The 60948-nt window shown below is 36.5% G+C and overlaps 1 protein-coding gene and 1 long non-coding RNA gene across 2 annotated transcripts; both read right to left on the bottom strand.

Annotated features, from left to right (window-relative positions):
- Positions 1–1605: 1605 nt before the first annotated feature.
- On the bottom strand, positions 1606–19519 carry LOC139953557 (uncharacterized). The gene is made up of 3 exons (XR_011787998.1): positions 19432–19519; positions 16774–17112; positions 1606–3764 (listed from the first exon to the last, which is right to left on the bottom strand). It is a non-coding gene; the product is annotated as an uncharacterized lncRNA (long non-coding RNA).
- LOC139953552 (uncharacterized) lies at positions 3831–13368 on the bottom strand. The gene is made up of 3 exons (XM_071952990.1): positions 12937–13368; positions 10927–11629; positions 3831–10186 (listed from the first exon to the last, which is right to left on the bottom strand). Exons 2-3 carry the CDS (start codon positions 11621–11623, stop codon positions 9570–9572), a joined length of 1314 nt encoding a protein of 437 aa, XP_071809091.1. The 5' UTR covers positions 11624–11629; positions 12937–13368; the 3' UTR covers positions 3831–9569.
- Positions 19520–60948: the final 41429 nt, after the last annotated feature.

Here is a 60948-nt window from a genome sequence, read left to right as displayed (position 1 = left end):
GTTAGGTACCTGGGTGCAGGAATGTTCAAGTCATTTTTTGTATCTGGTTCCATTTGGTTCAGTTCATCGTTTTTTCTCAAAGAAGTTTCCATAGCCGATATCGTAAGTACAATATTTCTTCATCATCGTATGAGATTTAAAGACACTGGACACTATTGTAATTGTCAAAGACCAGTCTTCTCCTTTGTTGTGTCTCAACATAGTATGCATAAAATGAAAAAAAAAATTGTGAAAATTTGAGCTCAATCGGTCATCGAAGTTGCGAGATAATAATTAAAGAAAAAACACACTTGTCTTATGAATTGAAGTTGTGTGCTTTCAGATGCTTGATTTCGAGACCTCAATTCTAAATCCGAGTTCTCGAAAATCAAATTCGTGGAAAATTACTTCTTTCTCGAAATCTACATCACTTCAGAGGGAACCGTTTCTCACAATGTTTTATACTTTCAACAGCTCCCCATTACGCGTTACCAAGTAAGATTTTATGCTAACAATTATATTGAGTAATTATCAATAGTGTCCACGGCCCTTAATATCACTTATTTTTGTATCGTACAAATTTAATACTTTGGTTATTGGAAATTTATTTCCTTTCTACTTTTGTTGATTACGGCCTTTTGGGGTTGTTTTCTGGTCAAATAGCTGATCTGTATTTCTGAAGGATCAAAGACAGATCCGATAATATTGTTGGAATGCAAAGGTTTTATGGTGCAAATAGCAAAGTTGTTAGTGTCCTATTTTGGACCCACTATATTTGTTTCTTTAATTACTTTGATTATCCTGTGTGTATTTCCCCACAGTATTTGTTCAATCAGTATGCCGCCGCAAAGAACCCCCCGTAAATCTCTTTACATCACACCTGGCTTCGTTACGTTTCAGTGTTGAACTTGAAGTGATTTTCCCCGATAACAATTTGTGTTAATTTAGTTTGGACAATAATTATTATAATTGAACATCGTTTGATATCGAATTGGTGCAACGTACGATTTGTTCAAGCCTTAAAAGAACACGTTGCCTTGGATCGGACGAGTTGGTCTATAAAAAGCTTTTGTTATGAAATGCATATTGGTTAGAAAGATGTTTTAAATGTAGAATATAATGATCCACACAAGTATCTCTCAAAATTGCAGTTTTCCTTTTACGTCGCGAGCTAACACGGTCGGCCATTTATGGGAGTCAAAAATTTGACTCCAACAAAGGCCGACCGTGTTAGTCGACGAGGTAAAAAGAAAACCACGCAATTTCGAGGCATATTTTGTGTAGATCATTGTATTCTACTTTTACAACATCTTTCTACCCATATGCATTTTATAACAAACGAACGCTTTTCAAAAAACAACTAGACCGATCAAAGGCAACGTCTTCCTTATAGTTTTCTTTAATCTTTCAAGAAGCCTTCGATTGCATTTTCTTCAATCTTTCCGGAAAACTTTGATTGCTTGTTTTCTTTTAAATACCCTTCTGGTGTTGTTGATTTTATATTGAGTAAATTATGTATTTATATATTATTTTTCTATTTCATTATTTGATATTAGTTCACCTGCTCCTCGCCGAGTTATAAAATAAAGTACCGGGTCAAATAACACACAACTTGTCTGCCAACAATCACGTTAAAGACACTGTACATTATTGGTTTATTGTCAAAGACCAGTGTTCTCACTTGGTGTATCCCAACATAGGCATAGCAAAACATTAATGTGTGCTTCCAGATGGTTAATAAAATGCTTCAGGCCTGAAGTCTTTTATTATTTGAGTGAGAAATTACCTCTTTCTCAAAATCTATGTTACTTCAGAGGGAGCCGTTTCTCACAATGTTTAACACTATCAAGTAGTCATGGTTGCATCAACACGGTGACAGGGAACATACAAATTTTTTTTTTCAACCTTTGTTTTATTACAGATATTACAGTATCTATAAACACAATTTAAAAGTTAATATTAAACTTGGCTTACTTTCATACATTAATAACCTGTAGTTATCCTTAAATGGCTAAAAATAACAACAAAAGATGAGCCTTTTATACACTTACTTGTCTTGTGTGTCATGTTGTCATTATAAAAGACACTGGACACTATTGGTAAGTGTCAAAGACCAGTCTTCTCACTTGGTGTATCTCAACATATGCATGAAATAACAAACATGTACAAATTTGAGCTAAATTGGTCTTCTAAGTTGCGAAATAAAGATGAAAGAAAAACACCCTTGTCACACAAAGTTGTGTGCTTTCAGATGCTTGATTTCGAGACCTCAAAATCAAATTCGGAGGTCTTGAAATCAAATTCGTTGAAAATAACTTCTTTCTTGAAAACTATGTTACTTCAGAGGGAACCGTTTCTCACAATGTTTTATACTATCAACAGCTCCCCATTACTCGTTACCAAGTAAGGTTTCATGCTAATAATTATTTTTAAAAGTAAAAACCAAAAGTGTCCACTGCCATTGAATCAGCCATTTTAAGTCTTACTCCCTAACTGACAGGGTTTTGGATACATACAATGCTCATGAGAGTAACCAGACTGTTTTTGTTTACAGAGGAATTTGTAATAGATATTATTATTGAATTGTCAAACAGGCTTAAAGGAATATTACAGAATTGTTTTTTTTGCACAAAAAAAAACCAGTTCCTGGCAGTGAAGGAACTTTTTGTAATTCCACCATATACAAAAGCTTACAAACCTGTAGAGGTTAGAGATCAATCAGTGAAAAAACAATTACACATTTTGCATGACACCGGTTCAAAAAGAAAATGAATAAAATGCTCACTGAGCAATAACTCAAAACGGGAAATAAGTTTTGTGTATTTCTCATCATATAATGACATTAGTTTCAGACAGAAATATTTCAAGGGATGTTTTCTACTATCACCACCATTAGACCATGTAAGTTTTATGTAAATATGTGATCTTCACAATTTCTTTCTTATCAATTCTGTAGTGTTCCTTTAAATGTATATTACACATTATGTAAACATTTAGAGTTTAGTCAGTTGAGAGTGTCAGTATAAAACAGTAAAAAACCAAGCACGATTTTCAGCATATAAACACATTGTCCCTAATTTTGGCTGAAACAACTGAAATCAGCCTGATTTTGTTAGGTTTTCAAGTACAATTTTTTCATTAATATGACTTCATTTCAGAGGGAAATATTTCATAGACAAAAATGGTTCTAGAATTCTGTAATGATCCTTTATTGGCAGTGGACACTATTGGTAATTACTCAACATAAATAATTATTATTAGCATAAAACCTAACTTGGTAACTAGTAATGGAGAGCTGTTGATAGTATAAAACATTCTGAGAACCCTTTGAAGTAATGTAGTTTTCAAGAAAGAAGTAATTTTCCACGAATTTGATATTGAGACCTCAAAATTAGATTTTGAGGTGTCGAAATCAAGCATCTGAAAGCACACAACTTGTGTGACAACAAGGGTGTGTTTTCTTCCATTATTATCTCGCAACTTCGACGACCAATTGAGCCCATGGTTTCACAGGTTTGCTAGTTTATGCATATGTTGAGATACACTAAGTGAGAAGACTGGTCTTTGACAATTACCAATAGTGTTCAGTGTCTTCAAATTAAATGTATGAACTTAATAAACAGAAAAGAATTAAGACTATAGTCTTATCTTGACTAAGGTCGAGTTGCTCCTCCTTGGAGCCATAGATGCTATCTATGGACGTTCTTATACAACGCCATCATAACTGGTCTGGCTTTCTTGGCTTCAAGCGAAGACTCTGCAGCACTCGCAAATCCAGTTCCTCCCTGAGCAGTAGAAGAAAAAAAATTATTATTATTCAATACAGACTTTTAAACACTTGCCTCTCAAAGGATGTCGGCAAGGGTATCATCCACTAGGAGGCTGGCTGGTAGACCAGAATGCACTATAGGAGAGGGCTACTGCCACCAGGGGCATGTTACCACCTACTCCTGGGGCTGAAACAGGGTAATCCCCTTCACAGTCTGTAAGGATGAAGGCTTGGGTATCATCCACTTAGAGCCTGGCTGGTAGAGCAGAATGCACTAGGAGAGGGCTACTGCCACCAGGGGCATGTTACCACCTACTCCTGGGGCTGAAACAGGGTAATCCCCTTCACAGTCCGTAAGGATGTAGGCATGGGTATCATCCACTAAGAGCCTGGCTGGTACAGCGGAATGTACTACCTTCCCAACTTTTAATGAAGCAATTATGGTTAAAGCAGTGGACACTATTGATAATTACTCAACAAAATTGAGTTATATCCGTTAACTGTCACGAAGCGAGTCATACCCAAGTTAACGACACAATTTCAGTTCGGATATCCTAAAAAAGAAAAAGTGGACCTTCTTATGAGTTTCATATTATTCAGAGAAATCAGTACAAAGTTAACCCTTGGGGTGGAACCAACACATACGCTATGACTGGGTTGGCGCAGGGCTGTAGGGTCAAGCAACAACAATCAAAGTCACCCACGGAGTCGAACATTGTAGCAAGCCTATGAATTATGAACTTAAAAAAATAATTTGGGGTTGAAAAAAGAAAACTTGTCTATAAGGTGGGACTCGAACCAAAGACCTTCAGATTAACGTGCCGGTGCTCTACCAACTGAGCTATCTAGCCCTCTGTTGACGGTCTTCCTATTTTATCAGTTTCTTGGTTCAGGGGTACCAGTCATTCCAGTTTTAATAAAAGACCAAAAGATTTATAATGTACACAATGCACACAGGCCAAGTTTGTACGTTTGTACATTGGAAAATACCTCTTAGCTCAGAGCAGTTTTTACAAGACAGAAATTGAATAAGGAAGAGAGATAGTGGAATAAATCTTCACATGACAGAAATAATAATAGAGTAGGAATCATTTTCAGATTTATTGACAATGTCTAAAGTTGGGAGTACAATAAGAGACAGATATATCATTCATCTAAACAAGTCTACATTATGAGCAATAATCAACTGCAGTGTCAATCTAGATTTATTGACAATGTCTTAAGTTGAGAGTACAATAAAAGACAGATATAGCATTCATCTAAACAAGTCTACATGAGCAATAATCAACTGCAATGTCAATCTTGATTTATTGACAATGTCTAAAGTTGGGAGTACAATAAGAGACAGATATAGCATTCATCTAAACAAGTCTACATGAGCAATAATCAACTGCAATGTCAAGCTTGATTTATTGACAATGTCTAAAGTTGAGAGTACAAAAAGAGACAGATATAGCATTCAACCAAATAAGTCTACATGAGCAATAATCAACTGCAATGTCAATCTTGATTTATTGACAATGTCTAAAGTTGAGAGTACAATAAGAGACAGATATAGCATTCATCTAAACAAGTCTACATGAGCAATAATCAACTGCAATGTCAAGCTTGATTTATTGACAATGTCTAAAGTTGAGAGTACAAAAAGAGACAGATATAGCATTCAACCAAATAAGTCTACATGAGCAATAATCAACTGCAATGTCAATCTTGATTTATTGACAATGTCTAAAGTTGGGATTACAATAAGAGACAGATATAGCATTCATCTAAACAAGTATGAGCAATAATCAAACTGCAATCTCAAACTTGGTTATATAAAGATCAAACTAACTTTATAAACTACAATTCAACTACTTCACAGTCGAGTTAGTCTGTGCAAACAATGATTTGAAATCATGAACAAAATGATTTCTGTTGCAAGTGTCTCCAGAGTCACTCACTCCCAAACAACAACAAATGTACACAAAGGAAAGTTTGGAAATATAAAAAACAGAGAAGTACCATCAATAAATGTCCATAAAACTACAATTCAACTACTTTACAGTCTAGTCAGTCTGTGCAAACAATGATTTGAAATCATGGACAAAATGATTTCTGTTGCAAGAGTCTCTGGGCAATTCCACCAAAAAGTGTCCTCGGCCCAAAAAATATAGCATTCATCTAAACAAGTCTATATGAGCAATAATCAACTGCAATGTCAATCTTGGTTATATAAAGATCAAACTTACTCTATAAACTACAATTCAACTACTTTACAGTCTAGTTAGTCTGTGCAAACAATGATTTGAAATCATGGACAAAAAGATTTCTGTTGCAAGAGTCTCTGGGCAATTCCACCAAAAAGTGTCCTCGGCCCAAAAAATATAGCATTCATCTAAACAAGTCTATATGAGCAATAATCAACTGCAATGTCAATCTTGGTTATATAAAGATCAAACTTACTCTATAAACTACAATTCAACTACTTTACAGTCTAGTCAGTCTGTGCAAACAATGATTTGAAATCATGGACAAAATGATTTCTGTTGCAAGAGTCTCTGGGCAATTCCACCAAAAAGTGTCCTCGGCCCAAAAAATATAGCATTCATCTAAACAAGTCTATATGAGCAATAATCAACTGCAATGTCAATCTTGGTTATATAAAGACCAAACTTACTCTATAAACTACAATTCAACTACTTTACAGTCTAGTCAGTCTGTGCAAACAATGATTTGAAATCATGGACAAAATGATTTCTGTTGCAATAGTCTCTGGGCAATTCCACCAAAAAGTGTCCTCGGCCCAAAAAAATATAGCATTCATCTAAACAAGTCTATAATGAGCAATAATCAACTGCAATGTCAATCTTGGTTATATAAAGATCAAACTTACTCTATAAACTACAATTCAACTACTTTACAGTCTAGTCAGTCTGTGCAAACAATGATTTGAAATCATGGACAAAATGATTTCTGTTGCAAGAGTCTCTGGGCAATACTACCAAAAAGTGTCCTCGGCCCAAAAAATATAGCATTCATCTAAACAAGTCTATATGAGCAATAATCAACTGCAATGTCAATCTTGGTTATATAAAGATCAAACTTACTCTATAAACTACAATTCAACTACTTTACAGTCTAGTCAGTCTGTGCAAACAATGATTTGAAATCATGGACAAAATGATTTCTGTTGCAATAGTCTCTGGGCAATTCCACCAAAAAGTGTCCTCGGCCCAAAAAAATATAGCATTCATCTAAACAAGTCTATATGAGCAATAATCAACTGCAATGTCAATCTTGGTTATATAAAGATCAAACTTACTCTATAAACTACAATTCAACTACTTTACAGTCTAGTCAGCCTGTGCAAACAATGATTTGAAATCATGGACAAAATGATTTCTGTTGCAAGAGTCTCTGGGCAATTCCACCAAAAAGTGTCCTCGGCCCAAAAAATATAGCATTCATCTAAACAAGTCTATATGAGCAATAATCAACTGCAATGTCAATCTTGGTTATATAAAGATCAAACTTACTCTATAAACTACAATTCAACTACTTTACAGTCTAGTCAGTCTGTGCAAACAATGATTTGAAATCATGGACAAAATGATTTCTGTTGCAAGAGTCTCTGGGCAATTCCACCAAAAAGTGTCCTCGGCCCAAAAAATATAGCATTCATCTAAACAAGTCTATATGAGCAATAATCAACTGCAATGTCAATCTTGGTTATATAAAGATCAAACTTACTCTATAAACTACAATTCAACTACTTTACAGTCTAGTCAGTCTGTGCAAACAATGATTTGAAATCATGGACAAAATGATTTCTGTTGCAAGAGTCTCTGGGCAATTCCACCAAAAAGTGTCCTCGGCCCAAAAAATATAGCATTCATCTAAACAAGTCTATATGAGCAATAATCAACTGCAATGTCAATCTTGGTTATATAAAGATCAAACTTACTCTATAAACTACAATTCAACTACTTTACAGTCTAGTCAGTCTGTGCAAACAATGATTTGAAATCATGGACAAAATGATTTCTGTTGCAAGAGTCTCTGGGCAATTCCACCAAAAAGTGTCCTCGGCCCAAAAAATATAGCATTCATCTAAACAAGTCTATATGAGCAATAATCAACTGCAATGTCAATCTTGGTTATATAAAGATCAAACTTACTCTATAAACTACAATTCAACTACTTTACAGTCTAGTCAGTCTGTGCAAACAATGATTTGAAATCATGGACAAAATGATTTCTGTTGCAAGAGTCTCTGGGCAATTCCACCAAAAAGTGTCCTCGGCCCAAAAAATATAGCATTCATCTAAACAAGTCTATATGAGCAATAATCAACTGCAATGTCAATCTTGGTTATATAAAGATCAAACTTACTCTATAAACTACAATTCAACTACTTCACAGTCGAGTTAGTCTGTGCTAACAATGATTTGAAATCATGGACAAAATGATTTCTGTTGCAAGAGTCTCCCGAAACCCTCCAAAACAACAACAAAAAGTACAAAAAGGAGCGTTCTGGAGAAATGATCAATTAGTATGAAATCAAATAGCAACTTTTGACTGTATTTTAAATAGCTTTTATGACTGCACAAAGATATTGGGCCATCTGGGTCACAAGAAAATAGTGAAAAACATGAATGATGCAAAATATAAATGAGCAAAACGCTCACCGAGCAATAAACTCCAAACAGGAAATTAGTTTTATTTATTTCTAATCAAATGCGACATTTCAGACAAATATTTCAAGGGATGTTTTCTGCCATCATCATCATTAGACTGTGTAAGTTTTATGTCAATCTGTAATCTGAGCAATTTGTCTTACCAATTCTGTAATGTTCCTTTAAACGCACTGGACACAATTGGTAATTACTCAAAATAATTGTTGGCATAAAAACTTACTTTATAATGAGCAATAGTATGAGACATGGTGAGAAACGGCTCCCTCTGAAGTAGGTAGTTTATGAAAAAGAAGTAATTTCTCACTAAAAGATTTAAATTGAAATCGCGACCTCGGCTAAGGTCTCGAAATCAAGCATATGAAAGCACTCAACTTGTGAGGCAAGTGTTTTTTTTCTTCCATTCTCTCTCGCAACTTCGACAACCAATTGGGTTCCAATTTTACAGGTTTGCTATTTTATGTTTAGATACACAAGTGTGAAGACTGGTCTTTGGCAATTACCAAGTGTGTCCAATGCCTTTAAATGTGATGATAACAATAAAATAAACAATTCACATTATTTTAGCTGTTATGGCATTTTCATAATTGCTCACAACTTTTCCAATAATAAAGGGAATCTGACTTACAAAGCAAGTTATGGCAAAATATACAATAGTAAGCTTTATTACATTTTAATGAGTAATGATTTTAAAAGCAACTCGTTGCATGCAATGTTAAACTTTATAGAATGTTTCTCTTATCAAAAGGAAAAGGTTGCTCTACTTAATGAACAACAACATAATGTAATAATCAACCCTTTGCATGCTTCTATTTCTTGCAAATACTAGTTCCTGCCCGATGGAATGTTTTTACAAAACTACTGAAAATAGACAAGCCTGTAGGCCCCCTACTCAAGATATTTTTTTCTACCAACAACATTTTATTGCAAAATGCAAAACAAATCAACAATTACAGAGTGATTTGCAAACAACATGTAGAATTGATCAACTCAATGTCAATATTGAGAATTAAAATTTAATATTAGCACTTTTTTAGTGAAATATCAATTTGTATATTTTTGGGATTTAATTTGATTGATATATTTTGGTGGTCAGTTTATTTCATGAGACAGTTTTTGACCAGTATCATCATTATTAGATAACATTACACCTTGTTATAAATCTTCACTGATTTCAAATTTGCCACTGCAAGCTGCTGACCATCTGATGTCAATGAGATTCCAAATGGGCTGTACAGACCCTGAGCAATACAGCTGAGAAATCTACCCTGAGTGTCATACTGATGAATATGACCAGTGTTGAATACCACATTGCTCACTGCAATGTAGATAGCTGAGCTGTCACAGCATACACCTCTGCAGGATAGAACTTGTTGACTATTGATCTTTGTATTGATGCTGAATAATAAAGTACCAGTGAGTTCAACAATGTCTACTGGTTGTTCCCCCCAACCACTGACTACAACTCTGTCCTTGCTGTCAATGGCCAAGTAGTAAGGTTGTGTCTGAACTGAAACAGTGTCAATGAGTGAACCATCACTGGATCTGTGTTTAGTTATAACTGACCTCTTCACATCCCCGACCATGATTGTATCCTTCATGACTGCTACACTGCGGAGGTTCACTGATGTATTGCCCACTTCACTATGAGGCACTGTGTGGAATTCAAACATCTTAGTGCCATTCCTATTGTACATCTTGACAGAGTTGGTCTCATCTACAATCACTAACTGATTCTGGAATGCAGCAACACCCCAAGGGTCTGGAAAACAAAAGAACAAATGGATAGGACCCAATATAATGAATGATGATTCATTTGCAAATTACAATGTACTTTACATTATTTTGATTTTTGTAAAAATACAAAGATTTAATGTTTTCTGTGTTGCAAAAGCTCTTTGTAGTTTGCTTCCAATTGACACAGCACCTACATGCATTGACACAGTAGAACAACAACACAATTTGTTTTTAAAAATTATTAGCAAGGTGACTTCTAAAGAAATACATGGTATTGAATTCATTCTTTTTAACTTTTTTTCAGATTTTACCTAAAATACATTACTTGTTGATATTTCATTCTTTTTGTATTTTACTTCTTTTGTAGGTGTTGTTTAGAGGAATGTCAATTATTGAGAATGACAGCAGCAGAGTGGATTTAGTGATCATGCAGCGGATGAATGTAGTCCTAGTCTACAAGGTACAGTGAAATAGCAACAACCATTCAATTTCATGACATACAGTTTGACTACCATGGAAACCTTGTATTGATCACAAATGAACATTTTAATGATTGGACTTGAGTTGATGACAGCAAACAACAGTTTGTATACAAAGCTTTCTCAGTTTTGATTGTGGTATTGGATTGGATTAAAACCTTAATTTCATTATAATTAATCTTTGACTGTCGACCTGAAACTTATAATATCAAGAGTACTTTTTGCAGAGTTTTATCTGAGATTTACAACAATATACCTCTGACTACAAGATTTATAGGGAACTTACTGCTTGATAGTGGGATAGATTTCTTCTGGCGTCCCTTAGTGTCGTAGATTACCACTCTTCTATTCCTGTGGTCTGCCACTGCCATCTCATCCCCAGGTACAGAGGCATCAATACCCCAAGCCCCCTTGGCTTCTACATCATACTTCAAACCAAACTCCCACTTTGGCTCCTTCATAGGCTCCTTCATAGGCTCCTTAATAATCAGATTACCCAGGGAGATGTCACAAACTCCTGGGGTAAATCCCAGATCGTCCAGGGTCAAATCTATCTTGGGTTGATTTTGATCTCCGAGTAATTTCAAGTCCTTACTGATTGTTAGATAGCTTGCAAGGAAGTCAGGCACTGATGAATTCTTGCTGACATCTTTGGCAGTCTGCAGTGAATGCTTTATTTGCTGTGAGTTTAGACTCACTGTTTGCTCAAATCCCTCAAATTTCTTGTTCTGATCTTTAAGGATAGTTTCTATTTCATCAATGATGCGATTCTCTTGAGCTGTTACCTCAGCCCTGATCTCATCCGCTCTGTTCTTCACCTCTGCCATGGTTCTCTTAGCTGCGATGTTTAGGTTGTCTTTCATTGTTGAGGCAGTTGCTTGAGATTGATCAAGGTTCTTCAGGGTTTCTTCAAGGGGAGTAAAGAGTTGAGCTAATGACTGTTTGTATGTGGATGAGGCTTGTGATGGTCTAGAAAATGCCATTTTGATCTGAATAAAAAAAAGCACAATTAACAAACTAATGAATCAAATATTATAAACCGCAAGGGAATTTGACTAGGTAAACTTTAAATGATATGGGGTTAAACTAAGAAAATTGGACTAGAGTGGGAACTTGAACCAGCGACCTCCGGAGTAGCGTGACGATGCTCTACCAACTGAGCTATCTAGCCAACAGAGAGAGACAAACAACACATGGCTAGATAGCTCAGTTGGTAGAGCGCCAGCACATATTATCTGGAGGCCGTTGGTTCAAGTCCCACTCTAGTAAATTTGTCTTTGATAAACCTCAAATCAAAAGACTTAACATTCAATTTGGATGAACAGCTGATTGCTATTCTACATCAAATTGAAACATGCATCATACATTAAATGGGAATGTAATGACACATTAAAACATTCTGAGTAAATAAAAGATTTCTTTGATGTAGCATTTTTCAACCAGCTTTTAAGCAACCAATTATTATTATTACTATTTAATAGGCATCAAAACACATACAAAATACAAACATAAATAAAAGCCAGGGACATATATATATGCCTACAATTAAAAAAGTTTACCAAAAACTGTAGCCCGAGGGCCTTCAAATCCAATATCCCTGGCCATATATTAAAAATCTATAATTATTTACAATATTAAGTCTATAAAGACATTAAAAGCATTAGACAACAATAGAGGGATCGTAATAATGAGTTAACCCCAACAGGCAAATAATTAATCATCAAAAATTTAACAAACAAAAAAAAATCAAAAAAATTAGCATTCATTTTCAGTCAATAACAAATATTTTAATACCAATGGGATTTTGGGACTCTTTGGTTCAGCACTGAATATCGGGCCATGCAGAGGTTAAAACATAAATGATGCGGTCCTTTACCAGACAATTTGAGACAAGTCCCTTGCATGGGAAATTGCTATTGGTTGTTTAATTGTTGTGATATCGTCAATTTTTTTAACTTGATTTTCAAGTCTTAGAAAATGTTGCAACCAGTTATTCAGAAATAAATAACCAGCCTTTACTTCAATTGCATTGGAAGAGAAATTCATTCTTATCTGAGTTAATCATGGAGCTAGGAAACAGATTTCTACCCATTTGAGAAACCATACACACATGTCAATTGTACAACACTTTTACATGAAAACCAAAGATTACCCTCTATTAAAATGTCTAAGCTGCAAAAAAAATAACAAATTATCTCCTTCACAAAGTAAGTGGTATGTGTATACAATCTTAGTCCTGTTTTAAATAAGCTGAAGTATTTTAGCAAAAATGAATCAGTTTGTGATCTGTACTCACCTAAGCACTTAGTACTGTTCAAAAAGATGTCCAAGATACGTCTGCAATCCTGTCGGGATGTTCACTGAGTTAACAGCAGTCTCTTATTTCCTGGTAGAATGCAGGATTTTATCGCAACAAATACAGTCACAAAAACACCTACGTAGCAAGTTTGTACTATGTACTGTGCAGGGTGTGTCCACTGTTGCTGGATCAAAGTACAACTTACAATGTACTGCAGTACTGTATGTTGACAATGAACTTCAGTGTCAAAGGTCATGGAGCTAGCGATAATGCACTTCTGTATGTTGTCAAGGGCTGTTATCAGTGAACTTGGCAATGTACATGGTGTAAACAACTCCATGAGGGCACAACAATACATGAACTTGTAAAGAGCGCCATACAAAATAAGGTTATTTATAACTAGATATGAAAAGGTCAGAGCTGTATCAGCTATGGGAAATATAACAGTAGCCTACAACTTGCAATTTTGTATCTTATTTTGTCACACTCACATACAATCGTTTCCAACCCTACATAAAACGATTATATAGCCATAACTTGTCTCCAACCAGTTTGTGATGAAATCACATTTATAATAATAATAATAATAATAATAATATGAAGCATTTATATAGCGCTCTACGGAGAACAGAGCGCGTTACATGAGACTATGACAACAAAAGAAAAACAAACAAACTAGGATGGGTGGGGAAAAAGAAATGTCTTGAGGAGGCTTTTGAATACAGGCAACGAGATCGCCTCTCTCAGACCCGCGGGGAGCTCATTCCATAGGCGAGGGGCAGCTATTAAAATAAAAATGTACACAGAGTTTTTTCCAAGTACAATTAGTGCTAAGCACAAGTTAATTTCATGCTAGAGTCCCACAGCAAGTACTAAGCAAAATCTCACTTAATGCTAGAGTCCCATATCATTACAGGCTAGATGACTCCTCACTCATTGCATTATAAATGGTGCTACATGTACAAGCACAAGTTCAATTCATGCTTAGAATCAAACATGTTAGCTTTACAGGCTAGATGACTCAATGCCTAAATGGTGCTAAGCACAAGTTCATTTCATGGTTAGAGTCACATAGCACCACAGGCTGGATGCTCCTTGCCTAATGGTGCTAAAGCACAAGTTCAATTCATGCTCAGAGTGACATATAGCACTACAGGCTAGCTGACTCCATTGCATGCTTATGTCACATAGCAGTACAGGCTAGCTGACTCCTTGCCTAAATGGTCTATAAGCACAAGTTCAGCTCCTGCTTAGAGTCACAGTAGCAGAACAGGCTGGCTGGCTGACTGGTAAAGCTGAGGTACAGCGTACAAAGAAACCAATGAACCGTGTACTGAATAATTATTGAACTATCTCAACTTTCAGTTTGTAAGTTACCATTGCTGCCTGTCTGTGTAGCACCCATACACAGAGTACACATTAATTTGTATTCATAAATACCTCAGACAGTTTCGCTATTCCCTATTGGTGGAGAGCGCGTCACGTGGGTGTGTATAAACCTTTGTTTATGACCAGTAAAAAGTGTTGAAACATGGGCGTGACACGCAAGCTTGCACCTGTTCTTACAAGACAGTTTCTTCATTCCTATTGGTCGAGAGCAACGGCTGAAACAGTTGTGCCACATCACGCAATACGCGCGATGCGCACAGCATTCCCTTATAAGGAGTTGTTTACCCGAGGGCGGCAGAGGGCTTTAAAATTTCATAGCTGGAGGGGTGTTGTGTTAAAAAGAAATCATTGAACAATGAATTTTTGCATTTATTTTACTTTTTGACCAAACATTTCTGATGTTTTTTGACCGAAAAGGTATTTATAAATGGGAATCAAAGTGTGTTGAATCGGTTCGTCTCGGTAAAACTATCAAGAACCAGGCCTCGTTGGGATTAAACCACTTGTTGAAAACCTCTTCAGCACACATTGATTCCCTTAGTAACTTGACGGTATGGGATTCGACTTGCCTCTAGCTACCAGGCAATCTCTGTGGTGTTGGTAAGACACCCATTACTCTATGAGTGCGTTCGATTAGCTTCCCTGGGTCGACCCTGGTCCCTGCCCCTGGTACAATCGAATAGCTTTGACGTCATTCCATAGGCTCACCGCCCGGGTCAGCCCCAAATGCCCTGCTTGTGGAAAGGGTCACTTGGGGCTGGCCCCAGATGCATGACGTTACCACGAGAGGGTGAGTAATAGTTTGATAAGCTCTTCGTGTCAGGGGCTCACCGGAATGAGCACCGCGAGGACGACACAGGGAAGTTCATCAAACGCACCCTAGACAGCAAAGGTTGTGGGTTTGAATCCCACCTAAGGAATAGCCTGTGATTTTTTTATACAGAGCTCTGGAAAGTTATGAGGAGCCCCCTTCCCTTTACAGTGCCAACACACATCGGTATGCATGTAGGCTGCGTTTTCTGACGTATTGGATACTGATCTACTCACGTTAAAAGTTTATTTAGTGTAGTGTGGAAACTAAAGTTTTCTTCATTATATTCAGACACTAGGCTGTTATGATTTATGATCAACTGGTATTTTTATTTTATTTGGCCCTACATGCAATTGCCGAGTTACTTGTCCTAACTCAAGATAAGACGAGTCCTAACTCTTTGTGAAATCGACCCTACATGTACAGTAGGTGTTACAAGCAACGAGTGGTACTATTCAAACCACGGAAGGAGTTCGAACCTGTTCCTAGGCAGGTCCTAAGGAGGTAAGACGAGTCCTAACTTTTTTTTCAAATTTTGGAAACCCTGGTCCAAAGCGGCTAATTGCTGAGCGTTCAGATTACTGCGCAAGGTCGTATTATTTATAAATGCATATATTCATGTCATGACTTGGCAGATTTGCCGGGTACCCTGACTTCTCATGAATCCTACACAAGATGGTGTCCACAGTCAGGACGAACTTGAATGTAATTTTTGTATTGTATACGTATCTACTATTATCATCGCAGATTTTTGTTCAAACCTTTCTGCATCAGCATAGTCACGCGCTGTGTGAGATAATAGACTGTGCCAGTCTCGCACAAGTCATGCGCGTATCAGAACTTCCAGGACCTTATAGTCCAAACTTAATGGTGGTTTACGTGGGGGTGATTGTGTTTCGGCAATTATAACAGTTTAATAACGTAGTTTGTCTAATTTGAGTAATTACCATTCATGTCCAGTGCCTTACCAAGCAAGTTCTAGTGCTCCGGTAATAGCACTCTTGTCTGCATCTACCTAGTGTCCTGAAAGTCTCTATTGGACTTACCTTTACTTTGATGATATTGACAGGAGGTGCAGCTCCCATCAAGTTTAGAATCTATTCCATGCCGGCTGTTGGCCGGGCCAAAACAGAAGTCCCTGATGTCACAGATAGGTGGGAAAGATTTGTTTCCACAGTGTAGGGCCAAACTAAGGGGTAGCCACGTTTCCTTTATTACAGTTAGGTCAAACAAAATAAATGTTCCGTTTCCAATTACTTCACCTACCTAAAAATTACGCTGCAAATTCCGCAACTTCCATCTTTTGTCAAGTAACACAACCAAAGCAAGCTAGTCAAAACATTGAGGAGAATTAAGATTTCACACTCCGCGGGAGTGAAGCTAATAATGAGAGGTCCCCTCAATCCACATAAGCTAATGTAGCAGTCCCGGCCAATTTCCCACCTTCTGCCCAGTTAGTAGTTAAAAAGCAGGATACATTCAGAACTGAAAAGTCTCTCAAATTCTGAAAATCTACACGCGGTTATTAGCGGGACAAGTTACTCAAAAGAACATAATCTACCTGGCAAGTATACACACCGCAACCCAAAATATTGATTTTTTATTCTTCAAAGTTTTCTTGGAAATAAATTTACCTTGACACTGTGTATCACATATCCATTCCGTAGATTTTGGTCGCCAAAGCGCTGACGTTCCCACCGGCGATTCTATACATGGTCGGGAACCAATCAGAGACGTGCATCAAGTCATGTGAGATACGCCTCGGCTTCTCCAGCAGTGGGCTATTAACGAAGCCGACCCCCTGACTCCGCCCTCCCACAGGGTGGACTTTCATGCCCCTCAGTGGCCAGTTGCAACCGACGCTTTGGTCGTAACCTTCACCAGCGCCCCCATTGTCTGTAGTCCAGAGCCCGGATTAGACGAGATGTTTGGTGATGTTTTTCCAATGGAGTCTTCAAAAGCTGAAACCATACCTGGAGGAAACAAAAACCAAACCAAATCCTGAAGACAATCAGAGCATACTGAGCGTGTTAAAGCTTGAATTGTCAATCACTGATTCTTTTAAAGACACTGGACCCTTTCGGTACAAATACAAATATCTTACAGGGTTTACAGCAGGTAGTGGTGAAAGACTTCTCTTGAAATATTATTCCATAAAATGCTTTATACTTTTTGAGAAAACAGTAAATTTATTTTAAACACATGTTATGACACGGCGAAACGCGCAGATACAAGGGTGGGTTTTCCCGTTATTTTCTCCCGACTGATTGATGACCAATTGAGCCTAAATTGTCACAGGTTTGTTATTTGATATAGAAGTTGTGATACTGGACACCTTTGGTAACTGTTAAAGACCAGTCTTCATACTTGGTGTATCTCAACACAATATGCATAAAATAACAAACCTATGATAATTTGAGCTCGATTGGACGTCTGAGTTGCGAGATAACTATGAAAGAAAAAACATCCATGTCACACAAAGTTGTGTGTTTTCAGATGCTTAATTTCGGGACCTCAAAATCTAATTCTGAGGTCTCGAAATCAAATTTGTGGAAAATTACTTCTTTCTCGAAACTACATTCCTTCAGAGGGAGCCCTTTCTCACAATGTTTTATACTATCAACAGCTCTCCATTGCTTCTTACCAAATAATTTTTTATGCTAAATGAGTCATTACCAATAGTGTCCAGTTGGTGTTACTGGAAACCTCCTCATTAAACTCCAACGATACAAGTTTAAATTCTACTAGACAACATTAATAACAATAACCAAATTGAGGCAATTTTTGGCCAATATAATAGCCTTTCACGCGGTGCACGTTTTGTCATCGGTGGTGGTCAATGACGTCATGTGTTACAAATGGTTGCCTGATAGTGACGCTATGTTGATTAGATAGTCCTGGGGCCGATTTCACAAAGAGCTATGATTGATCTTAACTGCAAAGCAATCGTAGAAAGTTGCTTTGTCATTATAATGCAATTTTATCTCTTGTGGTGATACTGACAATTTGTCTTACGATGGATTTTATTGTTTTGTGAAATTGAGCCTAGAACCCACAGTGAGGTTCCCAGAGCCTCCTCGTTCTACCGAAATACGCAAATGGCTCATTTCTACCAACAGAGGGCGTACCAAAACAGATCTCTATTTCTAGTATCTGTGATAGCATTTCATAGGACCCACAGTCTAGATTCCAGAGCCTCCTTGTTCTGAAGTACTGTAATACGCAAATGGCTCATTTCTACCAACAGAGGGCATACCAAAACGGATCTCTATTTCTAGCATCTGTGATAATAGCATTTCATAGGCCTTTTTAAAACGACGGCTTCAGCTTTGGATTCGGCTCAGGGTAGCTTAGCCCCGTCGGTTGTTTTTACAATTTGCGCGTGCTTTGCTTATCATCATACGCGCTCAGGGCTTCAGACGAGAGAACGGAACCTGAAGCTGAATCCAAAGCCGAAGCCATGGTTTTGAAAAGGGCCATCGTTAGTGATAGCAGTTTGTCTTGGGCTAGCGCCCTCTATAGGTGATAGTTTTTTGGCAGTAGCAACTTAGTCAGCAGTAGATTGTAGCATAGAAACAGGGCCCAATTTTATAGAGCTGTTTATAAATATAAGCACAAACAGCAGCTAAGCACAACATAAATTATGCTTACAAGATCAAGGTTGCCAGACAAACTATAGTATTATATCACATGTACAACTTGTGACTGGTATCCTGTTCATTTCTGCTTAGCAGACCATAGTTTAACTTATTAAACAATGGTCTGCTAAACTTTAAGAAAGAATTACAATAAATAATAAGTTGGGTGTTTACCCTTTACAGTCACTGAGGGTCACTGATGTGTGTTATATTTGTGTCTGTCCTATGTAGTTTGGTTACAGTGCCCCAAAACAAGCATGTGTATTGAGTGTGGGGAAAGTTTTGGTTTTGAAAGGAAACTGGAGTTTTTGATTAAGGGGGCAAACGATCGTAAAACTAATGTTTACTTCTAAAAAGTCTAAGGCTCTATCTACGACGATTCAATTTTAATAAGGTTCGCGTGGGACCACTATTATAGTTTCTAGAAGTAGAGCATGAAGGTTTCTACCACCAATGGATAGAGCATGGAGTTAGAAATAAAGGAAATCAAAACTAAATTGTCGCCAGTGAATTCCTGCCAGGGCTTGTTTAAACAACAAACTACTAAATAAAGACAGTCAGATTTTCTGGTAAAAAAAACCTACGTCAAATTACATGTCTTGCCTACTATAGTCCCTGATCTTATCTAAAATAATATTAAATCTAAAGATTTACCTTGAAACTGAACACAGAATCCAGATGAAAGAAGGGCAGAGATTGAAAAACTCCCGTGGCCATTCACACAAGTTCTCGACAACCTTGAACTACTTCATGTCTAGAGGGGGCGCTATACACAAAATGGGAGATGAATTTTGTAGACTGCTGGCAAGATACGTTTACGATGACGTCATTGCACTTGAGACCTATCACGACGGTCGACCATTCCGGGTTGAAAAGTTGTCAGGGTCGCTACCGTGGCCACAAAACCACTTGCAGGGTAACAACCAAAAACAACAGCATACCCCCCCCCCCCAACTGACAACCCCCCCCCCCCCACTTAGAGAAATGCTACCCCCACCCCCCCCCACCCCTTGACTTCCATCATCTGTCATGTCATCTTATCGGCCGATGGACCTTTAAAATGATCCCTCCATCTTGGTCATATTCCTTTAATTGTATCGAATAACAACATGAATGCTAAACTTAAAGGCAGTGCACACTATTGGTAATTACTCAAAATAGTTATTAGCATAAAACCTTACTTGGTAACGAGTTATGGGGAGAGGTTGATAGAATAAAACATCGTGAGAAACGGCTCCCTCTGAAGTGACGTAGTTTTCGAGAAAGAAGTAATTTTCCACGAATTTGATTTCGAGACCTCAAGTTTAGAATTAATTTGAGGTCTCGAAATCAAGCATCTGAAAGCACACAACTTCGTGTGACAATCGACAAGGGTGTTTTTTTTCTTTCATAGTTATCTCGCAACTCCGACGACCAATCGAGCTAAAATTTTCACAGGTTTGTTATTTTATGCATATGTTGAGATACACCAAGTGAGAAGACTGGTCTTTGACAATTACCAATAGTGTCCAGTTTCTTTAACCATGGAACCAGACTATTTTGTTCTTCCAGCCTCGATTTGATTAAATAATAACATATAAATTTGAGATATTTTATGGCTGCACCATGATAAAGGTCTAGGCCGGCCTAAAGAGATTGTTGGTCTCGCATGGGCTCATTTTTCATGAGCCCGTAAGCACAGAAACTTGCTAAGCACAAAATAATCTTGCTTAGCAAAACAAGCTCACCAGCCAGAACAAAATACACAGTTACCATTACTACGACTTATACCCAACTAATTTCTTGCTTTAACAACGAAATTGGCACGCAGTATTTTCTCGAGTTTGTCTGCATCGCAAGAGTACTAGACTTGACTCAAGTCCCAATCCCGTGTTTTGTGATGCTACGGGGTTGTTTCACAGTATAGTTGAGGTAATAGCTTAGGGACCTCTCACACGAGAATGGGACTTGAATCAAGTCTACAAGAATACATGCACGGTCGAGGTCTAGATCTATTGCTGTCAATGGTGCACGGACAATGCAATACTACAGTGTGGCCACGACGTCGGTGACATGACCGTTTTGGTTGCGCACAAACATTTGAAAAAAACCTTTTGTTCTCGGATTAACTTTGGAAGACAAATTTGCTTCCCCGCCTTTTTGCCGCGAATCCGGATCTTGTTTTGTTTTATCGTCTGCAACTGCGGAAAAAATGACGTCATTGCACTACAGACCAATCACGGTCGACTATTTCGAGTTGGAAAAATGTGCGGAGCAAAAATTAGACCGTGAAATCGACTCGAAAATCATACAAACCGTCGTCGGGAATGAAGAATATTTTGATCATTCTTGAGATTTTAATCAAAAAAGACAATTCAGGCATAATTTGTTTGGTCAAATTTAAAATAAGATTACTAAAAAGTTAAATAATGTCTCGAGCGGAGGGATAACTTTACTTGGAATCCCGGACTTTCATTTGTTTGTGTACAAATTAACCTCATTACTGTTATTCGGCCGCCCTTGCTGCCGGGGCCCTGGGTGGGCGCCCTGGGCGGGCGAATCACTCTGGAGCTGAAATTCAACGGGTGTGGTTGTGTTATTGCACCGCTAATTTTTAGTTCAATTTTGAATGACTTTCCCGAAGTTTTGAGAGCTGTTTCACACCCTAAACACCAACAAGTTGTCGCTGGTCATAAGGTAAGAATAAATATGTATTAAAAAAAAACATTTATTCTGAAAAAGGCGTTTTAAAACTCAAAATCCGTCTTGCCTTTTCAGCCAGCCCCAAAAAATATTATTAACCAAAGTCATAAATTAAGAAGTATCTTGCAGCAACTCTGCGGCAAAGTGACAAGTTGGCTTTAGATCCTACTAATTTTAAATGTTTTGGGGTCAATTTCTTTTGAATGTTTCTTTGTTCTGGAAAACAGTGTTTTGCTGAGTAAGTCAAAGAAAAAAACAGCTTCATAATGTAAAGTTCACTCATAATCCCTTGCTTTCTCCTCCATCCACAGAGCGACAACAGCCGTAAGGACCATCTCTCGCTGAAGACTGAGCGCTCTTCCAGAGAGTTTCTTTCAAAAGGCGGCAAGCCCGGCACGGCAGACACGGCATGCCACAGCCAGCCATACTAAGACGAACTTCAAGCAATCGTCTGGGGTAAGTCAGAAACAATCCCATTTAATTTAAGTGAAAACAAAAAACTTTAAAACTCGCACGCACTGTTACTAAAGAGAGATTTTTTTAAAAGCCAAACTGACCTGTCTTGTGAAATTTTAGGTAGGCTAAATAATTGTTGCCGTCAAACTAAACCTTCAACGTTACACGTACACCCGTCTGGTGATGAGTCTATAGTTTTATAACCATCCACGTTCAAAACAAAACTACCAGTCGTGAAAATGTTACGTCTTGTGTATAAAAAACAAATAGTCAAAATTTACATGTAAAATCCAGATTTTTGTCTTTAGCTTATAATTAGCGGCGGCTGCATGAAGTTCACTCTAAGTGCGAGGAAGAATGTCCTGACAACCTAAGACAAAATTTGAAATCCATTTGTTTTAGCGGCGACAGCCTGCTAAATTCACACTAAATTTGCCGAAGAATTTCCTGAAATTAAATTCAAAATCCAGTTTTTGTTTTTAGTCGCTAAGTTCACACTAAATTTGCTGAAGAATTTCATGAAATTAAATTCAAAATCGAGTTCTTTTTTTTAGTCACGACAGTCTGCAAATTTCACACTAAAGTTTGCAAAAGAATTTCCTGACACTATGTGCAAACAAAATATAAAATCGTCGATTCCAAACTTCATGTCAGCGGCAAATTGTTGCTGTCGTAAACTTCTCATAATACTGACATGACTGATTTGTTCAAATATTTTTGCCAGCCCTACTTAAATGCATAAGTGATAGTCAGTCTTCATCTCCCGAAACCTTAAAAATTTGCTAAGCAGAGAAAAACAGTGCTTATCAGAAATTGATTACCAGCCAAAGTTCCATGAAGCTTACATTATTCCAATTAGAATGGTACCGACTTATTGTTGATTATCAAAACAAATTGCTGAGAATTTGTTTCTGCTTAATACTACAGGTATACGAAATTGTGCAATAGCTGGTTGACCATTGCAAAATTCCACAACCAGTATTTGCATATCAAATACTTTGAAGCTAGGTTAGGTGAATAGTATTACAAACTATACATCAGCATCGTCGAATGTAACATTTTGGCTGAATAGGCGTGACAGGTGGATTAGCTGTTGGCATGATTGGTTGATTGGGCTCCACAATGCAAAGGAATTTGTAACTAATATGAAGCCCTTTTCAAAGGCAACAGATTGCTTCTGCCAAAAATAATGTGGATGTCTAGGTGCAAATTGTATTAGGGTGTCTGTAAAGGCCTGAATTTGGGTGTATTTCAAAGAGAACAGTCTGTTTAAAAATAGCATCAGCATCAGCAACATTTTAAGTGTTCCTATTTAATTGCCAAGTTAGTTGGTAATGTTTCTTCACAGAGCAATGGTATGTTTCGATTTTTGGGGTTGTTGTCAAAGATGTGAAGTGTGTCTTTGTGAAAAAACAGGAGACAAAATGTTTTTGTTTGAGTTCTTTTGGGGATAAAAATGACGAGGTATGCCTTGATGTAGCAATATACAAAATTCTTTTGCTATTTTCTCAAGCCACTCATTGAGGGACGTCTGTTCAAAGCCATTGGACACTTTCGGTAAACAGTATTGTCCAAACGCCCACAGTTCGTGTATCACAACTGATATAAAAAAAAAAAAAACTTGTGAAAACTTGGGCTCAATCGGTCATTGGAGTCGGGAGAAAATAACAAGGAAAACCCACCCTTGTTTCCACACGTTTTGCCGTTTCATGACATGTGTTTAAAATAAATTTGTAATTCTCGACAACGAGAATTGATACTTGTTTTAATGTTTTCTCGAAAAGTAAAGCATTTCATGGAATAATATTTCAAGAGAAGTCTTTCACCATTACTTTCTGTAAACCCTGTAAGTTATTTGTAAATCTGTGATTTTTTTTTTTCTGTTCCGAAGGTGTACAATGGCTTTAAATATATCTATGTGATGTTTGTTTACAGCGTGTTTTGAAACTTAGTAAACAGGGAAAATGTGAGTAATACAGGTTTGTTATAGAAGAGTTTGCGGTAACACCATGTAATAACAATCTCTAAATGAGTTGGGGTGGTTCTGAAAAGAACCGTTGGGTTAACTCGACGTTTCGATCAGTATGCTCTGATCGCCTTCTGGAGAATGCTGGACTCTGATGCTGCATGCTGCTTAAGTACTAGGCGGTGGATCAGCGGTGATGCATGAAGGCGGGAAATGTAGGCGGGAAGTGAACTCGATGATGCGTGGTGAAACCTGTTGTGGAGCCTTGGGGGTTGTGTGGGGGGTGTGTGCTCACTGAACCGTGTCAGTAGGAACAAGCACAGGGGACAGTGAGGGTGTGGGGCATCACCGCTGATCCACCGCCTAGTACTTAAGCAGCATGCAGCATCAGAGTCCAGCATTCTCCAGAAGACGATCAGAGCATACTGATCGAAACGTCGTGTTAACCCAACGGTTCTTTTCAGAACCACCCCAACTCATTTAGAGATTGTTATTACATGGTGTTACCGCAAACTCTTCTATATAATACTGTTTTGAATTTTTTTTGCGCATTGGTGTGACGTAAACAAAATTTGTATCTGTTTAAGGTTGTTTATAGAGTCACTTTAAACTTGGTGAACAGGATACATAAATAATACTATTGTGATATTTTTTTAGCATAGGTGTGAAGTTAACAAAAAAAAAATATTTCTGTGAAGTTTGTTTACAATGTGTCTCAAAACTTAGTGAAAAGGGAAAATTAAAATAATACTGTTTTAAATATTGTGCGCGAAAGTGTGAAGTAAACAAAACATTTGATCAATAACGATGTTATTTATAGAGTGACTAAGTAAACAGGATTAAATAAATAATTCTGTCGTGAGTTTTTTGCACTGAGGTGTGAAGTAAATAATACTTTTTATCCATGTGCGGTTTGTTTACAGTGTGTTTTAAAACTTAGTAAACATGAAAAAAATGACACTGTTTTAAATGTGCGCTTTGGGGTGAAGTAAAGAACACTTTTTTGTTCATGTGAAGTTTGTTTACAATGTGTCTTGAAACTTAGTAAACAGGGGAAAATTAAAATCATGCTGTTTAATGTTGTGCGCGTAGGTCAGAAGTAAACAAGAGTATATTTATCTGTGTTAAGTTTGTTTACAGCATGTTTTTTAATTTAGTAAACAGGTTAAAATAAATATACTTTTGTGATTTTGTCTTCTCATTCCAGGTAAAGACATCCTCGGACTTTGACTTTAAAAGAATCTGTCTTCTTATTCCAGGTATAGACGTCCTTGGACTTTGAATTTAAAAGATTCTGTCTTTTTATTCCAGGTATAGACATCCTCTGACTTTGACTTTAAAAGATTCTGTCTTCTTATTCCAGGTATAGACATCCTTGGACTTTGACTTTAAAAGATTCTGTCTTTTTATTCCAGGTATAGACATCCTCTGACTTTGACTTTAAAAGATTCTGTCTTCTTATTCCAGGTATAGACATCCTTGGACTTTGACTTTAAAAGATTCTGTCTATTTGTTCCAGGTATAGACATCCTCAGACTTTGACTTTAAAAGATTCTGTCTTCTTATTCCAGATTAAGACATCCTCGGACTTTGACTTTAAAAGATTCTGTCTTCTTATTCCAGATTAAGACATCCTCGGACTTTGACTTTAAAAGATTCTGTCTTTTTATTCCAGGTATAGACATCCTCGGACTTTGACTTTAAAAGATTCTGTCTTTTTATTCCAGGTATAGACATCCTCGGACTTTGACTTTAAAAGATTCTGTCTTCTTATTCCAGGTATAGACATCCTCAGATTTTGATTTTAAAAGATTCTCTCTTCTTATTCCGGGTATAGACATCTACAGGAGACCTTGACTTTAAAAGATTTTGTCTTCTTATTCCAGATTATTAAGACATCCTCGGTCTTTGACTTTAAAAGATTCTGTCTTCTTATTCCAAATAAAGACATCCTTCGACTTTGAATTTAAAAGATTCTGTCCTCTTATTCCAGGTATAGACATCCTCGGACTTTGACTTTAAAAGATTCTGTCCTCTTATTTCAGGTATAGACATCCTCGGACTTTGACTTTAAAAGATTCTGTCTTCTTGTTCCAGGTATAGACATCCTCAGACTTTGACTTTAAAAGATTCTGTCTTTTTTTTCAGGTATAGACATCCTTGGACTTTGACTTTAAAAGATTTTGTCTTCTTTTTCCAGATTATTAAGACATCCTCGGTCTTTGACTTTAAAAGATTCTGTCTTCTTATTCCAAATAAAGACATCCTTCGACTTTGACTTTACAATTTTCTGTCATCTTATTCCAGGTATAGACATCCTCGGACTTTGACTTTAATGATTCTGTCTTCTTATTCCAGGTATAGACATCCTCGGACTTTGACTTTAAAAGATTCTGTCTTCTTATTCCAGATTAAGATATCCTCGGACTTTGACTTTAAAAGATTCTGTCTTCTTATTCCAGATTAAGACATCCCTGGACTTTGACTTTAAAAGATTCTGTCTTTTTATTCCAGGTATAGACATCCTCAGACTTTGACTTTAAAAGATTCTGTCTTCTTATTCCAGATTAAGACATCCTCGGACTTTGACTTTAAAAGATTCTGTCTTCTTATTCCAGATTAAGACATCCTCGGACTTTGACTTTAAAAGATTCTGTCTTTTTATTCCAGATTAAGACATCCTCGGACTTTGACTTTAAAAGATTCTCTCTTCTTATTCCGGGTATAGACATCTACAGGAGACCTTAACTTTAAAAGATTTTGTCTTCTTATTCCAGATTATTAAGACATCCTCGGTCTTTGACTTTAAAAGATTCTGTCTTCTTATTCCAGGTATAGACATCCTTCGACTTTGACTTTACAATTTTCTGTCATCTTATTCCAGGTATAGAGATCCTCGGACTTTGACTTTAAAAGATTCTGTCTTTTTATTCCAGGTATAGACATCCTCAGACTTTGACTTTAAAAGATTCTGTCTTCTTATTCCCGGTAAAGACATCCTCGGACTTTGACTTTAAAATTTTTTGTCTTCTTTTTCCAGCTATAAACATCCTCTGCACTTTGACTTTCAAAGATTCTGTCTGCTAATTCCAGGTATAGACCCTCAGATTTTGACTTTAAAAGATTCTCTCTTCTTATTCCGGGTATAGACATCTACAGGAGACCTTGACTTTAAAAGATTCTGTCTTCTTATTCCAAATAAAGACATCCTTCGACTTTGACTTTACAATTTTCTGTCATCTTATTCCAGGTATAGACATCCTCAGACTTTGACTTTAAAAGATTCTGTCTTCTTATTCCAGGTATAGACATCCTCGGACTTTGACTTTAAAAGATTCTGTCTTCTTATTCCAGGTATAGACATCCTCAGATTTTGACTTTAAAAGATTCTCTCTTCTTATTCCGGGTATAGACATCTACAGCAGACCTTGACTTTAAAAGATTTTGTCTTCTTATTCCAGATTATTAAGACATCCTCGGTCTTTGACTTTAAAAGATTCTGTCTTCTTATTCCAAATAAAGACATCCTTCGACTTTGACTTTACAATTTTCTGTCATCTTATTCCAGGTATAGACATCCTTGGACTTTGACTTTAAAAGATTATGTCTTCTTATTCAAGGTAGCGACATCCTCGGACTTTGACTTTAAAAGATTCTGTCTTTTTATTCCAGGTATAGACATCCTCAGACTTTGACTTTAAAAGATTCTGTCTTCTTATTCCAGATTAAGACATCCTCGGACTTTGACTTTAAAAGATTCTGTCTTTTTATTCCAGGTATAGACACCCTCGGACTTTGACTTTAAAAGATTCTGTCTTCTTATTCCAGGTATACACATCCTCAGATTTTGACTTTAAAAGATTCTCTCTTCTTATTCCGGGTATAGACATCTACAGAAGACCTTGACTTTAAAAGATTTTGTCTTCTTATTCCAGATTATTAAGACATCCTTGGTCTTTGACTTTAAAAGATTCTGTCTTCTTATTCCAAATAAAGACATCCTTCGACTTTGAATTTAAAAGATTCTGTCCTCTCATTCCAGGTATAGACATCCTCGGATATAGACTTTAAAATTTTCTGTCTTCTTTTTCCAGGTTTAAACATCCTCTGGACTTTGACTTTTAAAGATTTTGTCTTCTTATTCCAGATTATTAAGACATCCTCGGTCTTTGACTTTAAAAGATTCTGTCTTCTTATTCCAGGTATAGACATCCTCAGACTTTGACTTTAAAAGATTCTGTCTTCTTATTCCAGGTATAGACATCCTCGGACTTTGAGTTTAAAAGATTTTGGTTTTTTTTTAGGTATAGCAGCCTTGGACTTTGACTTTAAAAGATTCTGTCTTCTTATTCCAGGTATAGACAGCCTCGGACTTTGACTTTAAAATTTTCTGTCATCTTATTCCAGGTATAGACATCTTCGGATTTTGACTTTAAAAGATTCTGTCTTTTTATTCCCGGTATAGACATCCTCGGACTTTGACTTTTAAAGATTCTGTCTGCTAATTCCAGGTATAGACATCCTCGGATTTTGACTTTAAAATTTTCTGTCTTCTTATTCCAGATTAAGACATCCTCGGACTTTGACTTTAAAAGATTCTGTCTTTTTATTCCAGGTATAGACATCCTCAGACGTTGACTTTAAAAGATTCTGTCTTCTTATTCCAGGTATAGACATCCTCAGATTTTGACTTTAAGAGATTCTCTCTTCTTATTCCAGGTATAGACATCTACAGGAGACCTTGACTTTAAAAGATTTTGTCTTCTTATTCCAGATTATTAAGACATCGTCGGTCTTTGACTTTAAAAGATTCTGTCTTCTTATTCCAAATAAAGACATCCTTCGACTTTGACTTTACAATTTTCTGTCATCTTATTCCAGGTATAGACATCCTTGGACTTTGACTTTAAAAGATTCTGTCTTCTTTTTCAGGTAAAGACATCCTCGGACTTTGACTTTAAAAGATTCTGTCTTTTTATTCCAGGTAGCGACATCCTCAGACTTTGACTTTAAAAGATTCTGTCTTCTTATTCCAGATTAAGACATCCTCGGACTTTGACTTTAAAAGATTCTGTCTTCTTATTCCAGATTAAGACATCCTCGGAATTTGACTTTAAAAGATTCTGTCTTTTTATTCCAGGTATAGACATCCTCGGACTTTGACTTTAAAAGATTCTGTCTTCTTATTCCAGGTATAGACATCCTCAGATTTTGACTTTAAAAGATTCTGTCTTCTTATTCCGGGTATAGACATCTACAGGAGACCTTGACTTTAAAAGATTTTGTCTTCTTATTCCAGATTATTAAGACATCCTCGGTCTTTGACTTTAAAAGATTCTGTCTTCTTATTCCAAATAAAGACATCCTTCGACTTTGACTTTACAATTTTCTGTCATCTTATTCCAGGTATAGACATCCTCGGACTTTGACTTTAAAAGAATCTGTCTTCTTATTCCAGGTATAGACATCCTCGGACTTTGACTTTAAAAGATTCTGTCTTTTTATTTCAGGTATAGACATCCTCAGACTTTGACTTTAAAAGATTCTGTCTTCTTATTCCAGATTAAGACATCCTCGGACTTTGACTTTAAAAGATTCTGTCTTCTTATTCCAGATTAAGACATCCTCGGACTTTGACTTTAAAAGATTCTGTCTTTTTATTCCAGGTATAGACATCCTCAGACTTTGACTTTAAAAGATTCTGTCTTCTTATTCCAGATTATTAAGACATCCTCGGTATTTGACTTTAAAAGATTCTGTCTTCTTATTCCAAATAAAGACATCCTCCGACTTTGAATTTAAAAGATTCTGTCCTCTTATTCCAGGTATAGACATCATCGGACTTTGACTTTAAAATTTTCTGTCTTCTTTTTCCAGGTTTAAACATCCTCTGGACTTTGACTTTTAAAGACTTTGTCTTCTTATTCCAGATTATTAAGACATCCTCGGTCTTTGACTTTAAAAGATTCTGTCTTCTTATTCCAGGTATAGACATCCTCAGACTTTGACTTTAAAAGATTCTGTCTTCTTATTCCAAGTATAGACATCCTCGGACTTTGACTTTAAAAGATTCTGTCTTTTTTTTCAGGTATAGCAGCCTTGGACTTTGACTTTAAAAGATTCTGTCTTTTTATTCCAGGTATAGACATCCTCGGACTTTGACTTTAAAAGATTCTGTCTTCTTATTCCAGGTATAGACATCCTCAGATTTTGACTTTAAAAGATTCTGTCTTCTTATTCCGAGTATAGACATCTACAGGAGACCTTGACTTTAAAAGATTTTGTCTTCTTATTCCAGATTATTAAGACATCCTCGGTCTTTGACTTTAAAAGATTCTGTCTTCTTATTCCAAATAAAGACATCCTTCGACTTTGACTTTACAATTTTCTGTCATCTTATTCCAGGTATAGACATCCTCGGACTTTGACTTTAAAAGAATCTGTCTTCTTATTCCAGGTATAGACATCCTCGGACTTTGACTTTAAAAGATTCTGTCTTTTTATATCAGGTATAGACATCCTCAGACTTTGACTTTAAAAGATTCTGTCTTCTTATTCCAGATTAAGACATCCTCGGACTTTGACTTTAAAAGATTCTGTCTTCTTATTCCAGATTAAGACATCCTCGGACTTTGACTTTAAAAGATTCTGTCTTTTTATTCCAGGTATAGACAGCCTCAGACTTTGACTTTAAAAGATTCTGTCTTCTTATTCCAGATTATTAAGACATCCTCGGTCTTTGACTTTAAAAGATTCTGTCTTCTTATTCCAAATAAAGACATCCTCCGACTTTGAATTTAAAAGATTCTGTCCTCTTATTCCAGGTATAGACATCCTCGGACTTTGACTTTAAAATTTTCTGTCTTCTTTTTCCAGGTTTAAACATCCTCTGGACTTTGACTTTTAAAGACTTTGTCTTCTTATTCCAGATTATTAAGACATCCTCGGTCTTTGACTTTAAAAGATTCTGTCTTCTTATTCCAGGTATAGACATCCTCAGACTTTGACTTAAAAAGATTCTGTCTTCTTATTCCAAGTATAGACATCCTCGGACTTTGACTTTAAAAGATTCTGTCTTTTTTTTCAGGTATAGCAGCCTTGGACTTTGACTTTAAAAGATTCTGTCTTCTTATTCCAGGTATAGACAGCCTCGGACTTTGACTTTAAAAGATTCTGTCTTTTTATTCCAGATTAAGACATCCTCGGACTTTGACTTTAAAAGATTCTGTCTTTTTATTCCAGGTATAGACATCCTCAGACTTTGACTTTAAAAGATTCTGTCTTTTTATTCCAGATTAAGACATCCTCGGACTTTGACTTTAAAAGATTCTGTCTTTTTATTCCAGGTATAGACATCCTCGGACTTTGACTTTAAAAGATTCTGTCTTCTTATTCCAGGTATAGACATCCTCAGATTTTGACTTTAAAAGATTCTCTCTTCTTATTCCGGGTATAGACATCTACAGCAGACCTTGACTTTAAAAGATTTTGTCTTCTTATTCCAGATTATTAAGACATCCTCGGTCTTTGACTTTAAAAGATTCTGTCTTCTTATTCCAAATAAAGACATCCTTCGACTTTGACTTTACAATTTTCTGTCATCTTATTCCAGGTATAGACATCCTCGGACTTTGACTTTAAAAGAATCTGTCTTCTTATTCCAGGTATAGACATCCTCGGACTTTGACTTTAAAAGATTCTGTCTTTTTATTTCAGGTATAGACATCCTCAGACTTTGACTTTAAAAGATTCTGTCTTCTTATTCCAGATTAAGACATCCTCGGACTTTGACTTTAAAAGATTCTGTCTTCTTATTCCAGATTAAGACATCCTCGGACTTTGACTTTAAAAGATTCTGTCTTTTTATTCCAGGTATAGACATCCTCAGACTTTGACTTTAAAAGATTCTGTCTTCTTATTCCAGATTATTAAGACATCCTCGGTATTTGACTTTAAAAGATTCTGTCTTCTTATTCCAAATAAAGACATCCTCCGACTTTGAATTTAAAAGATTCTGTCCTCTTATTCCAGGTATAGACATCATCGGACTTTGACTTTAAAATTTTCTGTCTTCTTTTTCCAGGTTTAAACATCCTCTGGACTTTGACTTTTAAAGACTTTGTCTTCTTATTCCAGATTATTAAGACATCCTCGGTCTTTGACTTTAAAAGATTCTGTCTTCTTATTCCAGGTATAGACATCCTCAGACTTTGACTTTAAAAGATTCTGTCTTCTTATTCCAAGTATAGACATCCTCGGACTTTGACTTTAAAAGATTCTGTCTTTTTTTTCAGGTATAGCAGCCTTGGACTTTGACTTTAAAAGATTCTGTCTTTTTATTCCAGGTATAGACATCCTCGGACTTTGACTTTAAAAGATTCTGTCTTCTTATTCCAGGTATAGACATCCTCAGATTTTGACTTTAAAAGATTCTGTCTTCTTATTCCGAGTATAGACATCTACAGGAGACCTTGACTTTAAAAGATTTTGTCTTCTTATTCCAGATTATTAAGACATCCTCGGTCTTTGACTTTAAAAGATTCTGTCTTCTTATTCCAAATAAAGACATCCTTCGACTTTGACTTTACAATTTTCTGTCATCTTATTCCAGGTATAGACATCCTCGGACTTTGACTTTAAAAGAATCTGTCTTCTTATTCCAGGTATAGACATCCTCGGACTTTGACTTTAAAAGATTCTGTCTTTTTATATCAGGTATAGACATCCTCAGACTTTGACTTTAAAAGATTCTGTCTTCTTATTCCAGATTAAGACATCCTCGGACTTTGACTTTAAAAGATTCTGTCTTCTTATTCCAGATTAAGACATCCTCGGACTTTGACTTTAAAAGATTCTGTCTTTTTATTCCAGGTATAGACAGCCTCAGACTTTGACTTTAAAAGATTCTGTCTTCTTATTCCAGATTATTAAGACATCCTCGGTCTTTGACTTTAAAAGATTCTGTCTTCTTATTCCAAATAAAGACATCCTCCGACTTTGAATTTAAAAGATTCTGTCCTCTTATTCCAGGTATAGACATCCTCGGACTTTGACTTTAAAATTTTCTGTCTTCTTTTTCCAGGTTTAAACATCCTCTGGACTTTTGACTTTTAAAGACTTTGTCTTCTTATTCCAGATTATTAAGACATCCTCGGTCTTTGACTTTAAAAGATTCTGTCTTCTTATTCCAGGTATAGACATCCTCAGACTTTGACTTAAAAAGATTCTGTCTTCTTATTCCAAGTATAGACATCCTCGGACTTTGACTTTAAAAGATTCTGTCTTTTTTTTCAGGTATAGCAGCCTTGGACTTTGACTTTAAAAGATTCTGTCTTCTTATTCCAGGTATAGACAGCCTCGGACTTTGACTTTAAAAGATTCTGTCTTTTTATTCCAGATTAAGACATCCTCGGACTTTGACTTTAAAAGATTCTGTCTTTTTATTCCAGGTATAGACATCCTCAGACTTTGACTTTAAAAGATTCTGTCTTCTTATTCCAGATTAAGACATCCTCGGACTTTGACTTTAAAAGATTCTGTCTTTTTATTCCAGGTATAGACATCCTCGGACTTTGACTTTAAAAGATTCTGTCTTCTTATTCCAGGTATAGACATCCTCAGATTTTGACTTTAAAAGATTCTCTCTTCTTATTCCGGGTATAGACATCTACAGCAGACCTTGACTTTAAAAGATTTTGTCTTCTTATTCCAGATTATTAAGACATCCTCGGTCTTTGACTTTAAAAGATTCTGTCTTCTTATTCCAAATAAAGACATCCTTCGACTTTGACTTTACAATTTTCTGTCATCTTATTCCAGGTATAGACATCCTTGGACTTTGACTTTAAAAGATTCTGTCTTCTTTTTCAGGTATAGACATCCTCGGACTTTGACTTTAAAAGATTCTGTCTTTTTATTCCAGGTAGCGACATCCTCAGACTTTGACTTTAAAAGATTCTGTCTTCTTATTCCAGATTAAGACATCCTCGGACTTTGACTTTAAAAGATTCTGTCTTTTTATTCCAGGTATAGACATCCTCAGACTTTGACTTTAAAAGATTCTGTCTTCTTATTCCAGATTAAGACATCCTCGGACTTTGACTTTAAAAGATTCTGTCTTCTTATTCCAGATTAAGACATCCTCGGACTTTGACTTTAAAAGATTCTGTCTTTTTATTCCAGGTATAGACATCCTCGGACTTTGACTTTAAAAGATTCTGTCTTCTTATTCCAGGTATTGACATCCTCGGACTTTGACTTTAAAAGATTCTGTCTTTTTTTTCAGGTATAGACATCCTCGGACTTTGACTTTAAAAGATTCTGTCTTCTTATTCCCGGTAAAGACATCCTCGGACTTTGACTTTAAAAGTTTTTGTCTTCTTTTTCCAGCTATAAACATCCTCTGCACTTTGACTTTCAAAGATTCTGTCTGCTAATTCCAGGTATAGACCCTAAGATTTTGACTTTAAAAGATTCTCTCTTCTTATTCCGGGTATAGACATCTACAGGAGACCTTGACTTTAAAAGATTTTGTCTTCTTATTCCAGATTATTAAGACATCCTCGGTCTTTGACTTTAAAATTGTTTGTCTTCTTTTTCCAGCTATAAACATCCTCTGCACTTTGACTTTCAAAGATTCTGTCTGCTAATTCCAGGTATAGACCCTAAGATTTTGACTTTAAAAGATTCTCTCTTCTTGTTCCGGGTATAGACATCTACAGGAGACCTTGACTTTAAAAGATTTTGTCTTCTTATTCCAGATTATTAAGACATCCTCGGTCTTTGACTTTAAAAGATTCTGTCTTCTTATTCCAAATAAAGACATCCTTCGACTTTGACTTTACAATTTTCTGTCATCTTATTCCAGGTATAGACATCCTCGGACTTTGACTTTAATGATTCTGTCTTCTTATTCCAGGTATAGACATCCTCGGACTTTGACTTTAAAAGATTCTGTCTTTTTATTCCAGGTATAGACATCCTCAGACTTTGACTTTAAAAGATTCTGTCTTCTTATTCCAGATTAAGACATCCTCGGACTTTGACTTTAAAAGATTCTGTCTTTTTATTCCAGGTATAGACATCCTCAGACGTTGACTTTAAAAGATTCTGTCTTCTTATTCCAGGTATAGACATCCTCGGACTTTGACTTTAAAAGATTCTGTCTTCTTATTCCAGGTATAGACATCCTCAGATTTTGACTTTAAAAGATTCTCTCTTCTTATTCCGGGTATAGACATCTACAGCAGACCTTGACTTTAAAAGATTTTGTCTTGTTATTCCAGATTATTAAGACATCCTCGGTCTTTGACTTTAAAAGATTCTGTCTTCTTATTCCAAATAAAGACATCCTTCGACTTTGACTTTACAATTTTCTGTCATCTTATTCCAGGTATAGACATCCTTGGACTTTGACTTTAAAAGATTCTGTCTTCTTATTCCAGGTATAGACATCCTTGGACTTTGACTTTAAAAGATTCTGTCTTTTTATTCCAGGTATAGACATCCTCAGACTTTGACTTTAAAAGATTCTGTCTTCTTATTCCAGATTAAGACATCCTCGGACTTTGACTTTAAAAGATTCTGTCTTCTTATTCCAGATTAAGACATCCTCGGACTTTGACTTTAAAAGATTCTGTCTTTTTATTCCAGGTATAGACATCCTCGGACTTTGACTTGAAAAGATTCTGTCTTCTTATTCCAGGTATAGACATCCTCAGATTTTGACTTTAAAAGATTCTCTCTTCTTATTCCGTGTATAGACATCTACAGGAGACCTTGACTTTAAAAAATTTTGTCTTCTTCTTCCAGATTATTAAGACATCCTCGGTCTTTGACTTTAAAAGATTCTGACTTCTTATTCCAAATAAAGACATCCTTCGACTTTGAATTTAAAAGATTCTGTCCTCTTATTCCAGGTATAGACATCCTCGGACTTAGACTTTAAAATTTTCTGTCTTCTTTTTCCAGGTTTAAACATCCTCTGGACTTTGACTTTAAAAGATTCTGTCTTCTTATTCCAAATAAAGACATCCTTCGACTTTGACTTTACAATTTTCTGTCATCTTATTCCAGGTATAGACATCCTTGGACTTTGACTTTAAAAGATTCTGTCTTCTTATTCAAGGTAGCGACATCCTTGGACTTTGACTTTAAAAGATTCTGTCTTTTTATTCCAGGTATAGACATCCTCAGACTTTGACTTTAAAAGATTCTGTCTTCTTATTCCAGATTAAGACATCCTCGGACTTTGACTTTAAAAGATTCTGTCTTCTTATTCCAGATTAAGACATCCTCGGACTTTGACTTTAAAAGATTCTGTCTTTTTATTCCAGGTATAGACATCCTCGGACTTTGACTTTAAAAGATTCTGTCTTCTTATTCCAGGTATACACATCCTCAGATTTTGACTTTAAAAGATTCTCTCTTCTTATTCCGGGTATAGACATCTACAGGAGACCTTGACTTTAAAAAATTTTGTCTTCTTACTCCAGATTATTAAGACATCCTCGGTCTTTGACTTTAAAAGATTCTGTCTTCTTATTCCAAATAAAGACATCCTTCGACTTTGAATTTAAAAGATTCTGTCCTCTTATTCCAGGTATAGACATCCTCGGACTTAGACTTTAAAATTTTCTGTCTTCTTTTTCCAGGTTTAAACATCCTCTGGACTTTGACTTTTAAAGATTTTGTCTTCTTATTCCAGATTATTAAGACATCCTCGGTCTTTGACTTTAAAAGATTCTGTCTTCTTATTCCAGGTATAGACATCCTCAGACTTTGACTTTAAAAGATTCTGTCTTCTTATTCCAGGTATAGACATCCTCGGACTTTGACTTTAAAAGATTCTGTCTTTTTTTTCAGGTATAGCAGCCTTGGACTTTGACTTTAAAAGATTCTGTCTTCTTATTCCAGGTATAGACAGCCTCGGACTTTGACTTTAAAATTTTCTGTCATCTTATTCCAGGTATAGACATCTTCGGATTTTGACTTTAAAAGATTCTGTCTTTTTATTCCCGGTATAGACATCCTCGGACTTTGACTTTTAAAGATTCTGTCTGCTAATTCCAGGTATAGACATTCTCGGATTTTGACTTTGAAATTTTCTGTCTTCTTATTCCAGATTAAGACATCCTCGGACTTTGACTTTAAAAGATTCTGTCTTTTTATTCCAGGTATAGACATCCTCAGACTTTGACTTTAAAAGATTCTGTCTTCTTATTCCGGGTATAGACATCTACAGGAGACCTTGACTTTAAAAGATTTTGTCTTCTTATTCCAGATTATTAAGACATCCTCGGTCTTTGACTTTAAAAGATTCTGTCTTCTTATTCCAAATAAAGACATCCTTCGACTTTGACTTTACAATTTTCTGTCATCTTATTCCAGGTATAGACATCCTTGGACTTTGACTTTAAAAGATTCTGTCTTCTTATTCCAGGTATAGACATCCTTGGACTTTGACTTTAAAAGATTCTGTCTTTTTATTCCAGGTAGCGACATCCTCAGACTTTGACTTTAAAAGATTCTGTCTTCTTATTCCAGATTAAGACATCCTCGGACTTTGACTTTAAAAGATTCTGTCTTCTTATTCCAGATTAAGACATCCTCGGAATTTGACTTTAAAAGATTCTGTCTTTTTATTCCAGGTATAGACATCCTCGGACTTTGACTTTAAAAGATTCTGTCTTCTTATTCCAGGTATAGACATCCTCAGATTTTGACTTTAAAAGATTCTGTCTTCTTATTCCGGGTATAGACATCTACAGGAGACCTTGACTTTAAAAGATTTTGTCTTCTTATTCCAGATTATTAAGACATCCTCGGTCTTTGACTTTAAAAGATTCTGTCTTCTTATTCCAAATAAAGACATCCTTCGACTTTGACTTTACAATTTTCTGTCATCTTATTCCAGGTATAGACATCCTCGGACTTTGACTTTAAAAGATTCTGTCTTCTTATTCCAGGTATAGACATCCTCGGACTTTGACTTTAAAAGATTCTGTCTTCTTTTTCCAGGTATAGACATCCTTGGACTTTGACTTTTAAAGATTCTGTCTGCTAGTTCCAGGTATAGACATCCTCGGATTTTGACTTTAAAATTTTCTGTCTTCTTATTCCAGATTAAGACATCCTCGGACTTTGACTTTAAAAGATTCTGTCTTTTTATTCCAGGTATAGACATCCTCAGACTTTGACTTTAAAAGATTCTGTCTTCTTATTCCAGGTATAGACATCCTCAGATTTTGACTTTAAAAGATTCTGTCTTCTTATTCCGGGTATAGGTATAGACATCCTCGGATTTTGACTTTAAAATTTTCTGTCTTCTTGTTCCAGTAATAGACATCCTCGGACTTTGACTTTTAAAGATTCTGTCTTCTTATTCCAGGTATAGACATCCTCGGACTTTGACTTTAAAAGATTCTGTCTTTTTATTTCAGGTATAGGCATCCTCGGATTTTGACTTTAAAATTTTCTGTCTTCTTGTTCCAGATTAAGACATCCTCGGACTTTGACTTTAAAAGATTCTGTCTTCTTATTCCAGATTAAGACATCCTCGGACTTTGACTTTAAAATTTTCTGTCTTCTTTTTCCAGCTATAAACATCCTCTGGACTTTGACTTTTAAAGATTCTGTCTGCTAATTCCAGGTATAGACATCCTCGGATTTTGACTTTAAAATTTTCTGTCTTCTTGTTCCAGTAATAGACATCCTCGGACTTTGACTTTTAAAGATTCTGTCTTCTTATTCCAGGTATAGACATCCTCGGACTTTGACTTTAAAAGATTCTGTCTTTTTATTTCAGGTATAGGCATCTTTGGACTTTGACTTTTAAAGTAAGATTCTTTCTTCTTATTCCAGGTTTAGACAACCTCGGACTTTGACTTTAAAAGATTCTGTCTTCTTATTCCAGGTACAGACATCCTCAGACTTTGACTTTAATAGATTCTGTCTTCTTATACCAGGTATAGACATCCTCAGACTTTGACTTTAAAAGATTCTGTCTTCTTATTCCAGGTATAGACATCCTCGGACTGTGACTTCTAAAGATTCTGTCTTCTTATTCCAGGTATAGACATCCTTGGACTTTGACTTTAAAAGATTCGGTCTTCTTATTCCAGTTCTAGACATCCTCAGACGTTGAGTAAGATCTCCTTCATTTTGGGACTCATCATCTTCAACAACTTACTTCTTCATCTTCCCTCTGTTTCTTGTTTCTGTTGCATAGAGGAACTAACTCTTTTGGTGCATACAAATTTGTAGCACTGATTATTCTTGAAGAGTACCTCTTTTGCTCAAAATGGAAACTTGAGAAGGGCGAAATTTACAAGTTCTTCTTCATGATGGATCTAATTTCTTCGTCAACCTGCAAGATGTTCATTTCAAGCTTGTCATCAGTAACTTACATCCCCAGTTTCAAGGATGAAAAGTTACAGTCGGCCTATGTCAAACTCAAACATACCACTAAAATGGTGGATTCTTCTTCAGACTTCAAGATCTTAGATGTTTTGGCCAACCTCTCCGTCAGTGAGTAAGATCTCCTTCAATTTGAGACTCATCATCTTCAACAACTCCTTTCTTCATCATCCCTCTTTTTCTTGTTTCTGTTGCATAGAGGAATGAACTCTTTTGGTGCATATAATTTTTGTTGCACTGATTATTCTTGAAGAGTCCCTCTTTTGCTTAAAATGGAAACTTGAAAAGGGAGGAATTTACAAGTTCTTCTTCATAACGGGTCTAATTTCTGTGTCAATCTGCAAGATGCTCATTTCAAGCTTCTCTTTGTCAGTGAGTAAGATCTCCTTCATTTTTAGACTCATCATCTTCAACGACTCATTTCTTCATCGTCCCTCTTTTTCTTGTTTCTATTGCATAGAGGAATTAACTCTTTTGGTGCATATATATTTGTAGCACTGATTATTCTTGAAGAGTCCCTCTTTTGCTCAAAATGGGAACTTGAAAAGGGCGGAATTTTAAAGTTCTTTTTCATGATGGGTCTAATTTCTGTGCCAACCTGAAAGATGTTTACTTGAGGCTCGCCGTCAGGAAACCACATCTCCCGTTTCAAGGATGAAAATAATCTGTGTTGTCCTGTAGTAAGACAATAAACTGCACCCCTGGCTATTGGCTCAATATCTTCAGTGCCTAGTTATTAGGCCCTCAAGTTGTGCATCCAGAACCCAGCCATTGGAAAATCCTCTGCATTTTCTACCCTCAAGATTTTGTTCCATCACTGGATAAATATCAACGAAAGTGCTACCTGATTTCCATTCTTAAGAAATGTATGCCGTCATTTTGTTCATTCCGTAGACCCTGCGTCTTAAATGAACAAATTATGTTTTACTCCCCTGTGGTCATCTACAGTATGCCAAACTCTAATAATACCATTAAAAAGGTGGATCCTTCATCAGACTTCAAGATCTAAGATGTTTTGGCCAAGTTCTTTGTCAGTGAGTAAAGATCTCCTTCATTTTCAGACTCATCATCTTCAACAACTTGTTTCTTCATCATCCCTCTTTTTCTTGTTTCTGTTGCATAGAGGAATGAACTCTTTTGGTGCATATATATTTGTAGCACTGATTATTCTTGAAGAGTCCCTCTTTTGCTTAAAATGGGAACTTGAAAAGGGTGGAATTTACAAGTTCTTCTTCATGATGGGTCTTATTTCTGTGTCAACCTGCAAGATGTTCATTTCAAACTTGTCATCAGTAACGCACATCTCCAGTTTAAGGATGAAAATCTACAGAATGTCAAACTCAAAAATACCATTTCAATGGTGGATTCTTCCTCGGACTGCAAGATGTAAGATGTTTTGGCCAACTACTTCCTTGTGAGTAAGATCTCCTTCAATTTGAGACTCATCATCTTCAACAACTCCTTTCTTCATCATCCCTCTTTTCCTTGTTTCTTTTGCATAGAGGAATTAACTCTTTTGGTGCATATAAATTTGTAGCACTGATTATTCTTGAAGAGTCCCTCTTTTGCTTAAAATGGGAACTTGAAAAGGGTTGAATTTACAAGTTCTTCTTCATGATGGGTCTAATTTCTGTGTCAACCTGCAAGATGTTCATTTCAAACTTGTCATCCGTTACTCACAATCCTAGTTTCAAGGATGATGACAATCTACAGTAGGCCTATGTCAAATTAAAACACCACTAAAATGATGGATTCCTCTTCAGACTTCAAGATCTAAGATGTTTTGGCCAACCTCTCCTTCAGTGAGTAAGATCTCCTTCAATTTGAGACTCATCATGTTCAACAACTCATTTCTTCATCATCCCTCTTTTTCTTGTTTCTGTTGCATAGAGGAATTAACTCTTTTGGTGCATATATATTTGTAGCACTGATTATTCTTGAAGAGTCCCTCTTTTGCTTAAAATGGGAACTTGAAAAGGGTGGAATTTACAAGTTCTTCTTCATGATGGGTCTAATTTCTGTGTCAACCTGATCGAAAGATGTTCATTTCAAGCTTGTCCCCAGTTTCAAGGATGATAATCTACGGCCTATGTCAAGTTCAAACATACCACTAAAATGGTGGATTCCTCTTCAGACTTCAAGATCTAAGATGTTTTGGCCAACCTCTTCGTCAGTGAGTAAGATCTCCTTCGTTTTGAGACTCATCATCTTCAACAACTTACCTCTTCATCGTGGGAACTTGAAAAGGAGGAAATTTACAAGTTCTTCTTCATGATGGGTCTAATTTCTGTGTCAACCTGCAAGATGTTCATTTCAAGCTTGTCATCAGTAACGCACATCTCCAGTTTTAAGGATGAAAATCTACAGTATTTCAAACTCAAAAATACCATTTAAATGGTGGATTCCTCTTCAGACTTCAAGATCTAAGATGTTTTGGCCAACCTCTCCGTCAGTGAGTAAGATCTCCTTCATTTTGAGACTCATCATCTTCAACAACTTACCTCTTCATCGTCCCTCTTTTTCTTGTTTCTGTTGCATAGAGGAATTAACTCTTTTGGTGCATATATATTTGTAGCACTGATTATTCTTAAAGAGTCCCTCTTTTGCTTAAAATGGAAACTTGAAAAGGGGGGAATTTTAAAGTTCTTCTTCATGATGGGTCTAATTTCTGTGTCAACCTGCAAGATGTTCATTTCAAACTTGTCATCCGTTACTCACAATCCTAGTTTCAAGGATGATGACAATCTACAGTAGGCCTATGTCAAATTAAAACACCACTAAAATGGTGGATTCCTCTTCAGGCTTCAAGATCTAAGATGTTTTGGCCAACCTCTCCTTCAGTGAGTAAGATCTCCTTCATTTTGAGACTCATCATCTTTAACAACTCATTTCTTCATCATCCCTCTTTATCTTGTTTCTGTTGCATAGAGGAATTAACTCTTTTGGTGCATATATATTTGTAGCACTGATTATTCTTGAAGAGTCCCTCTTTTGCTTAAAATGGGAACTTGAAAAGGGTGGAATTTACCAGTTCTTCTTCATGATGGGTCTATTTTCTGTGTCAACCTGCAAGATGTTCATTTCAAACTTGTCATCCGTTACTCACAATCCTAGTTTCAAGGATGATGACAATCTACAGTAGGCCTATGTCAAATTAAAACACCACTAAAATGGTGGATTCCTCTTCAGACTTCAAGATCTAAGATGTTTTGGCCAACCTCTCCGTCAGTGAGTAGGATCTCCTTCATTTTGAGACTCATCATCTTTAACAACTCATTTCTTCATTGTCCCTCTTTTTCTTGTTTCTGTTGCATAGAGGAATTAACTCTTTTGGTGCATATAAATTTGTAGCACTGATTATTCTTGAAGAGTCCCTCTTTTGCTTAAAATGGGAACTTGAAAAGGGGGGAATTTACAAGTTCTTCTTCATGATGGGTCTAATTTCTGTGTCAACCTGCAAGATGTTCATTTCAAGCTTGTCATCAGTAACGCACATCTCCAGTTTAAGGATGATAATCTACGGCCTATGTCAAGTTCAAACATACCACTAAAATGGTGGATTCCTCTTCAGACTTCAAGATCTAAGATGTTTTGGCCAACCTCTTCGTCAGTGAGTAAGATCTCCTTCATTTTGAGACTCATCATGTTCAACAACTCATTTCTTCATCATCCCTCTTTTTCTTGTTTCTGTTGCATAGAGGAATTAACTCTTTTGGTGCATATAAATTTGTAGCACTGATTATTCTTGAAGAGTCCCTCTTTTGCTTAAAATGGGAACTTGAAAAGGAGGAAATTTACAAGTTCTTCTTCATGATGGGTCTAATTTCTGTGTCAACCTGCAAGATGTTCATTTCAAGCTTGTCATCAGTAACGCACATCTCCAGTTTTAAGGATGAAAATCTACAGTATTTCAAACTCAAAAATACCATTTAAATGGTGGATTCCTCTTCAGACTTCAAGATCTAAGATGTTTTGGCCAACCTCTCCATCAGTGAGTAAGATCTCCTTCATTTTGAGACTCATCATCTTCAACAACTTACCTCTTCATCGTCCCTCTTTTTCTTGTTTCTGTTGCATAGAGGAATTAACTCTTTTGGTGCATATATATTTGTAGCACTGATTATTCTTAAAGAGTCCCTCTTTTGCTTAAAATGGAAACTTGAAAAGGGGGGAATTTTAAAGTTCTTCTTCATGATGGGTCTAATTTCTGTGTCAACCTGCAAGATGTTCATTTCAAGCTTGTCATCAGTAACGCACATCTCCAGTTTAAGGATGAAAATATACAGTATGTCAAATTCAAACATACCACTAAAATGGTGGATTCCTCTTCAGACTTCAAGATCTAAGATGTTTTGGCCAACCTCTTCGTCAGTGAGTAAGATCTCCTTCAATTTAAGACTCGTCATCTTTAACAACTTACTTCTTCATCATCCTTTTTTTTCTTGTTTCTGTTGCATAGAGGAATTAACTCTTTTGGTGCATATATATTTGTAGCACTGATTATTCTTGAAGAGTCCCTCTTTTGCTTAAAATGGGAACTTGAAAAGGGGGAAATTTACCAGTTCTTCTTCATGATGGGTCTAATTTCTGTGTCAACCTGCAAGATGTTCATTTCAAGCTTGTCATCAGTAACTCACATCTCCAGTTTTAAGGATGAAAATCTACAGAATGTCAAACTCAAAAATACCATTTAAATACTGGATTCTTCTTCAGACTTCAAGATCTTAGATGTTTTGGCCAACCTCTTTGTCAGTGAGTAAGATCTCCTTCAATTTGAGACTCATCATCTTCAACAACTCATTTCTCCATCATCCCTCTTTTTCTTGTTTCTGTTGCATAGAGGAATTAACTCTTTTGGTGCATATAAATTTGTAGCACTGATTATTTTTGAAGAGTCCCTCTTTTGCTTAAAATGGGAACTTGAGAAGGGTGGAATTTACAAGTTCTTCTTCATGATGGGTCTAATTTCTGTGTCAACCTGCAAGATGTTCATTTCAAGCTGTCATCAGTAACGCACATCTCCAATTTTAAGGATGATAATCTACAGTATGTCAAAATCAAACATACCATTTAAATACTGGATTTTCTTCAGGCTTCAAGATCTAAGATGTTTTGGCCAACTTCTTCATCAGTGAGTAAGATCTCCTTCATTTTGAGACTCATCATCTTCAACAACTTACTTCTTCATCATCCCTCTTTTTCTTGTTTCTGTTGCATAGAGGAATTAACTCTTTTGGTGCATATATATTTGTAGCACTGATTATTCTTGAAGAGTCCCTCTTTTGCTTAAAATGGGAACTTGAAAAGGGAGGAATGTACAAGTTCTTCTTCATGATGGGTCTAATTTCTGTGTCAACCTGCAAGATGTTCATTTCAAGCTTGTCATCAGTAACGCACATCTCCAGTTTTGAGGATGAAAATCTACAGTATGTCAAACTCAAAAATACAATTTAAATGGTGGATTCTTCCTCAGACTGCAAGATATAAGATGTTTTGGCCAACTACTTCCTTGTGAGTAAGATCTATTTCAATTTGAGACTCGTCATCTTCAACAACTTACTTCTTCATCGTCCCTCTTTTTCTTGTTTCTGTTGCATAGAGGAATTAACTCTTTTGGTGCATAGTTATTTGTAGCACTGATTATTCTTGAAGAGTCCCTCTTTTGCTTAAAATGGGAACTTGAAAAGGGAGGAATGTACAAGTTCTTCTTCATGATGGGTCTAACTTCTGTGTCAACTTGCAAGATGTTCATTTCAAGCTTGTCATCAGTAACGCACATCTCCAGTTTTGAGGATGAAAATCTACAGTATGTCAAACTCAAAAATACCATTTAAATGGTGGATTCTTCCTCAGACTGCAAGATATAAGATGCTTTGGCCAACTACTTCCTTGTGAGTAAGATCTCCTTCAATTTGAGACTCGTCATCTTCAACAACTTACTTTTTCATTGCCCTCTTTCTTGTTTCTATTGCATAGAGGAATTAACTCTTTTGGTGCATATATATTTGTAGCACTGATTATTCTTGAAGAGTCCCTCTTTTGCTTAAAATGGGAACTTGAAGAGGGTGGAATTTACAAGTTCTTCTTCATGATGGGTCTAATTTCTGTGTCAACCTGCAAGATGTTCATTTCAAGCTGTCATCAGTAACGCACATCTCCAATTTTAAGGATGATAATCTACAGTATGTCAAAATCAAACATACCATTTAAATACTGGATTTTTCTTCAGGCTTCAAGATCTAAGATGTTTTGGCCAACTTCTTCGTCAGTGAGTAAGATCTCCTTCATTTTGAGACTCATCATCTTCAACAACTTACTTCTTCATCATCCCCCTTTTTCTTGTTTCTGTTGCATAGAGGAACTAACTCTTTTGGTGCATATAAATTTGTAGCACTGATTATTCTTGAAGAGTCCCTCTTTTGCTTAAAATGGGAACTTGAAAAAGGCGGAATTTACAAGTTCTTCTTCATGATGGGTCTAATTTCTGGTGAACCTGCAAGATGTTCATTTCAAACTTGTCAGTAACTCACATCCCCAGTTTCAAGGATGACAATCTACGGCCTATGTCAAATTAAAAAATACCACTAAAATGGTGCATTCCTCTTCAGACTTCAAGATCTAAGATGTTTTGGCCAACCTCTTCGTCAGTGAGTAAGATCTCTATCATTTTGCGACTCATCATCTTCAACAACTCATTTCTTCATCGTCCCTCTTTTCCTTGTTTCTGTTGCATAGAGGAACTAACTCTTTTGGTGCATATAAATTTGTAGCACTGATTATTCTTGAAGAGTCCCTCTTTTGCTTAAAATGGGAACTTGAAAAGGGGGGAATTTACAAGTTCTTCTTCATGATGGGTCTAATTTCTGTGTCAACCTGCAAGATGTTCATTTCAAACTTGTCACCAGTTACTCACATCCCTAGTTTAAAGGATGATGACACCTGCCTTCCATGAGGGATGTACTTGATATCTTACATGATGACACCTGCCTTCCATGAGGGATGTGCTTGATATCCTGCTGTGATCACTTAAGGTAATTAAAAATTAACTACAAAGATAACAAATGTCTTGTAATTTTGTGTTTCACTGGAAATAGTTTTTTTTCTTCTTCTCATTACTAACTGTAATATTTGTTGTTGTTTCCAAATGGACGCATTTTTGTGTTGGTGTGTGACATTTTTTTAAAGCCTTCATTTCAAATACTTGTATCCTCCTGCTGACCCAATTCACCTGACGTCATCAAAATAATCTTGGATGCACCATTTTTGTAGTCAATGTCAATGTCACTGTGCACTACGTCACTATGACCACCAAAATGGTGAGTAGGGCACAGTCCCAGCACGTGGTGTGCCAGAAGTCAATTGTTGAGATTAGTGAGCAGGTTGGGCCTCGCAGTGCATGAAACAAGAAATGTCTTGCACTAAGTCTTAACAGAGATCAATGTTTTTCACGTGTCTTCCTATACAGTGCTGCTTCTATAACAGGGACTCCTAGTGTCAGTCAAGATGACCTCCTTACAAGATGAACACAGACTGCCTTCTCCACCTCCTCAGTTGATTGAGTGTGTGCACAGTTTGGATTTTTCCTAAGGTTCATCTTCCCAACAGGGTGTTATTAGGTCAAGACACCAGTCTATATCACTGTCTTCTTCCACTGAAAAAGTGAGTTTAGATTGAGAACATCTGAGAAAAGATCTAATCCCTAACTGTAGTTTTTTTTTACAATCAAAAGAAACCAACTAATAAGGTACACATGGCTGTTTGGGACTCAAATAGAAAACAAAAAGTGAACTTCTCACTATTAATACTTGTTGCTGCCAACTTGAAAAATGGATGTTCTCTTAGATCACAGTACAAGATGGTTTAGTACTTCACTCATCCATACGTCTGACTATTGTCTCAGACGTATGATTTTTTAAATCGCTACATGACTTTATAACTAATGTGTTATTATAACTCATAAGTAAAAGTCACTTCTTATGTTGGCTTGTACGTGATGTATGTACACAATGAGCTTTACATATTGTGTACATCTTATTATGTATTTACAACATAATCTTATAACATACAATTTGCTTTCTCAAGTACATATGATTTAAATGATATGTACAACTTCTTATCAACACACAACTTAATTGTTTAAACAATTAGGTTAAACAAGGTCCATCATGTCATCTTGTACACAGATTTAGAATTGACAGCATTTTTTAAACGGCAGCAAGTACTTTTAGTATGAAATGAAACAATCTTGATTTAAGATATAGTTGCTTTAACATGGCTGTAGTTGTGACTGAAAACACTTGTCATTGTCAGTTAAAGTGGATGTTGAGTGTGTAAGTGATCAAAGAGCGAGTGTGAGCATTCTTGTCATCTGTCTTTAGGAAACTTCTATTGCCATGTCATTGTAACTATTCTTGAAACTTTTTTAAATCAAGTCAAACTCCAGACCTTGTGAAAAATGGGCATGTTTCCTTTTAACTGTGATCAGAGGATAGCCATGTGTACCTTTTCAGCCACACTGATAAAAATATGCAAAGCATTATCTTAAATTAACAGCCTTCAAATTAGTTCAGAAAAAAAGAGTACAGGAATAATGCTCACAAGTCTTAAAAATGAGAATTACAGTGGTGTAACCAGACACAAGTTTATTTAGGGGGTGGGGGGGGGCTTTTTGAAATTTAATGTATAGAACTATTCACTGCATGTAATATTTTTGGAAAAATCAATACTGTACACTTACCATTGATCTTCCGTGTCAGCATAAATCTCATTTTGTAACAGAACCCAATTCTTACATGAAAAAAATTGCATTATATAATTATGGCAATAAAAACTTACTAGGTAGGCTACTAGCAGCTTTGGATAGCATATTATGCTTTTTGATAAACTTTTCACTTAGTAGGTTGCGATTATAGAAAATGCAGTGTCTCTTGTTGTCACCCATTTGAGAAGCATTACTGCAGTAATGCTTCTCAGATAGTGTATTTCAATTACAGATTATTCTTCCTGCGTGGACATAACTTTTAAAGATTTTTTTGCAATATCTCAAACACGGTATTGTCTTTTGAAATGAAATTTCCACAGGCAGTATAGGGCCTATAGTTTTCACAGTTACATGGTATTATCTACAACTATAATAAATGGATGGAAACAAACAGAGGGTTTCATTACAAAACGTTTACAATCCCTATAACCAGTAAAGGACAGTAGAAATGGAAACTTAAACAAAAAAGTATTTTCAAATCTAATTAAGCTTGGTTCATACTTCCTGCGAACCTGAATGCGATATAATTCTCAACAACTGCCTTGTGCATGCTTAACTCCTGCAAAACATTCGCTGCTAAAATTGAGCCGCGACTTTAACATTTGCTTCGCATTCGCAAAAAGTACTGGGCTTTTGTCTACTCGGGGGCCAAGTTCCTAGAGCTAAAAAACACAAAAACTAGCTAAAGCACAACAAAATTGTGCTTGCTTACCAGAGTTGGGTTACCAGCCAAACTACCATGATGCATTTTGACTGGGTACCTGCTCATATCTGCTTAGCAGAAAATTGTTAAGCAATATTTTCTGCTAAAACAACTCTATGAAATTGGGGCCTGCATGGCTGCCCTCTTTGATTATCATTGAGAAGCCATTCAAACACCACGCTGTTTTCATAAAGCTGTTAAGATAAAGCTGTTAAGCAGAAAATACTTCAATTGACAAAGTTCTTTGCTAAGCAAAAACTTAATGATATTTTGGCAGGTGGCCTAGCGGTTTCTGTTAAGCAATAATTTGTTTGTGCTTACCACTTGTTTTGTGCTGTTAAGATAAAGCTGTTAAGCAGAAAAAAACTTAATGATATTTTGGCAGGTGGCCTAGTGGTTTCTGTTTGTGCTTAAAGGCTTTATGAAATTGTGCTCTGTAATTTTATCAAAAAAAACCTGATAGATTGTAATAAAATCATTTTTGGAGATTTAGCTTTTGTTTGAAGTAATAAAAAAAATGTAAATAAGAACATGAATAGAGAACAGACTCAAACTTGCTAATTATTATTCCAAGTGACTTTGTGATGTATTGGTAGTATTTAATTTTGTAGAGGAACATAAAATGAATTGCCCCCCCCCCCCCAAATTTTTCCCTAAAAGAAAATAATTTAGACACCACTTTTTTTAGGGCACTTGTCACTTATAAAAATGGAACTTTGAAAAGTCTAGGACACTCTGTAAAGCATACTTTTCTGTGCTTAGCAAGTTTAGTTTTGTCATCATGAATTTGAAAGAATAGATCCTGTAATTGAACCCTTGAATTTCATCATAAAATTCATCGAAAGTTTTACTTCACTCGAGACATAAGCTTTCAAAGTATATGTTAATGATTTGAATCATAAAAATACCCTAGTAATAAAAATGCATGAATCGTACAACTTTTCTTTTCGAACGCTGGGGGCGCTGTCTTCAATTTATGGCAATATTTGTTCAACGCTGCGGGCGCTGTCTTCAATTTATGTCAATATTTGTCCGACGCTGCGGGCGCTGTCCTCAATTTGTGTCAATATTTGTCCAACGCTGAGGGCGCTGTCTTTATTTTCGTGTAATTATTTTTGTTCAACTGAGAGAGGGCGCTGTGTTCCAGGAACTTGCGCATGTGCATTGCATAATCTTTGTAAACATGTCGTCTGCTCTCGATGATATTAAAAGCGAAATGTTTTCATCTCAAAACATCGGTAAGTAAGGATTTGTTTGTTTTAGCAGATTGGTTAGTTCTTCAGGAAATAGCTGGTAGATTCTGTAGATGCCGTGGGGCACAGGTAGCATCCCTTTTAATAGTGGGAAACTTGTTTAATTTGTTGAATTAGTTTGGACACGTTAATTTTATTGTGGTGTTGGTTTGCATCGGAGTTTGTGTATACATTGATTGAAGTTACTTCACATGGACATGATGTACGGGACAGTTTCAATTGTGACAGTAAAGTCTTGGGTACTAAGTTTAGCCCCCAACCCCAGGGACCATGAATGAGGATCATAAAACATAGAAACTTTAACGTGGTCTACTTGAAACTGATCACAGAAAACTAGTTTAAAAACTGTGTTGATTGATATTGTAGGCTTTGGTTGACAGACTGAGTGATCGATTTTGACATGTTGACACTATATTTTCCGATGAACATGATGAATGGTCACGGGTTGTCTAGTGGTAAGGCTGCAGGAATTGCAATCACAAGGTTGTGGGTTTGAATCCTACCAAGCTTAAATCGCTGATTTTAAAATGGCTAAAATTTAAATTTTGTCGCCTACTGAATCACAATTTCTTGATTTGTGCAACTCATATTCTAGATGTTATAAACCAATGAGATTGGCTGTTGCAAGGTTGGTGTTCATATCCCCTCGTGTGATCAGTCCCTACCTTCATCTCGGTCAATCTCGGTTCAATCTTGGTCAATCTTGGTTCAATCTCGGTCAATCTCGGTTCAATCTCGGTTCAATCTCGGTCAATCTCGGTCAATCTCGGTCAATCTCGGTCAATCTCGGTTCAGTCACGGTTCAATCACGGTGTAGAAATCAATTCTAAGGTTTTTTTCATATGTTAATTATTTTTGCTGGGCATTTCTTTAAAAACATACTAAACATTTTGTGTCCTTTCTTAATGGAAAGTATTTAATTTCAGGCCTTGAATTTACTCATTTGCCATGGTGCCATGTGCTTTTGCTGTCATGCCATTTGCAAGGTTTCAAAACAATTCATTTCATTTACATTTTACTCCTAGACGGGGCCCTCACCACAGAGGATTGCTGCGCCCCTTTCAAGGGCAAAGTTCATGGCTTGTAATTTGGTTGTAGCTGTGTCATTGCTTGGACCCATAGGAGACCAGTTGCTACCACTAGTGAATGGGCCACCCTGTTGAAATGTGAAATAATAATGGTAGCATAATGAAAGATCCCATACAACCAATAAAATTAATTGTTGTTGCATGTTTTCCCCACTGTAGGAATCCTTGAAGTAACCTCGCTGTGTATCGTACATCATTTCATCAGGCACGGTTTAAGTCATCACCAACCATCAGCACATCACAAGGAGTCCTTATCGGATGATAGTTTTAACTAAACGCTCCACCTCTTGAAATTACCGCAAATACTGGTGAGTTACAATTTTCTTCTTGTGAATTTGATTGTTACATGTTACCCATTGAACCGCCCAAAGACTATCAGCTCGACTTCCATCCCAATCCTAACCACCCCCTTTCTTTTCTCTCTTGAACCGCCCCCAAAATGTATCCTTTTTACTATTCGCCTTGTACTTCCATCCCAACCTCCCACTTTTATGTCCATCTTGAACCGCCCCCAAAATAAACCCTCTTCTACTTTTAGCCTTGTACATCCCAACCTCCCCCTTTCCTTTCTTTCTTGAACCACCCCCTAGATACCCCTTCAACTTTAGGCCAAGTTAAAAAAAAAACATGTTATTAGCAGCCTGCCTTTTTGAAAAAAAGGAAGGATTTTTTTTTCTTTTTCTAATTGGTCGCCGACACATTTTTTAAGACAACCAGCCTACTTTCCAAAAATTAATTTTTTCGTGTGAGATCATTGAATTTAATATATTTTGTTTGGGTTAAAAAAAAAGAGAGAGAAAAGTCTTCCTCTACTCAACATGTTTTTCTTTTATGTGGCCGGGATGTTCAAATTAATTTTACATGTATGTGGCCTTAGCCTATTACAATCCATCCCAACATCCCCTTTTTCCATCATGAACCGCCCCCAAGATTTTTCTTTATTAGCCTTGTGCTTCCATCCAAACCGCCCCCCCCCCCTTCAACTTTAAGGCAAAAACTAAAAACATGTTTATTAGCTAAAAAAAGGAAAGAGAAATCCTTTTTTTTTTTTTGTTTTTTCAAAATGGCTGCCTGACACATTTTTAAAAACAACCAGGCCAGTGTCTCAAAATTATTTTGTTTCTCTAAAAACCGCCCCCAAGATGTACCCAACCCCCTTTTTGTGTCCATCATGAACCGACCCAAAGATGTACCCCTTCTACTATTAGCCTTGTGCAATTTATTCCAACCTCCCCCTTTTCTTTCCTTAATGAACCGCCCCCAAGATATACCCCTTCTACGATTAGCCTTGTACTTCCATTCCAACCTCCCCTTTTTTTCCATCTTGAACCACCCAAAAAATGTACCCCTTCTATTATTAGCCTTGTACAATCCATCCCAACCCCCCTTTTCATTCCATATTTAACCGCCTCCAAGATATACCCCTTTTTTTCAAAATGGCCGCCCGACACATTTTTAAAGACAACCAGGCAATTTTCTCAAAATTTATTTTTTCTCATCCGAGATCTTTAAAAAATAATTTTTTTTTGTGTTCAAAAATAACAACTTAAAATGGGGGCCTCTTTAAAATGGAAGCAGGCGGGATGCTCAACGTAATTTGTTTTACATGTATGTGGTCTTAGCCAAGTACAATTCATCACTACCCTTTTTTCCATCTTGAACCGTCCCCAAGATATTCACCTTCATCTTTTAGGCAAAAAATAAAATGTTTATTAGCTGAAAAAAGGGAAAGAGAGCCCTTTTTTCTTTTTTTTAATGGCCGCCCGGCACATTTTTAAAGACGACCAGGCCATTTTCTCAAAATTATTTTTTTCTCGTCTGAGATCATTAACAGACATTTTTTTTTTTTCGAATAGAAATAACAAATAAGAATGGCAGCCTCTTACAATAGGAAGCGGGCGGGAAGCTCAATGTTTTTTTTTTGTGGCCTTAGCCTAGTACGAGCCCCAAGACATCCCAACCTCCCCTCTTTTTCCCATGTTGAACTGCCCTAGATAAACACCTTTCTATTATTAGTCTTGTAATTCCATCCCAACCTCCCCCTTTTCTGTCCATTTTGCACCGCCCCCAAGATGTACCCCTTCTATTATTAGCCTTGTACTTCCATCCCAACCTCCCCCTTTTCTGTCCATTTTGCACCGCCCCCAAGATGTACCCGCTTCTATTATTAGCCTTGGACTTCCATCCCAACCTCCCCCTTTTCTTTCCCTCTTAAACCGCCCCCAAGATGTACCCCTTATATATTATTAGCCTTGTACTTCCATCCCAACCTCCCCCTTTTCTTTCCATCTTGAACCGCCCCAAAGAAATACCCCTTTAACTATTGGGCCAAATAAAAATAAAAACATGTTCAGCAACCTGTTTTTGGAAATAAAGGAAGGAGGGCCTTCTTTCTTTGATTTTTTTAAAGACAACCAGGAAATTTTCTCAAAATTTACTTTTCTTGTCTGAGATCGTTAAAATGTATCCTTTTTTTTTCGTTTTTTTTTCACCCAAAAAAGTGACCTCTAAAAAGAGGAAGCAGACCGGTTGTCAACATGTTTTTTTTTTTTTCGTTTTTTTTTTTGGGGGGGGGGTGGCTTAGCCTAGTACAATCCATCATCCCAACCTCCCAAGTCAATCTTAAACCGCCAGTCTTTCTAATACCAGCCTACATGTGTATCAGTCCCATTCATTTAAATAATGTTATGAAACAAATAAACAACTCATTTGTTTTCTGCTCAATTCCATGTTAGTTTTATTTGTTTACTTCAATAATCAAAATTTCAACTGTCACAAGAGCAAAAACTTACTTAAAAAGTACAGTTTTAAGTAAGTAGACAATGATTAAACTTTTTTATGAATTCTACTTCAGAGACTATTGGTTTCAATTCAGCTGCTCACCACGAATGAGATAGGAATTGTTTATCAAACATTGTATAGATTTAAAAAAGTAAAATAAATAGGCCAATACACTCTTTGTTTGAAACTAAGGTTAAATTTAGATATCGACAGTCAAAATTGATCAATGGCTCTTATAATTCATACAATTCTTGATTCTTTTACTCCTGTTTACAGGTTCATTAAGATGATGATGAGCAGCAGTTTCCTCACAAGAGATTGCACAAGGGCTTTGATAAGAACACTTAGATTGCAGCTTCATCATGACTTCAAACACTTCATCATCTCTCTACTACAAGCTTCTCGTACTTCAACTTTGTAAACTATTCAAGTAGGACATTAAGGTAGGTTTGCTGGTTTTTTTTATTAATTGTAAAAAGGTCTGTTTACATACTTGTAGGCCTATACACTTTAACAGGGCTGCATTTTGACTTCATCATCAAGGTACTTAAAGGGCCTTGTCACACCACAATTCAATGTGTCAGCAATGTTGAGTCAACTGCTGTATAGCGCACACAAACAAAAACACTTTGATATCAAAGTCCTTTTTTCAAACATGGTTTTGAACACCAAACCCTACATGTAAAAACTCAGATGGCAATGTACTTTTCTTCTTGGGTATTGCCTGAGAGTGGTTGGCTGTATAAATTGCCCCGTGGGACATGGATCGTTTGCACTTATTGTAGTCCAGGCCCCAGGGGAAAGCCAGGGATGTACCAAAAACAAGTCCATCGCCCGGTGTGGCGGTTTCAACTTTCCGCCGTGTTCAGTTTTCCAAATGACCAAATACGGTGAGATTACGTCATGCAACGCCTGCGCACAGCCAGCGAAAGTAGTCAATTGTTAGTGCCGTACTGAGTCCCGGAAAACTGAACACGGCGGAAGACAGAAACCGCCACACCGGTGAGGCAGTAGCAGGGCATGGCTTAGACTATCACTCCAGTGCCATTCAGCACAACTCAACCGTGTATGCCAAGCATACGCGCACGCATCTTGGACTTTATAGTGTCTGACTTTTGGTTGCATAATGGATTATGATTGGTCAATATGCAATGGGGCGGAGCTTAATGGATCGATCTGTTTTCCCTGATCCCCGGCCATGTTACCTCTAGTCCTGGGTCCCCCTACAACGTTGTGTATTAGACTCATAAAACACACTCCCTCTGAAAATGTTTCTCAATCAAAATAAATTGTGCCAAAAACGCAATGAGGTAAATCATGTTGAAGTCTTACATTTTGTAAACAGACCTTTACTAATAATCAGTCCATTTATTGCGACTGTTGTTGTAAGGTATTTGGTGCTGGCAGAAGAATATTTTACGGATACCATTTTGCTGGCCAAGCTATACTAATGCTAAGCTGCAGTATAAATATGTGTTGCTGGAATTACCCTTACTCAGGATGTGTTTCAATTCATTCTCTTAGAGAGTGTAACTTTCCTATAAATGTTTTGGGTCTATCAAACTCTCCTGTTCAGCTTCTTCATAGCGTTGCCAATTAAAGTCAATTGCTGAGGAGTTTCTGCCGGGAGTGCATCTCCTGAAGTCCTTCTGCCAGCACACATCTATAAAATAATATATGGAAAGACAATTAATTAGTATGTGTAGTATACAATCTTAATCTATGTGATGCAAAGTGGCTCATATGTGTGACATAGCTTTATCAAAGATCACAGCAAGTTTGTCTTGTGTAGATTTACACGCCAACCCTGCTCAATTGTTAAAATTTCAACAAATTATGTTCAGTTCTAAGATTTTGTACCATTCATACTTTCATTTAAACGGCACTTCTAGAAAGACACAAGTTGAATGTGAGGAACAATATTATCAACTGGTGGTTTTAAGTTTTGATTTTATATTTTATCAAGTAGTAAACCACAAGGGAAACTGGCAGTGTAAATTGCAAATAATTTGGGGCTTGAACAAAAAGACAAACTGACTAGAGCAGGGTTTGAACCAAGTACAATGGATTAAATTATGTCGACGAACAATTTATATATCCAACCCTTTGTTGGCTGTCTCCCTATTAGTTAAATTATGCCGCCGCACAACTAAGCTATCCCGCCCTATGTTTGGGGTCTCCCTTCTGAAACTTTTTATGTATGTTTCCTTGGGGTGCCTGTTCTTGTTTCAACCCCAAATTATTTCGATTTATAAGATGATCAGTCTTCTTGATCACCAGTAAGCGTGTCGTAATTCACATTGCCTTTCCTGTAACATTTATAAGTAGAGACTGAATGTATTATTTAGTAATCGTGTAAACTTAAACTGATTGATTACAACTGTCAAGAAACTTGCTTCGGGATTACTCGTGACTAAAGTACTTTCATATCGAGCTTATATTGATTGCGACAATCAACACGTAAGCAAGAATGACAAAAGGGAGAAAGAATTTACTCTCTGAAACATAATAAACTGTCAGATTAAAACACGTTATTTGTTGTTGTTGATATTGATGCATTGTAGCTGAGCGGACTCAAGCTCTGTTGACGTTTCTATTCAGCAGAGTGTGGGTTCGAATCCCAGTCGTGATACTTATGTCCTAACGCAAGAGACTTAATAACCATTATTGATGCGTACTTCGGATTATGTGTGCTGTGTTATGCACGTAAAAGAACTTGGTGCACATATCGAAAAGAGAAGGGGTTCGCCCCAATATTCCTAGTCTTACGCAGGCTGCATACTGCATCATAGTACCATGTTAAGGAACTGTTCTCATACTTAAAGCTCCACAACAGGAACGGTTTGAGCATCACTGATGGGTATGAGCGCTATAGGAAACTACTATTATTGTTACCATGTAAAAACTAATAGTGTCCTTTTATTTTTGTGTGTTTGCCTACATGTAGAGATGGAAAGTTGCAATTAGTTTCTCGTAGTTTAAAATAAGTGGCATAACCAGAGGGGGCCCTCAATCTTTCCCCCAAAAATGAGACGATAGACTTTGGGACAAGTCACTGTCTGTTGCGGTGAAAGTGAACTCTTGCGTAACCATCTTGCAATACTGCTGCTTTGCGAGAGCCTCTACTGCTCTCCCATAACAACTGCTTTTATGAAAAATTTAAATCAATTTATGTTCTCCTCAATGGTGTCTTTGCCCAACTTGCTACCCCTCCCCCCTGCCTTCCCAATCCCTGGTTACACCACAAACGTTGTAAACAACTTGGCTACTTAATATCGTTATGACTCTTGTAAATTACACACAGATAGAAATCCTTTGGTAAAGTTTCAGATGCTCAAAGATCGTGTAAAATGATGTCTTTGCCCCAAGATGGTGTACCTGTAAAATGATGTCTTTGCCCCCATTTGCCACCCTCCCCCTCCCTCCCCAATCTCTGGTTACACCACAAACGTTGTAAACAACTTGGCTACTCAATATTGTTATGAATCTTGTAAATTACTCATAGTTAGAAGTCCTTTGGTTGAGTTTTAGATGCTCAAAGATCGTGTCAAATGATGTCTTTGCCCCAAGATGGTGTAACTGTAAAATGATATCTTTGACCCCACTTGCCACCCCTCCCCCATCCCTCCCCGATCCCTGGTTACTCCACAAACGTTGTCAACAACTTGGCTACTTAATATCGTTATGAATCTTGTAAATTACTCACAGTTAGAGATCCTTTGGTAGAGTTTTAGATGCTCAAAGATCGTGTAAAATGATGTCTTTGCCCCAAGATGGTGTACCTGTAAAATGATGTCTTTGCCCCCATTTGCCACCCCTCCCTCCTCCCTCCCCAATTTCTGGTTACTCCACAAACGTTGTAAACAACTTGGCTACTCAATATTGTTATGAATCTTGTAAATTACTCACAGTTAGAGATCCTTTGGTAGAGTTTTAGATGCTCAAAGATCGTGTACTTTGTACTCAAATGCTCAGGACATGTTGTTTACATATGGCAACCGTCTATGTCTAGTTCCCAGTCTCTAAGAAGTGGTAATACAGGTAGTGATGGGTGTCTGACTATTTTTTCCTTTGATATTTACTGGGAAAATATACGTGAATAAGTGTTCGTTTTCAGAGTTTTTTTGTTGAAAATGAGTTGTTTTTGACTCGCAATGTATGTAAAGTGTTCTAATTGTCTTAGAATTGGTTAAAAAAGGTACAATAATTGTAAATATCGGTGTACGAAAATGCGTTAGGTGTAGTATGCATGTTATTGTAAGTTGAACCATAGGGCTATACGCCTATACACATTGTTAAAGCCAATTAAGATGCATTTAAAGGCCGTTTTTTGAGTGAAGTTGTATATTTTGAATGAATTTTGAAGAGGAAAAGGTTTGGATTGCTGTAATAGAACGGTGTAAGCAGTGTGAAGGTGTTTAGAAGTATTTTGGGGACGTTTTAGAGATGTAAATCGTAACTTTTTTATTGAGTGTCATGACTTTTGCACTTAGAATAATTTTTTTTTTCACCGATTTTGACCAAAATTAACGAGCGTACGTTTCAAGCGATTTTAAGAAAATAATTTTCCAAAAATGCGTAAAAAATACAAGTTTTTTGTAAAAAAAAATTTTCTACCAACTTTTTTCACCAAAATTAACGAGCGTGCGTTTCAGGCGATTTTAAAATTTTGAATCACCGTTAAAAAAAAAATTAACGGTGATTTTTTTTTTTTTTTTCCCAAAAATGAGATTTTATTGAAAAAATCTTGCCTCCCTCTCCCCCCTCTCTTCCCGGTGCCGCCTCCCCCTCTCTCTCTGGTCCCGGTGTGGTCCCCTCCTCGTGGTGCCGCCTCCGTGTTGCCTCCTGCTGCTGCGTCTCCTGTCCGGGCGTCGGGTACCTATCATGTTCCTGTGGAAGAAACGTGGGTTATTTCTTTATTTCGCTTACCTCTTGGTCCGTGCCGGGGCTCGAACCTCTCACCTTGTCCTCGCGAAACTGTAACCTTAACCACTAGGCCACAACGATGACTGTACAGATCATACATTTTTTGGAGTGATGAATATTACACAACCACCCATGTATAGCATTGCGCTATATACTTACGGGAATAAATAATTAAATAGCCCCCTCTTGTTGGTCAAAAATAAATTAAACAACCCCCTCTGTTGGTCAAAATTGTCCAGTGTGAAATAAAAAAAACTTGTTACTGTTATAAAAAAATAAAAATAAGACGTTTTTGCCAATCAGTTATTTAAGGAGTCCAATTTAGCGTAAATAAAGTGTACCCTTTTCATAGCTTCTATAATTAAGCTCAAATATTTTAACCCACCATTTTAAAATATAATATTTAGAAAAAAAGACGATTATTAAAAAAAAACACATGGCACACTTTCTTTTATTAAATTCATACTCCATATTTTATTTGAACAATTATAAATAATAGGCAAATTCTAACACAAATTATTAGTCGAGTTATGCTACAACAGTTTTAACAATTTGTGACAAATAAGTTCTTCACAAGAAAAATAGCTCTATTTTCTACACTGGTGATGAAAACTCACAATAAAAGTGAAAGAAATAAAAAGACTGTAAATTTAGATAAATTATTGATATTATATCTATCCTCTTGGTAGAGTGTCTGTTTTTGAATTACACAAACTTAAGTACTCAGATTTCTAATTACAACATTACAGAAGTGATTGGTAGAGCTGACAATGTCAAACTTGCGAAAGGAGAAATTATAGTTTCTAAAATGAGAATAATCATGAATTTTGATCGTAACAACTAAAATCAGCTATCCAGACTTTTTCCAGATTTTTTAAGTCAGATTTCTTAAAAATAATAAATTTCTAAATATTAAATTTAAATCCTGCCCAATCCTGTATAATACCTTGTGAGACACTGGACACATTTGGTAATTATTGTCAAAGACCAGTCTTCTCACTTGATGTACCTCAACTTATGCATAAAATAACAAACCTGAAAATTTGAGCTCATTTGGTCGTCAAAGTGGCGAGAGAATAATGAAAGGAAAAACGCCCTTGTTGCGCATTAGTTGTGTTCTTTCAGATGCATGATTTCGGGACCTCATAATTGAATTCTGAGGGTCTCAAAATCAAATTCAAATATTTTAGTCGAAAGAAAACTATGTACTTCAGAGGGAGCTTAACAATTATTTTGAGTAATTACCAATAGTGTCCAGTGCCTTTAACTTTCAGTTTATTGAAAGATAACTTTTAACCAAATTTATTGGTGGTCACTCTCGAGCCAAACAAAATGATAGTTATGTTTCCTTTAACATGTACACTTGAAATAAATTGGTAGTTTTCAGTCGGGCCACACAGAAATATAATCACGTTTCCTATCACACTGAATTTAGTTAAAATTTGGGCAACATTTGTCTTTATAGTTTGGCCAAACAAAAACTACATCATGTTTTCTTTTCCCATAAAAATGAACAATTTGTAGCCAGGTAGTCTGGGCCAATTAAAATATAGTCATGTTTCCACTGAAAAAGGGGAAGTGCACAGGTGGGCAATGCTTTTAGAATTTTTATCCTGTAACACTGAAGACAAGGCGAGTGCAACAACATGCTGGGTGTTGCTCAAGGGGTCAACAAGTAGGGTGGATAGGCTCGCGATATTTGTTTTCCACAAATGTCAGGTTTGACTGACAGTACGTCTGAGTTCATTTATAAGAGATGTTAGTTTCTGCACTCAATTGTAAAAGTCAATGAATGACAAAATAAGTTTTTTTGCATAATAATTCTAATCGGCAGTTATTTTGCATAATAATACCAATCAGCACTATTTAAATGATTTTAGCATGCAGTGCCACAAACCTGTTACCCATATTCAGTTTAATAGGAAACATGATTATATTTTTGTTTGGCCCATCTATACTTTTCCTTACTCCCAAAATAATCCTTAAATTTTACAAATATTGTTTGAAGCTTTTACAAAGAAGTTTCTTACTCAGCCTTGGATTCTACACCCTTGACAGCATCAGCAAAACCTAAACGGTTGTCCACTCGATCAAACTTGGAGTATTTACCAATGAAGATGTCACCGAGGATCCAAAGA

Source organism: Asterias amurensis, chromosome 22 (assembly GCF_032118995.1).
Source record: "Asterias amurensis chromosome 22, ASM3211899v1".
In the NCBI taxonomy this organism is placed as follows: Eukaryota; Metazoa; Echinodermata; class Asteroidea; order Forcipulatida; family Asteriidae; genus Asterias; species Asterias amurensis.
This window is presented reverse-complemented; position numbering and strand designations above follow the sequence as displayed.

Coding starts and splice junctions, on each gene's coding strand:
- LOC139953552 (XM_071952990.1), bottom strand. CDS start 11,623: ATGGCATTTTCTAGACCATCACAAGCCTCATCCACATACAAACAGTCA. Junction 10,187..10,926: donor ATCTATCCCACTATCAAGCA/GTAAGTTCCCTA, acceptor TTTGTTTTCCAG/ACCCTTGGGGTGTTGCTGCA.